This window comes from Podarcis liolepis (genome assembly GCF_965112155.1).
Source record: "Podarcis liolepis genome assembly, chromosome: 4".
NCBI classification, from domain to species: domain Eukaryota; kingdom Metazoa; phylum Chordata; class Lepidosauria; order Squamata; family Lacertidae; genus Podarcis; species Podarcis liolepis.
In genome coordinates this window covers 69,294,667-69,366,755 of record NC_139558.1, presented here as the reverse complement: position 1 = coordinate 69,366,755, position 72,089 = coordinate 69,294,667, and the positions used below count along the sequence as shown (strand labels likewise).

Sequence of the window (72,089 nt, the reverse complement as noted above, 5' to 3'; positions counted from 1 at the left end):
TCAAAGTTTGTGCTCTGTTTACTTTTAGCTGTGAGATTTAAAACGCTCTCATTTATAGAATTGTAGAGTTGGACGGAACCTTCAGGATCATCTAGTCCAACCCCCTGCAATGCAGGAATCTTAACTAAAGCATCCATGACAGGTGGCCATCCAACCTCTGCAAAAAAAACCCTCTAAGAAAGGAGAGTTCACCATCTACCGAGGGAATCCATTCCATTGTCAACTAGCTCTTACTGTCAGAAAGGTCTTCCATATGTTTAGTCACAGTCTTCTTTCTTGTAACTTGAAGCCATTGGTTCAGGTTCTACCCTCCGCAGCAGAAGAAGACATCCTCCATGTGACAGCCCCATGTGACAGCCATTTGAAGATGGCTATTATATCTCCTCTCAGTCTCCTCTTTTCCAGGCTAAACATACCCAGCTTCCCCAACTGTTCCTCATAAGGCTTGGTTTCCAGACCCTTAATCATCATAGTAGCCCTCATCTGCAAACATTTGTTTTCTCCTACCACGGAGGGTAGGGACTGAACCAATGGCTTAGATGTCATGGATGCTTGAGTTGAAATTCTTGCATAGCAAGGGGTTGGACTAGATGACCCTCAGGATGACTTCCAACTCTACAATTCTATGATTTCATGATTCTATCATTTCCCTTAGTTCCATTTCTTATAAATGCCCTTCTTAAATTTTAGCTCATCTGTAAGCTCCTTACACACCCTCACTAGTTTCTTTAGATGCCTCCCACTTTTCTTTCTTGTTGGAATTTTCTGCAATTGTGCCTTCAATATTTCACCTTTAAGAAACTCCCATCCAACTTGGACTCCCTTCTCTTTGAGTAATTCTGACCATGGGATCTCACTCAGTAGCTTCTTGAGATTTATGAAATCTGCCTCCTTAAAGCCCAGCGTACATATCTGACTGCATTCAGCTTTCCCTTGCCTCTTTATAATGAAACTCAAGTGGACACGATCACTTCCTCCCAAGGCTCCCAGGACTTCCACTTAATCGATCAGTTCCTCCTCGTTGATGAAGACCAGGTCCAACATAGAGGTCTGTGTCTTTTTGCTTAGTACTTTTTATTTATTTTGGGACTTCCTGTGAAGTTATTGCGTTCGTCCTTGAATCAGAGTCTCTGCTGCCTCACCAGTGCTCCTAAAGCAGGGAAGGTCCACCTCTGAACTTCTCAGATATCTCTACCAAGGTCCATTGCAAGGTGAAAGACAGTACGTGTCTATTTCCCTCCCTCCCACACTTCTCTAAGATGCCACAGGGTTTCATTCCCACCTCCAACAGAAGCTGAAAAAGTACATGCCCCAGTGATGGACTTGGGGCTCTAAAATTTCAGCGGTGCCCTGTGTGATGCTAAAATTCAGTGTCGCCTGCCTCTCACACTCTGTTCTATAGCATTGTTGTGGCGCTCCCTGCAGTGCAGTGCTCAGTGCAGCCAAACCAGTTCCGCTACCCTAAAACTCACTCTGGATACCCATAGATTCTTGTCCCCAAGCTGAATTGCTACCTATTCCTTCAGTTCAATTACAGAGGAAAAAGTTAATTTTGCAAAATAAAATAAAATAAATCAAAACAAACCTCAGCACATAATCAGCTACACACACAATGAAGACATTGGCCTAGTAAATATCTTGTTTTAAAGTGAAAAAGATTAACAAGCATATATATATGTGTGTGTGTTTGTGTGTGTATTTATATACATCACAGCATCTTTATCTGCCAAAGCAGATGTTCACATTTTAATTCTGTCATAATTCATGCTGGCAAATGAAACACACTAGCTATATTGTTAGTATTTTGTTTTAGCCACTTGAGCATCTTGCAATAATAAACGTAAAAATGTTCTGTACAATCAAAGTTTCCTTGATGTAACCTTTCTGAAAACAGTGCAACTATTCTGCCGTATTTACATAATGTGATGTCCTCCAGTGCCTTCTCTGACCATTTCTGTTCAGTGGGTGCTTTTAAGACTACATGCTTTATTTAAAGATATATGGCACGCTTATTCTATGAAAGTGGTTGAAAGGAACACCCAAAACTACAGGAGAAATTAACATTTGAATAAGTGGGAAGCTTTACTGTTACAAAATGACTTTATGTAGCAATGTCAGGATCCACTCTTATACACACATACCTGGTGTTAAGTTCCAGTGAACTCAATGAGACTTGTCTGAGTGCATATGCATAGGATTGCAGTGTCAGATAACTGAGGCTAAGATCATGGTCACTCTATTACAGGCCAATGTGGAATAGCACTTGCACCATAGGAAAACTGGACACATGCATTTGATTGAGGAATCTTGTTTGCAGAAAAGCCTTTTGCACCGATGGCTCTGGATTGGGCTTTTGTACATCAACCTTGGAAGAGCATGCCTAGTCCCATACCATAGCTATCCTTCATAATGGCTGCACCAAACAATTTGTGAGCAAAGGATAGCCCTGACAACCCTTACCAGCTTTTCTGCCTAAGTCACAAACCATTCATAGCTAACAATTTGGCCTGGGTTCACTGCCTCAAGTGACCTTGTCCATCTGTAACTTCCATAGTTGCCCTGACAGGTAGCATCAATTAGCTTGAGCCTTCCCTGTTCTATCTTATGCCATCATCATCATCAACAACAACAACAACATTTTATTTGTATGCCGCCTTTCCATAGTTAAAACCGAGTTCAAGGTGGCTTACAACATGAAAAGATTTACGTAATTACCAACACAAGTAGTCACAAACAACAAATAAAACACATTGAAAGGACACCACCAAACTGAACAATTGAGTTCTCTGCTATATGAATGCACTGGATTGCCTCGATATGTCCTCAAAATGCAAATTTGATTTGGATGATTTCTGAATCTGAGCCAAATCAGACAGATTCAGAGATCTGGGGCTCTAACAAGGTGAAGTGTCTTGCAAGGTGTCAAAACTGAATTAGAGTGATTCCCAAAGCCTTGAGGCCAGCTCAGAGCTTCAGAGAGCTGAGGGAACATAGACTAAAACTATCTCTCTTTTATTTTGCTGCATCCTACCCCCTATAAGGATAGGGGACAGTTCTAGCTCCTAGCTAGGGAATAACTTTTTTTACTCCACTATGTGGAGGGATGTAGAAGGAAGGAACCTGCCATTGAGCACAAAACCCCCTTCCCCCAAACACCCCGCCCCATACCTGTTGGCTAATTATCTAGGGTAGCCAACATGATGTCCTATAGCTGTTGTTAGACTACAGGTCCCATTACCCCCAGCCAGCATGACCAATGGTGAGGGATGATGGGAGATGGGAGTCATATATGGTTCAGCAACATCTTGATGCTACCTTTCAAGTTCTGGTTTGTTTGCTTGAGAAGCAATTTTTTAAAACCTTAACAATAAAGGAACTAGCCAGCCAGTGACTTCTTTGGGCTGACTCAGGAAGTTCAGCCGGTCTCAGTTTGGAATTCTAATCCTAAATGGTACTGAATGCACAAGAAAAGGAAGTTTTAGATGCATATATACACATAATTACAGGTAAGCACGTGTCTGTTGTGTTGATTTCAGTGGGATTTTGGCATACTTTTCACTGGATGGTCACCGTGGTTTCCATATGCCCACAGCCATGTTTTCCTTTCATATTTCATACACACAGTTCCCTGTTCAGAAGGCCTTTCTAGCATGGCCTGGAGCTTAGCCTTCTTTTGAGTTGGATTCCTTTTAATGGTCTGCACATTTATGGGAAATAGCACATTATGCAGTCTGAGTGGCTATTTTTTTTATTACAACAAAGAAGATTATAGTATTAGAGACAATACAGAATTGTGGGTTTCATAGGAAATGAAAATCTTTAATTAATTTGTGAAAACTTTATACTTTAGGGCTCTTAATAATCTTTCAGTATAACAGATAAGAGCCATTACTGGAGAATTTGCGAGCCCAGCAGGAATTAATAAAATCATATTCTTTCTTTCTTTCTTTCTTTCTTATCAGTCATGAAACAACTCCAGCCTTAATTATGGGTGGGTGGTTTTTTTGTTTGGCTTTTGTTTGTTGTTGTTTTTTTTAAATATTCCTATACACAATGGTGCAATAGTAGGAATGCTGGCAATAATTCCAACAAGAGTTCCTACCAATGAATATGAGTTTTTGTTTCAGAAACAATGAACTGTAATATTAGTTGGTTTGATATTCTTAGAGAATGGGGGGGCTTATGTTGTAAACTGCCCTGTGATGTTCGGACGAAAGGCAATATAGAAATTTAATAAATAATAATAACATCTGGAGGGACCCGCATTTGCTACCACTGGTCTAAACATCTCCCCCCCTCCCCAATGCAGGATGCTAATTCACATTAACATGATATGATGATATGATATGATATGATATGATGATATGATATGACATGATATGATATGAAGACCCTTCCATTCTTCTTTTCTTCAAACTCTTACGAGCACCAGACTCAATGGCAAACAGGAACCACAGGGTTTGCTTATTTCAGCAATGGGGGGTGGGGGGTGGGGAGAAAGAGACATAATTCCTAGGTGAATGCCTTAGTTTAAAAATAAAGGAAGGGAGAAAACTTTTAGTACAGGTACTCAAGCCGAATTCTGTCATGAGACTTTCAGAAAGAAACACTTGCCACCAGTATCGCAAGACAGTGGTGGACACTTATTATATAATTGAGAGTGGACACTTAATATATAACTGAGAGTATGTACTGGGTTGTATATCTGTACAAAGTGCTTTCAGCTACCAAGCAAGGAGTGAAGGAATTAGTGTGGGGAGCAGGTTCTGGGAAATAATTTTAGTCCTTGTGGGGAAACTAGAGCAACAGGACTGAGAAAAGGCTTTGCCAGCTGCCAGAGGGCAGGGAGACTGCTATTATTATTTTTAAAGTGGGCCAAAAATCTCTCCCCACTTTTGTGGGTCCATTTGTTCCTCTGTGAAAATAGGGAGTGATTTTCTGGGGGGGGGGATAGGAATTTTTAGTGGGCTATATCAGCTATTAGACTGTTAGATTAATTATTCTAACCCCAAATCCAAATGCTGTCACTTGCGAGGCACATTCTTCTACAGTTTTTGTTTCTTTTAATTTTGTCCTGCCATTTCTCGGGGACAAAGGCCTACTTCCCTCTCACACCTCCCTCATACATGATCTAGATCCCTGGAACAGGCAGGGTTCCAGACTGCACACATAAGACATACATGCTTACACCTAGGTCGCATTCACCTCATGCTTTTAAAGGATAACACTTTAAAGCGGTCATGGCTCCCTCAAAAGAATTATAGGAAGTGCAATTTCTAATGGGTGCTGAGAGTTGTTAGGAGGCCCCTGGACAACTTTATTTTTTTTAATTTTGGGATGTGGGTGGCACTGTGGGTTAAACCACAGAGCCTAGGACTTGCCGATCAGAAGGTCGGCGGTTCGAATCCCCGCGACAGGGTGAGCTCCTGTTGCTCGGTCCCTGCTCCTGCCAACCTAGTGCAGTCATACCTCGAGTTGAATGTGCTTCAGGTTGAGCGCGTTCAAATTGCTTTCCGCAGCAACCCGGAAGTAATGGAGCACGTTACTTCCAGGTTTCGCAGCTCGCGCATACGCTCAAAATGATGTCATACACATGCACGGTAGCAGCTAAACACAACCTGCGCACACGCAGATGCGCCGTCGTGTCTTGTGTTCCATTTGGGATGCGAACGGGGCTCCGGAACAGATCCTGTTCGCATCCCGAGGTACCACTGTAGTTCGAAAGCACTTCAGAGTGCAAGTAGATAAATAGGTACCACTCCAGCGGGAAGGTAAACGGCGTTTCCATGCACTGCTCTGGTTCACCAGAAGCAGCTTAGTCATGCTGGCCACATGACCTGGAAGCTGTACGCCGGCTCCCTCGGCCAGTAAAGCGAGATGAGCGCCGCAACCCCAGAGTCAGTCACGACTGGACCTAATGGTCAGGGGTCCCTTTACCTTTACCTTTATTCCTCTCCCAGAGCTACAATTCCCAGAGTGGTTTAAAAATCAATTCCTCTTTGCAGGGAAATCTAAGAACTGTAGAACTGTCAAGAAAACTGGGGTCTCCTAACAACTCTCAGCACCCTTAACAAACTACAGCTTCTGGTATTCTTTGGGGGAAGCCATGACTGTTAAAAGCAGTGTCACAAAAGCAGTATCACAAATGAATAGTGTGAATGTTCCTTACTATGTTCACAGGTTGTTCCGCGGATTATCAAATGCTCATACATATAGGTGGAATCAGTAGCTGTGAAGAGGTGTGAACTTTCTTCCCCTCTCAGCGCATTTGGTGAAGAGCCCTGCCATTCTCTGTATTTTCAAAGAAATAATGCACTTCCAGTTTATAAATGTCCTTTTCACTGCTGTAATATAATATCAATATCTAACGAGAAAAGGAGACCACACTGAGCTAATCTCTGTGAAGCAGCTGTTTCTCAAAAAGGCCAATTACTATTATATTTGCCTTATTTGATATTTCTGTGTTTTAAAGATTGCTCACCAAGGCATTTGTGGCCCTTTAATAGAAGCTTAAAACATTCGGGGAAATGCCTATAGGTAACTGGTAAGAGGAGTTATACTTACTCTGTAATCAGTCTCAGCAGGGAAGGGCTCACGTCACACACATAATAGTGATTCTTTGCCTTTGTCTACAATTGCCGGAGTAGACTTTCAGAGAGCTGCAGCAGCTCTCTTTGCTTCAAGAACTGGAGTCTAGCCTTCTGTGTTTTGCCTGTGAAAGAGTGGAACAGGTCGTGCAGGTCCCGTATTTCCAGAAATATTTTATTTTAAAAGCAGATTGGTTTTACGCTTAAGTGAAACTGGAGTTTTCCAAGGTACAGATCTGGGAAGTTTGCTTGCTTATGTGTTTGCTTGCCTAAGACAAAGTGATCGCTAAATCTAAAGTCTGTTAAAGCTTTGCATGCTGTGATGGAGCTTAGATGTGGGTTTAGTAAAGAAGACGGCAAAAGCCCCCACCTCTGGCCACAACAGGTAGCTATGGTAACACTTGATGTAATGTTACATCATGAGATCCCCTGCCCACACTCCCATGGGGAGAGGATGGGATACTCCATGTGTGGCTGTCTGAATATGGAGTTTGGCCCTTAGGGCAGCAGAGGAAACAGCTTATGTTTGTAAAGTAGATGGGATTGTCAAGACAGCATCATCCTGTCATCTTAGGATAGCTCCTTTTAAACTTGGAGGGTAGAGCAAAACTAGCAGAAAACTTGGTTTGCAGGCTCCTAGGAACTCAGAAGTCATCAACGCAGAACAAGGATTAACTCAGGATAAAGTTGTGGGAGCTCGTTAATTGCAGAGGTGGAAATTCATACCAGGCACCTTTCTCTCGCTTCAAAATCCTCAAGGCCCAAGAGCAGTGACGGACCTGGCTGCATGGTTACCTGGAGCAGCAGCCATGTGCGCAATCCTCCACGCAAGGCTGCAGCCCTGGGGCAGTGGTGTGAGTCCCCCGCGGTGTGCCTTTTTGTCACCCCCCTCAGAGATGGCATCCAGGGCAGACTGCACCCCCCGCATCCCCCTTCCTACACCCCTGCCCAAGAGAACAGAGAATCTCACGATGCTAGCAACAGAACTTTCAATTTATATGCTACATCCTAAACGCAATGCAGTGGTAACACAATATGGAAGAAGGAGGAGCAAAACAGGACAATTGTGGAAGGGAGTTATTTCTCCCTCCTACCAAAAGCACGTGCAGTGGGTTTCTTGAAATGTATGCGGTGGTGTGTGCAAATTCAGATTAACAAATAATCAAAATAAATAAGAAAATCCCCAGGAGAGCACATGCCCCAGTCTAAGAAGCACTGTCTACAGGAATGAAAACAATTTTGACCTGCCTGGTAAGAAGTTTTTCTGCTGTACGTTAATCTGTTTTCCAGAGCAGTGTTCCTACATCCACTATTAATTGCCTCAGTCCCATTCTGATTTTGAAGGTGTGAGGCAAGCCTTCAGAGGTGTTATAGGTCCACAGAGAGTTTTCAGCTCAGTACTAGCTAAAATCAGATACACTTAGAATAGAAACAAAAGGTTTTATCATTAAGATTCAACATGATATAAAGGTGATGTAAATGCTATGAAAAATATGTAAGAAAGAACAGAAATTTTAGAAAATGTGAAGAAATTACAAACAATTGACTTTGTAAAAGCTGATGCGACTTCTCTTATTCATTTCGGAATATTTTGCTGGACACCAGTCAGAGTGCAAAAAGTATTCACTACCAGTTGGGAATGTAGTGCCAACAAATCAGGTCAGGACCACCGATTACTGCAAATACAGTTTTACTCCAGTTCTTGAAAATCATGATTTTACCTTCCATTTTAACAGATTAAACAACAGATTGCAATAGACCTGATGTAATTTTGATGAATGATAGATAAATAAATGGCTACTGTGCTAGATAGTGCAATACCTCTCAAATGAGAAAAACTGAGCATGTAAAAGCAAAAATTCAACAACCTCTAACACCTAGCCTTGGAAATAACACGCATCTGGAAACTCAAAACAATTTAAATAGCCTTCCTCTCAGTATCAGTTACAAGAATTCTCCCAAATAGCCCGAAGCAAAACTGCAAGTACCATTGTTCCTATTAAATGCAATGCAAAAAGCTGTCGCTCTCCAGACGTCACATATAAATCAGGAAATTCCTAAACAGTGACTGACACTCCTTACAGAACGATGCCTGGGATATCTGATCCCTGCCTGAATGAGCACAGAAACTGCCAGGGATCATATTTGACACTCCCCCATTCTGAGCGGTAGGGAATTCCGAGAGCAGCCGCTTTTACACAGGCAATGAGGAAACACTACCAGTAACTCCCGGTGTTTTCATAGTATCTGCTTTATTACAAATATTTACACCAAGGATGTGGGAAGGAAGGAAGCCAGTCTTTAGTGAAGAACGAACCAGCTGCAAACTCAGACTACAGCCTCCTTCACTGGCTACAGTCATTTCTCTCTATTTCCCACGCAAGCAGGTGCACTTGTTACCTATTGTGACCTAGCTCCTAAAAATAAATGAATGGGTGGTAATTTGATTCGCTCCTCTGGGAGAACATTTGCCAAGAGTCTTGGGTCCTGTCTGTGAGCTATAATGATGGTGAGCTGGCTTGTGGGGTATCAGAAAGTGAGGCGAGCAGTAGAGGCTGGTGATTTTTGTCTGAGGCCACTAATACTTTTCTCAAGGGGGCATGCTCTAATGCAATTCTAACATATTTTTCACCTGGACATTTATTTATTTATTTTTGCTGAATCAGGCTGCTAGATTTGTTAGGACTAATCCCCAGGCAGTGGTTTTGCTCCTGAACCGATAGCTGCTCATAATCTGCAGTTGACAAGGGCTTATGCATTCATGTCAAATTGTTTCAGTCTTGAGCTCCTCTCAGCTTCTTGAAAGAATAATTGTTCAACATTCACTGCTTTCTCCCATCTCTGATTCATCACCCTTCCAAAGCTCAAGAGATTCCATCGCGGAGAAGCAGGCCCTGGAATGTTTAAACTTGTGTCACTTAAAAATTCACCCGATCTGTTTTTATTTAATAATAATTTCTAATTTCCTCACTGAGTCTGTAAATAATGAAATTTATTTACTTGGGAAATAAAGTGTTGTCTATCTTCTGTTGGAACTGCCCCCCCCCTCCAACATTGCAAATGAGCACTGCATCTGAAAAATCTGAAAAATTCTAACCCGGGAGTGGAATCTTGTGTGGCAGTGAAATGTAACGGGATGCCCCATGTCAAACAATACTTTCTGGGTTGGGAATGAAGAATATTGTGATGTTAATGTGTCAAGCATTCTTGTGTATGTCATGGCAACTCGACAAAAAAGGGGGGGGCAGCTCATTAGTCTTTCACCAGCGAGTGAAGAACCCAGTGCACCACACCATTATCAAAACGGAATTACACCAGAAGCTCTACCAACATTTCCTTTTCTTTATTTTTAAAATGGTGTTTTAAGAGTGAGAGTGAGAGGAGGTGTATGTGTGTGCGTGCGTGCGTGCGTGCAAATCAGTGAAGGAAGAGAAGGGAAATTGAGAAAAATGAGAGGATTGGGGGGAAACTAAAATAGATATACAAACAATAAAAACTGGGTCCCATGTAGCAGGATGGGGCAAAAATAGATCCTACATTTGAAAAAGTTCTGATTACGATTCAGAATTCTCCTTTCTCTTAAGGTAAAGGTAAAGGGACCCCTGACCATTAGGTCCAGTTGTGACCGACTCTGGGGTTGCGGCGCTCATCTCGCTTTATTGGCTGAGGGAGCCGGCGTACAGCTTCTGGGTCATGTGGCCAGCACAACTAAGCCGCTTCTGGTGAACCAGAGCAGCGCACGGAAAGCCGTTTACCTACTTACCGTTTACCTTCTACTTGCACTTTGACGTTCTTTCGAACTGCTAGGTTGGCAGGAGCTGGGACTGAGCAATTGGAGCTCACCCCGTCACGGGGTTTAACCCACAGCGCCACCCGCGTCCCTCCTTTCTCTTACAGTTACCAATAAACTAATTTCCCTGCAATCGTGGCAATCCACTCGAAGGGCAAGAGGTGCAGTCCCCCTCCCCAATGATTCATTTCCACCAGCTTTCATTTTTTAAAGAGAAAGTTTCTAGCATTTGCAGAGCCTGAGATATGAGCAAAGTGTACGGACTTCCTCCTCCTCCTCCTCCTCCTCCTTCTTCTTTTGGTGAAAAACTAGCTTGCTTCTCCCTTTCTGTGTTTTACTATCTCGCCGCCCCCGCCCCCCCAAGCAAGAAAAATTCCTGCAGATACCCATGCCTGCAATTTACTCCTTGCGGAGTTTGGATATCAATATGCTTTCTATTCTGCCTTTTGTGTGCACGCCCAAAGGGCAAGACATGAGATGCAACAGGGTCATGCAGTAACAGAGATGATAGCATAAAATTACAGGCTGCTCATAGCTCAAATATCCTCAAGAACAGTTAGAATTATGAGGAATGTAGCCTTCAGATTATATCTGTAGAGTTTTAAAGCTGGGTTTATAACAACTTTTCCCAACTTGGTTTCCAACAGGTGTTGTGCAGCAGAGATGGGGAACCTGTGGTCCACCAGTTGTTGTTGGACTACAACTCCCATCATCCATGACCGTTGGCTAGAGCAGAGGTCAACAGGGTGCCCTCCAAATGCTACCAACTACAACTCCCATAATGTATTATTATTATTATTATTAAAAATTATATGCCGCTTTGCTTTTAAAGGGAAATACCCAAGTAGTTTCCAAGAATGAGCATTAGCCCGCAACATATGAATGGCACTACATTGGCTACCCCTGCTCTAGAGGGCCTCAGATTCCCCATCCTTGCTATATAGAAAGTTTTCATCTTCCATTTCTAATGTTGGATGCTCCCACCTGCATTTTCAAACTTCAGTAATTTTTCTTAAAATTTGCTAAAAGGAGAAGTTAATACAGTTGTGCCCATGTGTAAGCCATGGGAAATGATGATAATCATTTTCTTCGAAGTTCCCACCTTTTTATTGTATTGCTGTTTTTATAATGAGTGCTTAAAATCAGGTAAAATCTAAAATATAGGCATTCAGTGCCTCTCTAATCCCAAACCTCCAGCATTTTCACTGCCATTAACATTCCTTTTCCTCTTTTAATGTATTTGCTTGCTTAGCTTTTCTGTGAACACCAGTTATGGTAGCATGATCGCGGGTTCCATCTGAGGGCTTTTCAGGGTTATATATATCAGTTCTGAGTATTGAGACTATGGTGACATTTGAATCATATTTGAGTCTTGAGAATATGGTGACATTTTAGATGGAAACAGGACTCATTGCTTGCCATACCACTTTAATGAGTTACAATGAAGTGTTGTGGATCAGTGGTTGCCAACTTTTTTATTTTTGCAAGTACAGCGGTTCCTTGGGTTACAGACGCTTCAGGTAACAGACACTTCAGGTTACAGACTCCACTATCCCAGAAATAGTACCTCGGGTTAAGAACTTTGCTTCAGGATGAGAACAGAAATTGTGCAGCGGCAGCGCAGCGGCAGCAGGAGGCCCCATTAGCTAAAGTGGTACCTCAGGTTAAGAACAGTTTCAGGTTAAGAACGGACCTCCAGAACAAATTAAGTTCTTAACCCGAGGTACCACTGTATCGCTTTCTTTGTATGAGAGAGTGTCGCACTGGTGTGCACTACATTGCATATCAAGCCCCCTTTCCTTGAGAAACCCCCTAACTTACTGACATACAGGTCCAAGTGTACAAACAGTGCTTTTCCCCTAAGAAACAAAGTGCTGGAACTCACCGCTCCAGTCGCCAACCCATACCCTGACGCCATCTTGAAACCAAAACCACGTGACACCAACTTATAGAAAGATTCAGATTGTTTCCCCCCTCTCATTGCCTTTGCTCATTAGCAGGCACAAGGCGGTCATGTGCTCTTCTGGGCTGCTGTTTCATACCCTCATTTCTTTGCGTGAAGCTTCCCAAGCAGTGTTACTTGGTGGGCACGCCATGCGATGCAGATTTCCCGCATTGCACACAGCTATGGCAGCAGCCAGCGAGCACCACTTTCCCCTTCTGGCCTGCACCCGGCATCAGCCTGGCCTGCGTTGCACAGGTGCCCTCCAAGGGGCAAGTCTCGGTGAATTTCTGCATCACGAGGAAGCTGGAGTGCACCTTCCGCCCCACTGCTGTGCACGTGTCGCTCTTTTGCTCTTGCCAGCCGCTCGGAGGCTGTGGCTTTCGTAAACAAGTAGCACTATCACCATCAGGAAGCTGGCCCACAGTGGCACCCACCTGAGATGCGCCAGAACTGCATTTCGGCGCGTCCAGTCTGGAAAAAAAAGCCCTGCCTACAAGTAATCTGCTGTTATCCAAGCCTTTCACAGATATTTGCTACAAGTGCCCATCCATGATGTCGAATATTCAGTGTAGACCCTTCAAACCAATGTCTCTCGAATGAATCCTTTGTCATTTGAAGGGGTCTGCCAATACAAGTTTGGGTAGCAGAGCTTCAAAAGATCTCTTGCTGAAACCTTAAGAGCTTCAGCCAATCTAAGGGAGCAATACTGGACTAGATGAACCAGTGTAATTCAGCTGATGCAGCATGTAAAAGTGCAGTGGGAAATCAATGCACGTAGGATATCCATCAGCATGCAGAAGTCTGCCCAGCGCATTCCTTCTGTAGATGTGGGTTTCCCCACCCACTGTCCTTTCTGCAGTCCTATCTCCAACTTGCCTTCTTTATTCTCTCCATATCCCAAATCATTATTTCTTCTCTGTATCACCAAAGGTCTCTCTGACCCCTATATCAATCCCACCTCCCTCTTTCTACCTTTTCTTACTCTACTGGTTTCTCTCTCCCACTTCCTCTCTTATCTATGCTGCTTCTTGAGTTCAGTGGCAACCACACGCAAGGCTTTCGGTCTCCCAGTAATGTGAAGGAACATCAGCCATTGTGATCTATGCATGGACTGGGGGGCAGCAACAGGCTGCGGAAAAATAGTACTAAGTCCACCACTCACTTCCGTAGTGAGGAAGAACAATGGAGAAGGTGGTGTTCTCCCACGCACACTTTGAAGAACTGAGATTCCCACAAAGTTGTGGGAAAGGACTACATATTATGAATTCAGGAGGCCACAAATGGTCCTGGTGGAAGTTGCAGTTGATCCACAGGTCTTGCCTTTTGCAGGGCTGTTCCAGACAGCATCAAATAATAGATATTCACTGGGCGAGGAAAAAAGGGGAGGTTTAAATTTGATTTACTTATCAATACTCTAGCAAATCATCTTGTTCTTTCTAAGATCAGGTAAATCTGTGGCTTGGGAACTAATTCCCAACATTCCACTTTCACATAATCATAATAATCATAGAAAGCTTTGAAAAGAACAAATGGCATATAATATATTCCATAGTGGAATACAAGGTTCGTATTTGCACAAAATATTCATGAATTTTGCCAAATAAACTCATATTTAGTGAGAATGTGCCAACCATGAGATTGTTTTGTCTTATAAATCACAAACGGTCCCCAAGCAGAAGAAAAGTCAGATGGGTCCACATCATCCCTAGTGGCACATATTTTATGAGTCAGTTTTTCAGAAATGGCAATGAACATGACTTTTTAAAACCATAGGTCCATAGATCTTAGCTATTACCATTGCAAATTATGATTACAGCAAGCCAGGAAAAAGAAAAGGTAATTTCTGTGTGGTGGTGGGGGGGGGGGAGCTGATGAGCCTGTAGAATAGTGTGACATCTGAACTGAATTGTTAGCATGATTAACACGATGGGTGAAAACCTCAAGGCATATACTCCAGAGTAGTGGAAATCTGCACACACAGTTTGTGTGATATGTTAATCACAGTACAGTCCTTGTCGTAACTAGCTAATAAATGTTCCAGATTCTTCTAACACAGCAGTAGCACTGATGCTTAACTCTTGTTGAGAAATATAGTGTAAGAATGCAAGCTGGGTTATAGACACTTTAAGAGCCATTGCTAGGTTAGAGTTACGGCATTTTTCAAATTCCAAATAGAGACATAATAATCTCATAATATTACACTCCCAAACAATGTCTTGCTGTCTTGCCTTTATAGCCTTGCTCTTAATAGATATGCACATGCACGAACAAGAAAATACATCTACATATTTAATACCTTTGTATAAACAGGTGCATATCATTAACTGAAATTAATGCCTGTAGCCTTTTCATGTATAACACAGTCACGGTGTAAGGTATAGTCACACTGTACATCATTTCTAAAGCCTTGCACATGCTTCACACATATTTGGAAGAAATGCCTGTGGAGATTGCTACAGTCCTGTGAAGCTGTGCGTTTGTGTTTCTAGTTCACATGGAATTATTACCTGCACAGTCACGAGGATGCTCAAGCCAGAAGATAATCATACTGAACAAATTCAGTAGTATTGCTCCATCTGTAATTCCTGATTGGAATCCAGAATTTATTCCTCACTCCCCATTGGTTGGCCAGGGAAGGAAAAACCTGCAGGCAAAACAACCCATCACCTGAAATGTATAGAAGAGGGAAAGAGATAGAACCTACTCGCATGAGACACAGGCCTATGACCAGGATTTGTAATCTCAGTAACAGTTGCTGAGATCAGACTGCATCTACAGGAGGAGAGAGAACATAGAAACCTGCCTTAGACCGTCAGACCATTGGTCGCTCAAGCTAAGTACTGTCTACACCAGGGTTCCCCAAACTTGGGTCTCCAGCTGTTTTTGGACTACAACTCCCATCCTCCCTAGCTAGCAGGACCAGTGCTCAGGGAACATGGGAATTGTAGTCCAAAAATAGCTGGAGATCCAAGTTTGGGAAACCCTGGTCTCCACACTGACTGGCAGTGGCTCTTCAGGGTTTCAGACAGGAATCTTTCCCAGCCCCACCTGAAGATGACAGGGATTGACTCTGAGTTTGTTTGCATGAAAAATCCACTAAACTAAGGTCCTTCATACACAAGTTCTGTGGAAGAGAGCCCTCTTTGGGTTCTACAAAAGAAACTTCTTAAAGAGTCTTCTTCTTCGTCGTCGTCGTCTTCTTCTTCTTGGTCCTTGCATTGCCTTTCACACCATCACTTGACATGCCCCCTTTAAACAACAGACTTAAAACAGTTTGACATGGCCAACAGGCGCACCTATTCATAGGTAGGTATATTTGCAGACAGGCACCCAAGCCACTGCTTCAAGCACCCCCATGTACTTGTTCTAATATTTACATATGCAAACTTGAAACATTCATAGATGAATTTGCTTGGGAGAAGTGCATGTTAAATCTCTCTCTCTCTCTCTCTCTCTCTCTCTCTCTCTGGCTTATCAGTTAACCACAGGGTGTATTCTTCTATGGTGTTTTGAATAAGATTACTGTATATGGTAAAAGATATGCAGGTAGTATCTAGCACTGTATTATACTTATTTTTTTTCTGCTTTCTCAATACGGAGTATTCCTCTCTTTCTTATTTCTTCTTCTGCTGCTATATGACCTTTTTCATGTACAAAGTATGAATTATTGTGTTGCAGTCTGTTATAGTTCTTTCACAGTCTTCTCTCTCTTTCTCTATATATAGAGAAAGTTCGCCAGAGGCAAAAGGAAGTTATAAGTTCTTTGTTTCTTTTTAATAAGTCACTTATATTACAAAACTGAAGTGAGTACCAAAGTCATTTTGAAGCAATATTTAACCATCGCTCCAAAGCCATCAAAGTGAGAAAATCAGTTAAGGCTGATGCTCTAACTTGAATTCACAGTGAAAGAAAATAAACACCAGATGCTTGGGGGGTGGACGTGATATACAGAATTAAAATTATACACACTATTACACAACAACTACTGCTGTGTTGATCCCAGAAGATGGAATGTTGACTTGCTCAAATGGAAATGAACAAACACCAAGTATCGTAATGAAATACATAATGACGAGGGTTATCACCAAAGCATTCGCAAGGGCAAAGTCCTAGCTGAAACAAAAACAAAAGTTTATGAAATAATCACAGCATCAAAGGGACCTGAGAAGAGGGGTGCCCTGTTCCTATTTGTAAGCACCAATGGAGTTGCTGGTGGAAGAGTACTATAACACAAGCCAACTGGTGATAGCTCACTTTGGAAATGCTGACACCCTACTGGGGCAGGAGAGGAAAGGGATAGAATGGTGGATCAGGAGTGGGTTGTTTGGCTGTAAGTTATGGCCAACTGGACCGTCTCTCCACCTGTTCCTCCACCAGCATCCCATCATACTAAACTGTTCTCGAAGAGTAGATAAGAAAATAATTTAAAATACAATATGTGCAGTAAGTTGCAATACCATTACCAATTTAGTAATTACAGTTTATTCAAAATAGCCATTTCCCCAAAGGAAAGAAAATGACTGTCTAAATGGCTTGAATAATAAGATTCCATAAATTTACAGCCACTGAACTCACCTGTCCTCTGAGGTGGGAGAGATCTTTCACTTTATGTTGGGACCTGTTCCAAGTTCTCTGCTACGTGCAGAAGAGACCGGAAGGATCAGTCTCTTACTTCATCCTGTAGTCCAGTGACCCTTGGAAACAGTGAGAATCTCTGTTGATGCTTCTATGTGTCTCCCAAAGCAGACAGGAAGTGAGACTGAAGCCTCTTGTTATCCCCCACTCCATAACTTGGCCATAACTTACAGCCTGTCCTCTGCGGATACCAAAGAGTTAGAAGAAAGGCAGGATTTGTCTCTCACACCCAGGGACAGAACACTCCCATGTCCACATTCTCTGCAATGTGAGAGAACTTGGGGAAGGGGAGAGGTTTCTGACTTTGAGATGGCACATAGGAGCAGCGATTCCCAGAAAGAGTGATGTGGTTGCCACCGGTCATTTGGCAGCTACATTTGTAGACCCCTGCCATATCACTAATTCTCTACTGTACTCTAAATGCATGTATAGTACAATCTTATAGGGACGCAGGTGGCGCTGTGGTCTAAACCACTGAGCCTCTTGGGCTTGCTGATCAGAAGGTTGGCAGTTCAAATCCCCGCGACGGGGTGAGCTCCCATTGCTCTTTCCCAGCTCCTGCCAACCTAGCAGTTTGAAAGCACACTAGTGCAAGCAGACAAATAGGTACTGCTCCGGCGGGAAGGTAAACGGTGTTTCCGTGCGTTCTGGTTTCCGTCACGGTGTTCTGTTGCACCAGAAGCAGTTTAGTCATGCTGCCCACGACCCAGAAAGCTGTCTGTGGACAAATACCAGCTCCCTCGGCCTGAAAGCAAGATGAGCACTGCAGCCCCATAGTCGCCTTTGACTGGGCTTAACCATCCAGGGGTCCTTTACCTTTTACCTTACAATCTTATACATTGTACTTTCCGATTGAGTTTTATTCATTTTCCATAAGGTTTCCCCCCCAGATTGCAGCTCTTAGAGTGGCTTTACAAGAATAAACCTTTAAAATACCAAACCCTAAAGTATGCCTGTTATACAATCCCAACATAAGACTAACGACCTGGATAAACGAAAAGGAGTTTACTTGCTTATGGGAAAGAAAATAACAGATATGGCATCAAGCCACATTTTGCAGGAGAGGATGGCACAAGTGAACCAGCTCTGTCTTTGGCCACTATTTGTTATGGAGGTGGCCTGACCAGAGTCTCAGAGGCCTAAGTGTTCTTACAGCAGAATGGATGCTGCTGCCTTAGGTTGGGAATAGGCATCTGTTCCAGTTTCCTTAGTAGGTTGTTCAAAGCCTGGCTAAAATAAAATATATTTTGCAGATTTGGAAACTGCAAACGTATACAAGAATAGGGAAGAAATAACAAAATTTGACTAGCTTTTACTCACTATTTAACTTCACTGCCATCCTAAAGTTAAAAGAAACATTCTCTGTGCTCTTACAAATACGTGTTTTTCTCACAATTCTTAATAGAATATTAGTGACAAAATTAATTATGTACTTGAAGGCTTCTTTAAGTCACATCGCACAGACCCCATTCAGATTGTATGGCTTCCAGCATAGGTGCAGAATTATGAACTTAAAAGTTCTTCCGTGTAAAAAAAACAAGACCCCACAGACCCCCCCCCCCCCCATTCATAGAAATTAGTACTCTAGGGAGAAAAACAGACAGCTTGGCAATTTTAAAAGGTTTAGTCATATGCTAAAGAAATAGCATCCACACCTGCAGTCGGAACAGGTATAGTCTCAACACACCTGTATCATTTTATTGTTCTGAATATGTAGACTGGCTCTTCCAATAATAGGTTATTTAAGAGAAAAGGAACAAACTAACTTTGGCAGCTGAAAAACCCTAGACCTTGATTAATAAAACCTTAATTTGATGTGTGTATGTTTTCTATAAGCTGCCTTGGAAGAGCTTTTAGCTTTGAGAGGCGGCCTACAAATAGCTCTGAAACATTTTTAGATTTGAACTGGATTCAAAATCCATACCTGTGTGTCTATGGGATGTATACTTTCAGTTGTACCAGGAGCTATGAGGTGGGAGAAAAGGCCAACTAATAGCTGCAGTGTATTCCAATTTACAGCTACCCCATGGTCTGTAACTTATGTTATACAACCTGAAATCACTGAGAACTCCCCAGCACTTCACACTGCAGACTCTTCTTCGAGCTCTCTACCTTTTGCCCTTCAATCACAGCATGTTCCAAACAGGAAGGAAGGAATAATGCAGTTTGGCCTAAAGCTGCTCCTGTTAGGAGGTGCTTTTTATTTGCCTACCTACGGCTCCTTTATGTTCTTTGCTCCATTTCAAGTCAGGATTTTGACAGAATTGTCGGAAGTAGCAGAATATAGCTAAGACAAAGGCTACTCCTTCATCAGCCACATCAAGGTCTACCTAGTCTGGCACCTTGTTCCTAGCTAGATGTTTCCGAGAAGCACAAAAACAGGTTTTAAAAACAAAGAAAGAAACCAGCATCCCTCTGGCATTGCTTGTACCCAGCATCTGATATTGACTTTGCTACTTCTGCCTTGCAGGCTCCATTTAAAGCCCATGGCTGTTAGCCACAATAAATCCATTATCCACATATTTGTTTAATACCAAGTATTAAGGATACAATCCAAAGTACATTTACTAGGAAATATAGGCTGTCCACACATTACCGTTTATGCTACCTCTAGTATTTGAAGCAGTGGACACACAATATTCCCCACAATCCATATCTATCCTGTAGTTTCTTGAGGAATACTGCTGTTGGATGCGTTTCCCCTCACATCAGCTTCCATCCACTTTGAAAACATCTTATTTATTATTATTATTATTTATTGAATTTAGATACTGCCCTATACCCGGAAGTATCAGGGCGGTTCACAGAACAAAATACAAATCCACAAAATTCATAATCAGAATAAAAACAACAAACCAATAACCCTGTCAAAACCCCCCACATTTTTAAAGGGCATAGAATGTTAATAAGATCAACCAAAGGCCTGGTTGAAAAGGAATGTTTTGCCTGGCACTTAAAGGTGTATAATGAAGGCACTAGCTGAACTTCCCTGAGAAGGGCATTCCATAGACGGGGAGCCACTGCAGAGAAGGCCCATTCTCGTGTTGCCACCCTCTGGACCTCTCAAGGAGGAGACACACGAAGGAGGGCCTCAGAAGATGATCTCAGGGTCCAGGTAGGTTCATATGGAAAGAGGCGATCCTTCAGGTATTGCGGTCCTGAGCCATTTAAGGCTTTATATGTCAAAACCAACACTTTGAATTGGGCCTGGAAACTAATTGGTAGCCAGTGCAGTCAGACCAGGATTGGTGTAATATTCTCATGGCCACTGAATTCTGTACTAGCTGAAATTTCCAAACCGTCTTCAAAGGCAGCCCTATGTATAATGCATTACAGTAATCTAACCTTGAGATTATCAGAGCATAGACAACAGTAGTTAGGCTATCCCTGTCCAGATAGGGGCGTAGCTGGGCCACCAGCTGAAGCTGATGGAAGGCAGTCTGAGCCACTGAGGCCACCTGAGCATCGAGCGACAGCAAAGGATCCAGGAGTACCCCAAGCTACGACTCTGCTCCTTCAGAGGAAGTGTAACCCCATCAAGAGCAGGCGATCTCTCACCCATCCGGTCTAGGGAACCACCCACTAACAATGCCTCAGTCTTATCTGGACTGAGTTTCAGTTTGCTGGCTCTCATCCAGACCATTACCGAGATAAGACACTGGTCCAGCACTTCCACTGTCTCATCTGCAGATGTAAAGGAGAAAGAGAGCTGAGTGTCATCAACATACTGCTGACAACGTACTCCAAACCTCCAGATAACCCCACTCAATGGTTTCATATAGACATTAAACAATGTAGGGGATAGGACTGAGCCTTGCAGAACCCCACATTGAAGGTTCCATGGGGCGGAAAAGCATTCCCCAAGCAACACCCTCTGGGAAAGAAATTCCACCGCAAAGTGGTGCCAGCCATTTAGGCAACATTCACTTCATAGGGAAGCTGAGGCAGCCCTTGCAGAAGAAAGCTTCATGAATAGGTTTTGGGGGCTTACAGATGTGGTGAAACCAAACAGGTAATGCATATCAGGTGAAAGCATCCCTGCCTCCTATCTGGTGTGAACATGCAAATGGAACTTGAAACACAGCAGGGGGGAAATAACTTTGTTGCATTGTAAGCTGGGACGCGGGTGGTGCTGTGGGTTAAACCACAGAGCCTAGGGCTTGCCGATCAGTTTGATCAGAAGTGCATGTATAGTACAATCTTATAAGGACGCGGGTGGCGCTGTGGTCTAAACCACTGAGCTTCTTGGGCTTGCCGATCAGAAGGTGGGCGGTTCGAATCCCCACGAAGGGGTGAGCTCCTGTTGCTCGGTCCCTGCTCCTGCCAACCTAGCAGTTCGAAAGCACATCAAAGTGCAAGTAGATAAATAGGTACCACTCCGGCAGGATGGTGAATGGTGTTTCCGTGCACTGCTCTGGTTCGCCAGAAGCGGCTTAGTCATGCTGGTCACATGACCCGGAAGCTGTATGCTGGCTCCCTCGGCTAATAAAGCGAGATGAGCGCCACAACCCCAGAGTCATCTGTGACTGGACTTAATGGTCAAGGGTCCCTTTACCTTTATCAAACTATGTAGACAGTGATACCCAATAAGCAGAAATCCCAGTATTGAATCACATTTGTGAAAACACACTTATTTGGCATCCTTACACTCTCTGCAAATCTATCAGGCAGGTGTTTCCAAAATGTGCTACAATGTTTTTTGGGATTGAAGTCTCAACAGGTAGTTTGTGTTCAGTTTAAAAGATTGTATATGAAAACAGAAAAATTACACAATTCAAAAATTGATTTTGTTAACTCTCTCAGTTAATTTGCTCTTCCTGATAATAAAGCTAAGCAAGTTCACATAATTGGAAACTTAATTAACAGAAACTTAATTCTTATTTACTCTAACGTGATTTGCAAACCATGCTTTTACAAAGTACCATTCGGATTTTCTTAATGTGTAGTACATACATATATACACTATTCTCAAACTTCTCTTCATCCTTGTTGAAGTAAGAGCATCCCCTCAACAACTGTGTTTCACTGACAGTTTTCTTCAAATGCTCTGAATGAGATGCTGAACCATTTTATTGGGAGTCAAAAGAACCTCCCTGGATGAAGCGAGTATTGCAAAATCAGGTTCTTAATATCTGCAAGCATCTCCATCCCACATTCAAGATCTGTTCATAAACATCCTTCTGCCTTCCCTTCATCTCCAAACCCATTATTTGCTAAAGAGATCTGATTGGCTAAGAGGATTGGGAACATGATACCCTGCTTTTCACTGGTGCCAGTTCTAATCTGTTTCCACAGTGCAGCAAGGAATGAAGCTTATGCCCATCCCACATCTTCGATGGACTGTGCAAAATGAGTTTTGTTGCAGTCTTGTTGGCAGAGGGCAAATGCCCACATCCTAGACATGACCACAGAAACGGGCAGTAGTAGTTGGAATGCAGGTTACAGAAGGAGAGAGCTGACGTACCTTCTGTCACTTTCAGAAAAGGGCTGCAATAGATGGACAGGGAAGTAAAGGAAAGCTTGCACTGTCACTACCTTCATTAACCCCCATCTCCCCGCACGCTTTGAACGGATGCAGAAGGTGCAACTGCTGCAATTGTCAAGCCCGTATCTTTCACCAGCAATTAAATCTGCTGATAAACAAGCATTTAATTTTCCAGTAACTGGTTGCCACATCTAACTTTCTCAGGTAGCCTGTAACCTTTCCTCCTTCATTCCGGGTCACATGTCCTTTTCCATTCACGTCCGAAAACTCTAATTCCAAACTACTTTTTCCTTTCGTGGTTGCTGAATTTTTTTTTTTAAGCGGCAAAGGGGGCGGGGAACGAGGGAGGACCAGAAGGTGAACCTACTGGTGTTAACATTCTCCTGCTGCGTCGTTAAGCGCTCCTGAACTCAGGTGATTATTTGGAGCCATGCCACGGCTGGAAGAAGATGATGATGAGGATGAAGAAGAGTGTCGGGTATTTGCTTGCTGGCTGACGGTGGTTTGCAAAACAACCCTGTCGCCTTTCTGTCTCTTGCTGTGCTCCTGGTGCTTCTTCCAGCTGGTCGGAGGTGGATTCTCGGAGGGTCCTAGCGTGGAAGGAGAAAGAGCGGGGCTGGCAACGGTTTGCGGACGGAAAACCAGCAAGCCTGTATTTTTCACCAGGCACGAAGGACTTAATAACCACCCAGAGTAAAACTGGCAGACGAGGCAAAGGAAGGTAGAGAAGGGGAAATCATGGAGAGGAAAAGGAAACTCAATCGTGGTTAGAAGCAAAGAAAAAGAAAGAAATGCTACAGAGGAAAGAGGGGTGGGTGAAAAAAAATTAGAAATGAAAGTATAAAAAACAGAGAGTGAGAAGCACTGATTATCTCTCTCTGCCCCGCCCCCCGCCTCTAAAAAAACCCCCTCCTAATTTGCAAGTAGGGAAGGGGAGGGGGAGGAGCGGCATGTACCACTAATTCTCAAAGGGAGGGGGAGGGAGCCATTGTGACATACCCTCCGCTCCCACCTTCCCGCTCCCGGGTGCCAAGCTTCCTCGTCGGAGGCGTCGATTCGTTCAGACCGGGGACGTCCCGTCAGAGAATGGCCTTCAAGGAAAGAGAAGCGCCAAGGAGGTGGGGACCCGCGCTCTCAACGCCCCTCCCCTCGCGGTTGGGATGGTCCGTCCCGTTCCTTCGGTGGGAGGAGGAGGAGGAGGAGGGGCAGCGGGCGCGACGCCTCCCCGCGCAGCGACACACGGACCCGGCGCTGCGAAGGGAAGGAGGCGGAGGAGGAGGCTGCGCTGCCGAGCCGTAGCGGCGGCGGTTGCTGCTGCTGAGAACGGAGCCCCCAGCATGGCCGGGTCCACTGTGGCGGCGGACGCTCCGCCGGCTCCTCCCGGCCGCCGCCGCCGCCGCTGCTCGTCCTCTTCTCCTCCATCTCGGCTCTGTTGCCGCCGCCGCCCGGCTGCGCCCGCCCTGCCCGGCTTGCTGTCGCTGGGCTTGCTCCTCTCCCGCGTCTGCTGCGGTGAGTCGCCGCAGAAACTTTTCTCTTTTTTTCCGCGAAGGGGGCGGCGGCGGCGGCTCCTCTCCGGACCAAACCAGTTCCCTCTCCCCCTCCACCCTCTCCCCTCCGTCGTCCGAGCGCGGGGCGCTGTGGGAGGGACGGAGGTTGAGAAAGAGCGAGCGAGGGAGGGAGAAGTGGCGGGCGGGACTTCGGGGAAACTTTTCCCTCAGCCGCTAGTCGGGAGAAGTTGCGTGTCCGGTGGAGGCGAGGTGGGCCAAGCCGGAGGCGAGAGACCCCGGCCGGGGGTGGGGGTGGGGAGTGCCTCGCGTGTTTTCTCTTCATGAGAGGAAATGGAGGAATCCACCTCGAGGGTCCTTCCCGCCCCCGCCCCTTTTTCAACATTTCGCGAGGGGGGGCTGGAGGGTGAGCTTGTTCAGTGTGTGTGTGGGGGGGGGGGCGGCTGCTTCTGGGTGTGGCGCTCGAGGGGGGCTTCTTGTGAAGGGGGGCGCGAAGCCGGGCAAGAGAAAGAGAGTTGTGGGGCGTCGAAGAGCAAGGGATGTGTGCGAGGGTGTGTCTTGTCTGCAGCTCATGTTCCTCTGCTGAGATAAATACTCGTTTTCTCTTGCGCTCGTTAAAAGGCACACATACACAGAGGCAGCGCTTTCCGAGCCCGTGGCTGCGCTAGCACGATCAACATCGCCATCCGTTACAGTGGCGGGAGGTTCCCCCTGACTTCGGTAGGCGGGAGCCTCGAAGGTCCGCAGCTCTTTTTTTATAGTTTGTGTGTATTTGTGCGTTGCCAACCCCGCGCATCTGCTATTCCGGGAGCGCTCCTCTGCCCGGCGTCGGCGCGCAGGCGGAGAGAGTGAGCGTGTGTGTCCCGCCGCCTTGTTGTGTTTTGTTGTCGGCGCTGTTGCTGGGAGTTGGAGCTGTTGGGATTCCACTTGTCACTTGGAGCCGCCGCCGAGACCGTTACGTCCGGCATTCTGGGAGCTGCGCTGGCTTAGAAGCTGCTCTCGCTCGTCTCCGTTCTGTCTCGGCTGATGACGAGGCAGCCGTGATTTGTGGGCAGGACAGGCCGATGCCATGATGTAGCTGGCCGCCGCCCTTTTAAATGCACCCCCTCCCGGTCTCTCTCCCCCCCCCCCAATCCCGTCTTAGGGAAGCCCCTGACTTCAAAAACAACTGGTGTGCTTTGCCAGAATTGGCCAATAGCCAGTTTGATGGTGAGCAGCAGGTGCTGAAGCAAATGCGAATATGTGGGGATGGCTTATATTGGAAGCACTCGTTTCAGGGTCTCTTCATAGAATCGTAGAATTGGAAAGGGAGCACAGGTGTCATCTAGTCCAACCCCTGTGGAGGACTCCATAAGGAGAGTAAAATCAGCTGAGTGCTCCACTCCTCATTACACAGCCATTAACAGAGTCCTCCAGACTCTGATATACACCTGAAGATAATTGTAGGGTAGTGCAACAGATGCTTGTGGATTTACCAGAAAAGTGATGTGTTTCATGCATGTGTATTCATCACTTCATGTCTACCTTAGTTTGTGCAAAAGCCAGAAATCCTATAGACCTCTGACTACAATATTTTCAATGCTAGTTTAATACATGCTTCTTAAAATTATATTTTATTTGCAGGTGAGGTGCTTAATAGCTATTTGAGATAATTTGCTCCTAGAAGATCCACACTTTGTCCTTAAATTCCTCCTGGCTGCTTTCAAAGCAGTTGTTTAATGTTTGGCTCTAAACATTTCCAGGTGCTAGATATGATTGTAAACAATTACATTCACCGCCTTCAGTGTTATGGTACGCCACCATTTCTGCATGATATCTCAGTGAAAATTCCATTAAAGACAACAGGCTTTAGTTGATTTGATCTTTTTAAACTTAGAATTATAGAGTTGGAAGGGACTCTGAGGGTCATTTAGTCCAACCCCCAGCAGTGCAGGAATCACAACTAAAGCAACCATGACAGATGGCCATCCAACCTCTGTTTAAAAACTTCCAGGGAAGGGGAGTCCTCCACTTTCCGAGGGAGTCCGTTCCACTGTTGGAACAGCTGTTATTGTTAGGAAGTCCTTCCTGATGTTTCGTCAGAATCTACTTTCTTGTAACTTGAAGTCATTGGTTTGGGTCCTACCCTGTGGAACAGGATAAAACAAGCTTGCTCCATCCTCCATGTGACAGCCCTTTAACTATTGGAAGATGGCTATCATATCTCCTCTCAGTCTCTTCCTTTCCAAGCTAAACATACCCAGCTCCCTTGATGGTTCCTCATAAGGCTTGGTTTCGGACCCTTGATCATCTTGAGCACCCTTCTCTGCACACGTTTCAGCTTGACAGTCAATATCTTCTTAAATTGTGGCACCAAGAACTGGACACAGTACTCCAGATGTGATCTGAACAAGGCAAAATAAGAGCAGTACTATGACTTCCATTGATCTGGACAGTATACTTCTGTTGGTGCAGCGTAGAATAGCATTGACTTTTTGTGCTGCTGCATCACACTGTTGATGCATGTTAAGATTGTGGTCAACTAAGACACAGATCATTTTCAGGTGTGTGTGCTATACAATCACCTGCATCCCCTTTTCTCATTCTTGATAGTATTACTAGTCATCACAGCTTTTTCCAAAATTGAAAGCTGAGGAGTTGGCTTATTTACAGCTCTTCATCTGAAGATTTTTAAATCTTCAACAAAAGGACTAATGTAATGAGGTATTCAAGTTCAGCTATATAAGTAAACATGAAATCTTTACAAATCACCATAATATTACAACATTAATCAGAAAAATTAACACACACTGGCTCATCTTCCTCGAATCTGTATTTAAGACTATCTGTGAATTAGAGGTTGGTAATGTGACATTTTTAGTCCTTTAGCAGGTACCAAGAGTGATAAGTTGTTCAATATCAAAATATTAATAACGTAACTATCATTTTAAGTTGTGCACATCTTTGAATTTTGTGGTGGTGTTCTTGGCTCAAAACTTACCAAAAGTGTTTTGAAATGTGTATTTTAGAAGAAAGTATGTTTAGAAATTCATACACTGAGGTTAAATACACTTATGTATGTTGTGATAAAATAGGAACATATAGCTGAATTCATCTGCACAGATTCCCCCTCCCCAATCCAGTGATAGACAGCATAGACTCCTGAAATGCATTTCAGTCATGAAGGGAATGGAGCTGGGCTGGATAAGGACCTGCTGAGTCCTAAGCTGATCCAGCTACTGGCCCAGCTGGCAGTGGATCATATATGTCTCTGCTGTGCCAGCCTGGAGATGCTGCAGTGACAGTCAGCATTCTTAATTGAATTCATGAGGACTGCAACGTTGTTGTGCCTAAGATACTGAGATGTGAACCATCTAGTCAGGGGTTTAGATCTTATCTCTACCATGAACTCAGTAGATGACCTTAAGCAAACCGCTCTTGGCCTTGGTCCCCATCTGGAATGTGGCTCTAGTAAAACTTGCCTACATTGCAACCGTCTTGTAAATACCACTGACAAGAATATACGTATGTAGTACTCTGAACACACTAAGTAAATCCTAAGTTAGTATTTATCCTAGACGTACGCTTTAAGTTCCTTGAAGAAACCTAGCTATTGAATCTGTAATGTGTTGAGTTACATATTGGAGATGATGAGGCATTAAACACTGAAGAATCGGGGAAAGCCAAATTCAGATTTTTGAGGTATTTTAGTAAAAGATTTACTTAGTGAAAATTCTCTGCACACCACAGCATGTGGCCAAATGTAGTTCTTGTTGAATGAATCCTTGTCATATCTGTCAAGGTACTTAGAATATTTCAGTAAAAAATTAAGAGAGCCATATTCTACAGGATCTTCCTCTCTTCTTCCTTTATATTGGCAGCACTGAATATTTTAATGAGGGGCATGAAAATGAAACTAGTTTCATGTCTATAATTTTCAGGAAGAATTTTGTTCTTTCCTATCATACTTTTTAATCCTGGAAAGTCTTTCATATATTTATCAACACAAATTAGCCTAAGGACTCTTTAGTAGCTCCAAGTATTTTTGAATGATACTGATTCCTTCCAATCAAAATTTTTGGCCCAGCGTTGAATTGGAACCTACTTTGGTTGCCCTAGCGGACCGCTTGTGCTGGGAAATGAGAATGTAAACTTGTTGATTTTCCTGGAGCTCTCAGTGACAGTTGATGGCACCTCATAGGATTTGTGTAGGAGGGGACTTTTTTCTATACATGGTTCCACTAATTTCTGGAGGGCTTGCTGCAGAAGGTGATGCTGGGGGACTGCAGCTCTGAGGTGCAGCAGAGAGGATCTTGTTCCAGTATCTATATGAAATGGCTGAGTGAAGTCCAGAGACACTTTGCTGAGCAATGTGTTGGTAACACCCACCTTTTTATCTCTTCTTTACCTTGGAGGCTAAGGAGGCAAGGAATCTTGAAACTGTTTGAGTGTGAGACTTGATAGTATGTAAAAGAAATGAAACTTAATCCAGACAAGATGAAACTACTGTTGAGTGGGATATTTTTCTAAATCTGGATTTAGGTGATACAGATTGTTCTGGACATGGTTACACTCCCCCTCAAGGATTGGGTTCATAGTTTGGGCTGTTCCGTGACCAGCATGTTTGCCCTGGAGGCTCAGGTGATATCAGGACACAGGAGTGCCTTTTACTAGCTTCAGCTGGCACATTAGCTGTGATACTTCCTGGCTAAGTCAAACTTCACCCATCAATCATGCCTTAGTAACCTACAGATTACTGCAGAAATGTGTGATAAAAACAAAACTGTAGTACAAAATGCTAGTGCCTAGCCTGGGTTGTGTGATTAGAACAAATGGTTGGAGTCTTGTATTATCTGAGCTAATTTTCTTTGTTTCTAAGCTTAAGGTGCTGCTTTTAACCTTTAGAGCTCAACATAGCATTGTGACAGGATGTCTTAAGGACCACTTTATGTGCCATCACTCTGTTCAACACCTGGGCCTTTGTGCCAGATGCCATTGCCAAATAAAGTCCAGTAGGCATCTACTAGAAGCAAGATCTTTGATAAGGGCTACCATGTAGAATGCCCATCCCAGAGATTTGCTGGGTCCTGTTTCTGTACTCCTGGCTGTAAACCTCCTTTCAGTAAGCTGCTGCTTGTTGTGGCTTGTTTATCTGATGTGCTTTTCCTGCTTTGTACTTCTTGTTGTATCATATATTGGTTTTATTTTGTGAGCGGCTTTGATTTTTATTCCTGATAAGGTGGGATATACATTATTAAAATAAACAGATATATCTGGAGTTTTTGGCTGTCAACCAAAGCTGCTGCAGGATAATAATTTCAGTGCTTATTTTATTTAAATGATTTATTATATCCTGCTTTAAAAATAAATTATTAAGCAGTTTGCTAGAATGAAATATGTATGCTAACATTATAATGCATGCATATATAATATATGTATACAAATTTAGCATTAATATCAGAATGAAACAGGTGGTACCATTAAAGTAATGATTATAAACTGCCTTCTGTAATTTTTTTATAAGGTTTCAGCATCTCTCTCCAAATAGAGAAGGAGGATGTTCTGTATTACATTGAGTGAGAATTTCACCATTTCCATGCCACCACCAAGAAAGCCCTGGTCTTGCACTCCTCCACATTGAATATATACAAAAGGCAATCCAGAGAGTACAGCCTACAGTAGAGATCCTAACGTCAGGCAGGCTCATATGAGTGTGTGAAGATATTTAACTCTGTCAGAGTTTAATACCTTCATTTTAGATTGATTCTGGAAACAAATAAGCAGCCAATATAACTGCTGTAGGATTGCTGCACTATGCTCTGACCATCTCCCCATATTTTGCCCCTTGTGAGAGGCAGCCTTGTGAGAGAAGAGCTGTAATAGTTTGGTCTGGGTGTAGCTGGTGCACAGGCCAAATCTGCCTCTTCTAGACAGAACCATAGATTGTAAAAGTTGCTACTGGACGCCAGCACCACCTGGGCATCCAGGAGCAAAGAAAGGTGCTTCTAGATCCAGTACACTGCATACTTAATAATTTCAGGGGGGTCACAACCTAATCTGAGACAGGATGCACAGCTCTTTGCAGACTAGCAGAACTTCCAGCAGCAATTCTCTGGATTAAATTTCAGTTTGTTCACTGAAGTTGAGCTGGGCAGGATGTGGTAGATAGTTTCCCCTTGCTAGCTGAAAATATGGCAGGACTTGAAATGATGTGGCAAAGTTAGCAGCCATCATATTGATAACCTTACCCAGCTTCTAGCAGTGATGAAAGCAAGGGAGGTAACTGTTGTGGGAGACTACTTTAAGTTGGAAAAGACTGAGATAATTGGGTTTCCCCCTCTTATCCTTCCCCAAAGGCAAAGAGAGTTCAAGTTTGAACACTCCAGGAAAGAGCCTGTGGGGAAGAGTATTAGGAGATGACAGGAGATAACTGTGACCACAAGAGGGCAATCCTGTCTAGGCAATCTGGTTTAGAGAGTTGGGGGTTTGTAAAAATGCTGGAAGGCAACTAGTTAAATAAATAAAAACAGCTAACTCTTGATGGTTAAGAGATTTGGGCTTGCACTTTGAGAGTGGCTATATAATAGCTGGACGCGGGTGGCGCTGTGGGTAAAACCACAGTGCCTAGGACTTGCTGATCATATGGTCGGCGGTTCGAATCCCCGCGGTGGGGTGAGCTCCCGTCTTTCGGTCCCAGCTCCTGCCCACCTAGCAGTTCGAAAGCACCATTAAAAAAAGTGCAAGTAGATAAATAGGTACCGCTTTATAGCGGGAAGGTAAACGGCGTTCCGTGTGCTGCTCTGGCGCAGGCTCGCCAGAACAGCGATGTCACACTGGCCACGTGACCCGGAAGTGTCTGCGGACGGCGCCGGCTCCCCGCCTCTAGAGTGAGATGAGCGCACAACCCTAGAGTCTGACAAGACTGGCCCGTACGGGCAGGGGTACCTTTACCTTTACCTTTATATAATAGCTATTCTGCATTGACCTTCTTGCTTACCAAAACTACTTCTGCACACTGACTCGGAGGTTTGCATCCCCATCCAGCCATGAAGCTCACTAGGTGACCTTGGGGCAGACACAGCCTCTTAGTCTAACCTACCTCACAGGGTTTTTGTGTGGAGCTCCTTGAAAGAAATGTGGTATATAAATGAATTCAAGTAGAGCTTGAATGCTGAACCTGGTTCCTTCACATGGAGTACAACTCAATCTAAACAAGATAGTGTTACTCAAGCTCAAGTCAGGTTGTATACCCAGACATCAGTCAGGTTTATCATAGCTAACATAACTTTTGTCTTGTATGAATTAGGTAAGTTTTTGTCGCTTTGGCCCATATCTTTTTCTTCACAGTTTTAGAACTTCTCTCCATCAAATTCCTGGAAGACTATAAAAGAGTGAGCAAGATGTGCCATGGTCATACTGACCTCTTCCATTAGTTTAATTAGGGTTGCCATGTTTCAAAAATGGTTGAGATTTTTATTTTTGCCAAAGTTGCTGAGCTATGAATGTAGGTCAGTAACAAGGATAAGAACCCCGGTACCTGGCTGGAAGGCACATTGGAAGGGATAATTGGTCTCTTCATTTAGAAACTTACTCAACAGGGTCACCATTACTTGTGTGACAAACATAGATTCCCATATGGGAGCTAATTGTTCTAAATAATAGTCTAACCTCTGCTTCCTTCAGATTTAGATTGAAGGATTCATTTCAAGGATGCATGAAGACAAACTATTCTGCTAGTTGACCTAATAAACTAGAATAGGGTTCATCTTTTTAATACTGTGTAGTAATGATGCTCCCTGTATATATGCAATGATTCTAGCAAGCTGATAGTCATTTCTTAGTTGCCAGACCAGGTTTTCAGTTGCTATGGTGATTTTCCAGCATTCAATTCTCTGGTAGATGAAGTCAGTGTTACTCAGCTTTATATTTTAAACTTAGTTCTCTCCATTTTAAAGTGTTTCCAACCACAGTCATGTAAATGATTTCATATTTCAGATCACAAAATGTTGCTTCCATTGAGATGAACTTAAAGGCTCTTGTTCAAAATACGGCTTGTGGATTGTGAACGTTATCTTTAAGTTACTCTGCAGACATATAGTGAATTTTTTTGAGTTAAATGCTGTTAAGCATGAATGCATTTTGCTTTTAAGAACTACTTGGGATGGAAGTTGGCATGATCATGCAAGTCTCTTTCAGTTTCAGTGGAGAAGTTTAGTGTCCTGTCTTATCAAGTGGTGCAAGAGGATGTAAACTTTCTGGTACCTGTTATTATAACATCCCTGCTTTATTCAAACCTTTGCTGCTGTTTTAAATGACCACTTTCCTCCCTTCCCATGCCCATGGTGTAGACACTGGTATTGTACAATCTGCTTTCTCACCCTGACTTCAAACAAATCTAGAATTGTGATGAGGCACTACAAATCTTCCAGTGGGGCTTTGTGTGCACATGTGTATGTGTGATAAGAAATTACAACTCTACTATGTACATCAAATAATTCCATATCAATAGTTATGTAAGGGAACATAAACAGTACGGGCACTTAAAATCATTTCAAATTAGATCTAGTGTCTTGAAATTTTGTGTTCTAGTAGTTATTAGATTTATGAAAGAATGGGATTTATAATCATCTCAACTCTCTTTATGTGTTACAGAGTATGTTAATTTTGTTAGAAAAGATATAATCCATATTTTTCTACACCACTGGTGTACATTAGATCTGGTATAACCAGAGATTTCCAGTTAATTGCTATTTCTAGCTTTGCTGCTGCAAATAATGTCATCATAATCTCAACATCTGTCTCATTCAAAGCACCTTTTATGCAGGCAGAAAACATGGGTTCAAAGCTGTATTGTATCAATTGCTATAATTTAAGCCACGGTTTAGTGGTATGTGGATGAGCCTCAGCAACTACCTTTCTCTTGCCACTTGGTGGGGATTAGTACTTTTGCCAAATTTACTTCTGGTTTCAAAGAATCACAGATTAGCATTATGTGCAAACCAAGAAACAAACAATGGGGAAGGGTGCCCAGGGGAGGAATGCATTGCAGCAGAGAGGGAGAAAATCCATTGTGCAAGCCAAAGTCTGTTGCATGAGCAGAGCAGATCTTCCCTGAACACAGAAGTAGTCTGCAAATGTGTGTAGGTACCAGTATCCCAGGAAAGTATGGTAATGTTCAAATTTCTGTCATCTGTACTAAACTTTTTATTGTAATATATCAAGCAAATCATTGCTAAAATTCCGGATCAAGGTAGTAATTTTGCTATGAGAAATTGCAATTAATAGCAGCTAAACTTTCACAATGGTAAAATACATGTGGACTCAATGATAACACAAATTTTCACACAAGAATAATGTGTGCTGCAGAATGACTCATATTTTGTTCTCTTTCTACTTTTTTTCACATTCAGGTGCCTTAGCTGGACCAAAAGTTGATCCACGTGTGAGAGCAGTATGGGGGAAGAGTGTTACACTGAAATGCATAATTGATATAAATGAAACATTAACACAGATTACATGGGAGAAAATGCATGGAAAGACTCCACAGACTATTGCTGTACATCATCCTGATTATGGATTTTCCGTTCAAGGAGAATATCAAGGAAGAGTATTTCTTAAGAATGCCTCACTTACAGATGCATCAATCATCCTAAGAAATATTACCTTCTCTGATTCTGGAGAATATGTATGCAAAGCAGCTACGTTTCCTCTAGGAAGTTCCCAGTCATCAACAACTGTAACTGTATTGGGTATGCTTATTTTTTATTTATTTTGTAGACATTCTACCTACATGTTTGAAGATCAGTATTAAAACTGGAGTTTGCAATATGTGTTCCAGCACAAGAATTGTCACTTTTGTTTCAATACTTCTTGGAAGTCCTTGCTTTGTTTAGAAAATTAACTAACTAAAGCAGTGGAGATTCAGCCTGGTAAAACGGTTATCTTTCTGGTCTTTTGGCTATTTCATACCTCATTGTGTTTCAGTTAAGGTGGATTTTTTCTTCCATTGATTAAAGTTTATGCTCCTTGTAAACCACATTGGAATCATTCTTGAAAAAAGTAAATATATCTAGATAAACTGGTTCGGCATTATGAAAATGGTAATGGCCAATGAGGTTTCCTGAAAGACCATTTGATTACCGTTCCTGTCTTCCCTTACAGTGGAGAGCTGCAAAAGAGGGCATTGCATGGGTGCTGTGGACCAATAATAGTTTCAGTATACAGTGGTACCTCTGGATGCGAACGGGATCCGTTCCAGAGCCCCGTTCGCATCCTGAGTAGAATGTAACATGCAACTGCGCGGGTCGCGTTTTGCCGCTTCTGCGCATGCGCGTGATGTCATTTTGAGCGTCTGCGCATGCCTGAGTGGCAAAACCCAGATGTTACGCACTCCGTTACTTCCGGGTTGCCACAGAGCTCAACCCCAAAATACTTAACATGAAGCTACTTCAACCTGAGGTATGACTGTATGTACTGTTTCCATGTATATTTGCTTCCATGTATACTAGCTATCTCAAAACAATTTAAGTCAAATCTAGTGGGCTTTGTTCATTCATTTTAAACTGGTTTCATGGCCTCTGACTGATTTTTTGTTTGTTTATAATTGCCTCTTAGTTTATATTTTTAATTTTATTTTACTGTATTATAGTTTAGCTCATTGACTTGGAATACCTCAGGATGAAGGGCTGTTTAGACATTTTAAAAATATATAAATACTTCTAGCCCCTTGGTAGCAAATTGTCTACTGAGCTGATGATTTGCCATTACTTGGTGATATTTTCACACATGCTCACTAGGGGGAACGTGACCTTGTAGCTTCTTCAATGAATAGAGAAAATATGTTTTATTCTCTGATGTATTTATCTAGAATAGTTTTAGTTAGCTAGTCATTCCCTTGATTTAGGTTTGAATGCTATTGTCTGGAAATGGAACGTTCAGTTGGATTGTATTACAAAATTCTTTGAAATAAAAAAATTCCTTCCAGTAGCACCTTAAAGACCAGCTAAGTTAGTTCTAACTTAGTTGGTCTTTAAGGTGCTACTGGAAGGAATTTTTTTATTTTGACTATGGCAGACCAACACGGCTACCTATCTGTAACTAAAATTCTTTGAGTGTGCGAAGTTGCAGCATATTAGTATTGTATCTTATAGGAACATAAGAAGCTGGTTTATACCATGTCAAACTATTCTTCTATTTAGCTTAGTATTGTCTTCACTGACTGGTGGCAGCTCCTCTAGGTTTCAAGCAGGAGCCTTTCCTAGCTGTGCCTGGAGATGCTGGGGATTGAACCTGGGATCTTCTGCATGCAAGGCAGATTCCCCACCCTGATCTTCCTTTAAAAAAAACCCTTCCTTTTTAAAGAGTTAATTGGTGAAAGTCTTATCCTTTATATTCAGTGATATACTCTAGACCAGCTCCAGGAAAATTATTTGATTTTCTCCTTTAGAAGCCAGCCTAATTAGGTACATTAATGTATATTATACTTGTTCCTATTACTGTATTTACCTTGAGAATAGCTCCTGTGCTACCGTAGAAACCTGGCATAAAGCATATTCCTCAGTTTCTATTTTATGTGAATGTGACTAACCCATTAAAACTTTCCATGCTGTAACTGTACTGTGTGATAACTAACTTTAGCCTCCTCTACATGCCCTCTCTTAAAATAACTGTTGGACAATTTCCTTGTACTGTCCTTCCCATATTTATTAGTTGCTTACTTACATTCCAGCTTTCCCTAAGTTGGAATTCAAGGTGACTTGCAACATTTTAAAAGACAATAAACAAAAAAAACCCTATAAACTAATTAAAACAAACTACTTAAAAACAAATAATTAAGATACATCAGAATACATTTAGAACCAGGAATTAAAATACATTTTGTCCTGACAGTAGACTATTGATCAGCATCATCTGTGCCTTAAGTTTTCAAAGGCCTGTCTTAGTAGGAAGGACTTAGCCTGCTGATGGATAACAAAGATGGAGCAACTACAGAAAAGACTGTGTCATGTGCCACCAGCACCAATGCTTCTAATGTTGATGGAGCTCAGAGGAAGTTATCACTTGAGGATTTTAGTGCATAGGCAGTTTCATATAAGGAGGTTTTTCAGGTAGCCTGGGCCCAAAAGCTGCATAGGCTCTTGACAAGGTTGCTGGTGGCGAAGTTAGAAGTGTGTCCTTGTTGTTTTTATAAGTCCTTAACAAGATTTTTTTTCTTTGTTTACAGAATGTTATAAAATATAAGGAATTGGTTCTAGCAGTTCTTGTAATTTGTTCTGGTAAAATATGCTTCTTGAGAAGGCGCTTGATCTTAACCGAAATGAAGCATCCTCATCCTATGCTTCCTTTTTTACCTTTGTGCACAGCAACAAAATGTTTTTTTCCTCTCTCTTTTAGAAAGGTTAATTCTTGGCAATAAATGTGGCCTTCACAAAATAGCAACAGCATTCTACATAATGCTGTATACCCTCTTAGCATTGTTGTGGTAACATTTGTGATATATGGTTTGCTGTTTGATGCCTGCCTCCACCAGTAGATTCTTATATTGATCAGAGGACAACACATTTCTGAAATGACCCAGAACATAGAATATGTTCCTATTGAGTGCACTGCTGCTGCCACAGGAACTTTCCCTGGTGACTATAACATCAACAGTTGTTGGTGTGTTTGGAAAACATTAAGACTTGCTCTGCAGTGTGAATAGCCTGCATGGTTTCTATCAATATTATTTTAAATGTTAACTTCAGTATTTTGCAAATATGGGGAGATTGTTTATTTGTGTTTAACCCCTTTGTTTGCAAATGTTGAAATTTAAATAATTATTTCTGGTAAGCTAAAGCTAGCTGGACAAAGCTGTGTTATGGGATATTGTTTGTTATAAGATTAGAATTTAGAAGGCAACTTCCAAAATAGGGGTGAAATGAAGTAACTACAGACAGCTTAGATAAAACAGTGATCTTCTAGGAGGAGTCCGCAGCAAGTGTTAACGAGGTTCGCATTCTATGCAGCTTCAGATGTATAGTAATTTGGATCTTGATTTCTGCATTTTACAGGTTTTTCCTTTAGATAGTAATAAAATGCCCTGCCTTTAATTCTGATCCTATTAATGAAGGCATTTTCATAGAAGAAAAATAATGGTCAGTGCAATTTAAACACTGGAAATTCTCCATCATGTTCCTTTTACTGGTCATATTACCAAGTGCTAATTCCCACACCCTATACCCATACCCACCATCTTTGTGGGATAAGGAAGGGACAGGCTTTTTAAAGTTTATACCTCCTTGATGTATGTTTCTGTAATAGTGCATCACACCCAAGGGCAGTTTCTTACAAGTATTAGATTAGACAGTGATGATTATTATTTCATATAACTTGGCTGCAACCCTTCACAAGCAGATTGACTTAAGAGTTAGGTCTGACCCCTGCCTGGATTTATCTGTAAAATATTAGCCTCTAAACCCATTATATCAGTGAAGATCCACATGAGACAGTCTCCAAGTTAAGACCTGGCAGGGCAGACAGTAGTCCTAGTTGCATGTAAATCTATTTAAGGGTAAATGTCTAGTCATCCCAAGGTACATTGCAAATAAGTACTTCATTAGGCATTATTACTTTGCTCAAGGAGGAAATAATATCAGGATGAGGTTGTGAATTTTAATAGTGGTTTCCAAAGAAAATAGCTGCTGTGGACAAGTCTTCAGACCATTTCCTGCCTATTCTTGGTTGATATGACCTCTTGGAACATTGCAAAGAAGTGCTGCACACCCTACATGAAGCAGAGTCTATCAGTCTATGATCTACTCTGTCATTTTTCCAGTCACTGAAAATAAGTAATACATGGTCCATCTCTTCTTAAGCCCTTTACTCACCCTATCATTCATTTTGGAAAGACATTGACTAAATACATTTTCACTTGGTTTCCATTACTAAGTTGACCAAACTTATTTCAAAGTTTTCAAATCTTCTCCCCCAGTAATCCTTCAGGTTTAGTCAGTTGATTTATTAATATTGAAAATAGATTATTTACTTTGATCTTTATGTTTGTCTTTCTCAAAATCCAAATTCGTTCAGTAACTAACTTAGTCTTTTTTCTTAATCCTATATCAGTTCTGAATCTAATGTTCCTAATTTTATCCTTCCTAGTTTCTCTTATCACACAGAATTTATCAACAACTCTTATCTATATATTATAATGTTCAGATTAACATATTTAGAACAAAAGGGAGAAAAATGATTATTTTTGCATAGAGCATAATATATAAGGCATTGCACACAAGCACTCATAAAACATGCATTGGACAAAATTTATTGTAATTGGAACAAACCTTGGCAAGTTGTGGTTTTCACTCTCCTCTCTGCAGTCTTCTCATGTGCAGCTGCAAAGAGTTAAGCTTCATTTTCTGTTCTTGATTAACCCTAATTTACGTTGCACACATTTGACAAATTGAGGTTCATCTTAAATCATGGGTTATGAAGCCGCTTACCTACAGTGTGGACATAGCCCAATACTGTGGTTAATCCAAAATTCAAAACCAAAGCAGAAAAGCTCTGGCAGAAAAGAAGAGGGAAGGATGGGAGTGGACAAGGTTCATCTATGGCAAGTTGAGAAATGGTGTGATGAGTCAAGTACTGTTTCTCTGAAACACTTGTGGCTTGTTTTTTTGTCCTTAAAATTCAAATGAGTTAAAATGGAAGAATGGGTGCATGTTTCCTCTGTTGGAACTGTTGGATAGTTGATTCTAAGATGAAAACTTGCCCTTTGTGCTTTATATCCTATGGGGTGATGGGGCGGTGTGGCAGGAAGAGGAGAGGGAAGCAGGGACTGTATAACTAGCACTAGGAAAGATCAGTAAGTGGTCCACTGAAACGTCCAGCAATTTTCAGGTGAAAATAGTTTGGAAATCCCTGCTGTTTAGGATTGAGCAGCATGCGATAAGCACTGTCACTTGACTGGGACCATCATTTTGTTTTCAGATATCTAGCAGTGTGAAGGAAGACTTGTAGTTTAGCTAGCATGACTGAGAAATTAAAACAGCAGTTATTCAGTGCCCAGAGTGTAAAGGACAATCTTTTCTTGCTCAAGTAGTTTACTGTAGGCTAAGAATTTCTGCTACTTCATGAGAACTTATCTTTCAGTCTTTCTCTGCAACAATAAATGTTAGAAACCCATATTTAATCTTTGCAGTAGTAATTCACGGGAAGCCAAATATTAACATACAGGGGTGGGTTAACCTATGCGTTAACCCGTTCCACTGATATTGACAGTAGCAGAAAGAAAAACTCCAGTGAACACAGTGCTGGGGAGGGTGCACTGCTATGATGGTGATGTAAACCATTTCCTCCCTGGTTGTTGGGTTGATCATTAGAATGGGGTGTGTCTGTTTCTGTGCCTTGTGTGTTTATGAGCTGTATGCATGGTGGAGAGGGAGGAGTGTACCCACAATCACTGCTTAGTGGTAGAATTCTATATAGTGGATTTATGAAACACAGACTATCTAGAACATCCTGAGTATTCTGTCATAATTTTAACTATTTATGTAGATAAATTTAAATGGCACCATACTTCATGGTCTAAGCAAAAAAGTAGTATTATCTAACTTTGTTTCAGAATTAGCCTGTGCAAATAGCCTTTCCCCAAATTTCTTACAATTACCCCTTCATTGCAGCCACCTGAACAACACCACTGCATTCTGGGGCAAAGTGTTTAAGGGGGAGGCAGTGGGGATGGGGGTGGAAGGAAGGCTTACTGACTGTGTAAACTTTCCTCTCTGGTTAAAATCTTTACTTTTAAATGGGTTTATTTAGGAAATGTATACCCCATTCTTCCAGTGGAATCTCAGGAGGGTTTACAACAAAGGAAAATAACAATTCTGTTAAATCGACCATTTAAAAATGGGTGTTTGGTTGAACTTCCTAAAATGAGGTTTTTTGCATAAAAAATAAAGTACTTGGTAAAACTGAAAAGATCTAACCTTCTGGCAGAAAGCAGAAGGGGGCGGGCGGAGGGTGGCAAACAAATCTCATCAGGTAAGTTATTCCACAGTCTGATAGCTATGGAAAACAATCTCTCTCACCTCAATCATGCTTCTGCTTCAGGCAGACCTAGGAGAAAGGCCTGTCCACAAATATCTTAGGAACAGTGTAGGCTGGTAAGGAAGGTATCTTGGACCCACACAGTTTAGAACTAAAGGTAAGCACCAATACTTTGAATGCTACCTGGAAACATTAACAACTAGTGCAGCTGTTGGTTGAACACTCAGAAATACCCTTCCTGTATTATCGACCAACTGAAGTTTCTTAAGATTCTTTCAGGTAGCCTAGTGTAAAAGTACATCTGTTTAGGAATGGACATATCACTATTTGCATTCAGATGCAAAGCTGGAAACAGGAATACCCCCAAATTGCAACACTGATTTTTGGAGGCAGGAGTTACACTCCAATCCAGAATAGACTGTATCCCGGGGGAGGAGGTGTGGTCTAACTAGGAGCATTGTTGTCTTGATTCTGGGCATCAACAATTTTTCTAATGTCTGATGAAAATAAGAATAAGTGTACCCTTAAATTGCACACTGTTGACAAAATGTACTAAATCCAGAAGCTCCATGTAGATATTGAAATAGCATGGAGGGCCAGACTAAACCCTTAGGTACACTATTTGCCAGTAGCCAAGGCATAGTATAAGAGTCCTCTAGTTTTATTTGAATGAACTGTGGAACTTGCTATGAATAAACTATGAAACTGTAACAGAACTCTGCATGTCTTGACTCTGGCAATAGGTTTAATTGCTTAAGTGGGCAGTAACAGTTTGTCTTTATTAATGTTAATATTTATCTTCAGATATTCCTATTGGAATGTACTATATCCTCATATTTCTTATAAATGTGACATTTATTCAATTCAAGGTGGCTGTACTGATCTGATTAGGAACTGAGCTATTATGATACTGTGTCTAATTACCTGACAGAAGAAAGCCCTATTGAACTGTACAGAATAGGTTTGCACTGCTCACCTACTTGTTGTTTACTGGCTCACTAATTATCCAGGTAGGCAGTGATGGACTACGGGGTGTCCTGCCCTATTCAATTTGTACATCTGAGAAGAATTATCACAATAAGTCAAGTAGAACACTTTTCTTTTGAAATAAAATTGCAGATAACTTCAAATAAATGTAATGCTAGTTACCATAACAATATATAGAAAAAAAGAAGCTATGTGAAAGGCATTCACTATCAGGCTGGAAGCCCTTCCAGAAACTATTAAGGAAGATTATTGATGAAGTAATTGGCAGTATTTATATATGTCTGTGTTGAATATTTAGAGGTGGTTGGAGGATGGATGGCAGTTAATGGCTTGAGGTTGAATCCCAACAAGACAGAAGTGCTGTTTCTGGGGGGCAGAGGGTGGGCAGGTGTGGGGAATTCCCTGGTCCTGAATGGGGTAACTGTGCCTCTGAAGGACCAGGTGTGCAGCCTTGTGGTCATTTTGGACTCACAACCGTCTGTGGAACCACAGGTCCTTTCTGTGTCCAAGACGACTGTTCACCAGCTCCAACTGGTGTGCCGCCTGAGACCCCACCTGTTTGCCCACTGCCTCACCATAGTGGTAGATATCCTGTTTATCTCCTGCTTGGACTACTGCAATGTGCTCTATGTGGGCCTACCTTTGAAGGTGACTTCAGAAACTACAACTAATCCGGAATATGGTTGCTAGACTGGTGACTGGGAGTGGCCGCTAGAACCATATAGCACTGGTCCTTAAAGACCTACAAGGTGTTGTTGTTGACCTTGGAAGCCATTAACAGCTTTGGCCCTATATATCGGCAGGAGTCTCCACCCTTCATTGTTCAGCTCAGACACTGAGGTTCAGCTCTGAGGGGCTTCTGGTGGTTCCCTCACTGTGAAAAGTGACGTTACAGGGAATAAGGCCGAGGGCGTTCTCGGTAGTCACACCTCCCCTGTGGAACACCCATCAGATGTCAAAAGGATAAATAGTTAAACAGCCTTCTGTAGACATCTGAAGCCTGTCCTATATCAGGATGCTTCTAATGTGTGATGTTCTCTTGGGTGGTGGTGGTGTTTCTGTGTATTATGTTGGAAGCTGCCCAGAGTTGCTGGGGCAACCCAGTCAGATGGGTGGGGTACAAAAAATAAATTATTCTTGTGTATTTTTCTGTAGTTGAACCAGTCGTGAGCCTAAAAAAGGGACCAAATGCTTTAATTGATGGTGCCAATCAGACACTTGCCGCAATTTGCACAGCAGCCACCGGAAAACCAGCTGCAGAGGTTCTCTGGGAAGGTAGTCTTGGTGAAATGGAATCCACTTCAACTTCATATCCCAATGAAACTGTGACAGTGGAGAGTAAATACAAACTGGTCCCCACAAGATTTGCTAGAGGAAGGCATATAACATGTGTTGTGAAACATCCAGCCTTGGAAAAGGAGATTAGAATGGTGTATGTGCTTGACATTCAATGTAAGTAAGTTGCAATACGTTCTCTGTCCTCATCACTTTGTCCTCTAAAAACATTTCATATTGCAAGTGATAGGATATCTTGTTGATATCAAATATCTCCAGGCTTTAAATACCTTTAAATGGTTCTAAATAGCCTTTGACTTAGACCTTACCCTTTAAAAATAAAAGCCCTGGGTTGGGAACAAGGAGGAATGTTGACATATGTTTCCTCTCTCAAGTCATCCTATCTTGAGAAGTAGCTAGTAGCTAGCAATTGCTCTTTTCCATATTCTGATTTGGGTCCCATCCCAAGGTAACTTGTGATTTATTGTTCTGCCATATTTATAATGTGGCTTCTCCCAGAAATATCTTGATCAGATTGCTTAAATGGTCAGGACCATTGCACAGCACATTTGAATTATTCTATAGTAACATCTTTATCTTGTCGTTACTGGCTATATAAAGTTAAATAGGAAATAATTATGTATTTCACACTCTTATTTTGGGTCTTTGAAGTACCAAAACTTCAAGTTACATATAGACTTAAGAGTTTATATGTAACTTGAAGTTTTGGTACTTCAAAGACCCAAAATAAGAGTCTGAAATACATAATGTGTTAACTTTAAGCTACAGGGTGCCCTGGGATAACAGCAGTTATCTGGGGTGGTGGATCAATTCAGGGGGTGCATGGCAACCATATTCTAATTAAATTCCAGGTTAACTGAAATTGATAACCTGCAGGATAGTTTCCACTACTTAATGCTTATTTATTAGAATATGTTCCTGACAAATACATTTTGAAGTTGTATATATGATCTGTGCAGATAACGTGCAATAAATAGTATCTAATTTAGATAATGTTAAACGTGTTGAGAATGTTAAGATGGTTTCTCAACAGCCCTCTTATTGACAATTTCACTTAAGAATGTTCCTTAATGGAATCAAATGTATTATGTCCAAATTCTATTGACGGTGCAGGTTGACAATGATGGCAAGCAGGCAGAAGGTGAAATCTGGGTAGGTTAGGTATTCATTAGAAGCTAAGAAAATAATTTAGATGGGGACTGTTTAAAGTTGCTATATTCCACAAAGTCTTACTTGATTGTTTTCCATAGTAGCTTACGTTTATATATGTTTGTAGATTCCCCCGAGGTTACAGTGACTGGTTATGATGGAAACTGGTATATCGGAAGAGAGAATGTTTTACTCAGGTGTAATGCTGATGCAAATCCACTGCCAATGGAGTTTACATGGAGTCGGTAAGTTCTTGTTTAATTCTGGCATTCATAAAAATGTAAAATATTTTTCAATTCTGAATCTTAATTTCTTAAATATGTATCAGTCTGTGAACACTATGTTGCAAATAGTTAATTCAAATTGTAAAGTTAAGGACTTAATTACCACAAATGTGGTAGTAGCACTTAGCATACCTGACTTCTTTAAAGGATAAGGCCAATCCAAGGAAAATAGGTTATTCAATGGCTATTAACCATAACAGTTCAAAATGTTCATCTTGAGTGGCAATATACTGTGAAGAGAACCTGAGCTTACAGGGTTAAACAGCTCAGAGTGTACGCCCTGCCTACTGTTGGGAGGAGGGAGACTCTCCGTCATTTCCGAGTCTCTCAAGTCTTTGTTCTCTCTACTTTCGCTTTTGAGGAGAGTGGACGTGTTTTCACGATGCTGTTCGACAATGGTTAGTCTGCTGTAAATAAAACTGCTTTTAGCTGCTAAGATCCTGCGTGGACTTTATTTAGCACACTGAAGAAAGCACTTAAGCTTACAGCTTTCTCTAACCGCTGCTGCTGCTTAACTCTGCGTTTTTGCTCAGAGCATCGGAATGTGGCCTTTGAAGTCCGAGGCCTGGCCGTGGGGGGGCACAGCCGAAGCGGGCCGGACGCCAATCTGAGCAATAAATCAATCACCTTATCTAAGAGGTTATGGACGTCAGTTACTGCAATTAGAGAAAGCTTTGAAGTGCTGTGTGTAAAGGCTGTGAAGCTGAGAAGCTGCTGTTTTTGCTGCCGGAGGAAAAAGTCCTGCTTTGAGGCTCTGCCTGGGAGAAAGCAGGGAGAAAGCAGGGAGGCTGACTGCAAGCTGTGTGCTGCAAAGGGACGCCGGAACCCTATCCTCGAAGCTGGCTGGTAAATGTGAGTACTTCACAAGCCCCAATGGGAGCACTGGGGGAGGAGATGGCTGAGCTCCAGGACTTTTATGATGTCCCATTTGAAAAACTCACAACCCAGTCCTGGGAAATCTGGGTTAAAAGAGTAAGGGGGTGGTTTTTGGCCACAGGGCTCTGGAGTATAGCCCAGAAGGAGCCGGCCCCACCCATGCCTGTTGCTGCTGAAGATGGCGCAGCAGACCTGGAGGCTGCTTTGCTGGAAGATAGAGAGCAGAGAATGCAAAGAGAGCTCTGCATGTTGAGAGCAAGTGTGGACGCTATGCTGTTGCCCCACCTGGAGGGCGTTGAGTCAGCTCAGGCCGCCTGGCAGGTGCTGAGGAGTCTGTGTGATAGCTCAGCAGGAGCCCAGGGCCGGGAGGAAGCCGAGAGCAGGGAGGAAGCTGAGAGCTCAGAGGCTGCTGCTGGCCGTGTTCCTGAAGTTACAGCTGGGAGTAGCTGCTTTGTCTCCGAGGGGCCGTGTGATGTTGAGGCCCGCAACCAGAGTGCTGGGGAGCGTGCAGGCCCAGGCTGTGCACCCAAAGGTGGGGGTGCTGGGAACAAAGGAATGGCTGAAGAGGGAGCTGTGAGAGCTGTTGCTACGCATCGCCGCTGTTATCGCTGTGGCTCCCCCTCCCATCTGGTGAGAGAATGTCCAGTGGAGGCACAGGAACAGCCGAAGGCCGTCTCCCGTAGCAACCAGATAAAGGGCTCTTCTTCAAAGCGTGGGAAAGGCAAGCCGAAGGCAGCTGGCAGAGACACTGAACATAAACATTTGGCAGCGTCTATGGCTACAGTCAAGAGTTGTCAACAGGATGCTGTGCTGACTTTTGTCATAGACAGTGGAGCTTCCCATCATCTCGTGCCATCTGCAGGATTTCTGGAGAACTGCACCTCTGTAACTTCTGGGAAGACTGTCTGTTTAGCAGATGGGACTAGACACCCACTCACGCAAACTGGCTCACTGTTTTGTTCTTTCTTACAGGATTCAATCCAGGCTTATGTTGTTCCAGGACTGTCTTGCGCGTTGCTGTCTGTCAGCGCACTTCTTGCTGAGAACTACAGAGTGTGTTTTGAAGACAATAAGTGCTCTATTTCTAAGAATGGACAGCACCTAGTCAGTGTTGAATGTAAAGACAGGTTGTTTGTGTTGAATGCTTCTTTTGCAGGTCCAGGTGACACGGAGGAGGCTCAAGCACAGTGTGCCAACGTTCCAGTTCATGATGCGTGTGCTCACCTCTGGCACAGACGCATGGCACACGTGTCCTGGGGGTCAGTGAAAAAGATCCCAGAGTGTACGCAAGGGTGCAAAATGAAATCATGTGCTAAGTTTCTAGATTGCAGAGCGTGCAAGTCCGCAAAGGTGAAAACCTGCACATACCCTAGGTCTGAGAGGGTGACCACTAGAGCTTTTCAGTTAATTCATGCAGATTTGTGTGGGCCGATGTCTGTGACCAGTATGGGAGGAGCCAAATATGCGCTGGTTCTGATTGATGACCATACGCGCAACTCCTGGACCTTCACGATTGGACACAAAAGTGAAGCTGCACCGCTAATCAAAGACTGGATTGCGGCTGTGGAACTGCAGTTTTCCACATGGGTGCAAAACTTTCAGAGCGATCGCGGTGGGGAGTTCACCGGGTCTGCACTGCAAAGTTTCTTCCGCAAAAAGGGGATTCAACACAGGTTGACTTCTCCGCACAGTCCCCAACAGAACGGGATTGCGGAAAGACGGAACAGGACTCTAGGGGAGATGTCCGCAGCTCTTTTGTTTGATGCCGGGCTCCCACAGCGTTTTTGGGGAGAGGCTTGGCGAACGGCCAACTTTGTTTTGAACAGGTCGTTCAATTCAGTGGTAGGTGACACCCCGTACTTTTTGCTGCATGGAAAGAAACCCAAAGTACACTACTTTCGTGTATTTGGTTCTGAAGCGTGGGTTTTGATACCAAAAGCCAAACGCAAGAAAGGTGAACCCAAGTCCCAGAAGATGATTTTTTGTGGGTATGAGCCAGGGACCAAGGGGTGGAGGTTTGCGTATCCGTCAGGGAATCAGTCCAGGATTCTGCTCAGCAACAGTGCTGAATTCTGTGAGCAGAATGGCTGGGCAAGGATACATGGGAACCCTGACATCCTGTCAGAGAGTCTGCTTGACTCTGCTGATGAAGAAGAGGAAGAGGTTGAACCTGCTACTGTGGCTCAGAGTCCAGAGCCAGTGCAGGCAGAGGGGAGAACTTCTCCCAAGGCTGTGAAGATTGAGCAACGCAGTGCTCCATCTTCCCCCACAGGTTCGGCTGAGAAGTCCAGAAGGCGCAGTAAGTCAGAGGGGGAGCTCTCTGATGCCAAGGACGTTCTGGCTGGCCCTAGTGGGTCAGAGGGGGTTCCTGAAGTAGTGCTGCGTCGATCAGCTCGGACGACCAAGGGGAAACCTCCTGATAGGTTTGCCGTCACTAGCGTGTGGGTCGGAATGGCACAGTGTGAACCCGAGAGTTTTGAGGATGTTCAGAAACTGCCTCAGGAAGAAGCCAGAAAATGGCATGAGGCGATGCAGAAGGAGATGAACTCAATGGAGTCTTTAGGTGTGTTCTCCCTCACGAAGTTGCCGATGGGCAAAAAGGCAGTGGGTAGCCGCTGGGTTTACCGTCTTAAGCCCACAGCGACAGGAGAACCGCAGTATAAGGCCAGATTAGTGGCGAGAGGATTCACGCAGCGCAGGGGGTTGCATTATACGGAAGTTTATGCTCCCACCTGTAGGAGTGAATCTCTACGTTTGCTCTTGGCCATCGCTGCACAAAGAGGGTTGCTGGTGCATCACTTTGATGTGGACGTTGCTTACTTGAACTCAGACCTCCAGGAGGATCTGTACATGCTTCCTCCTCCAGGGTTTGAGGGCATTGAGCAAGGTACTGTGTGGAAACTTCACAAGTCAATTTACGGCCTGAAGCAGTCGGCCAGGAATTGGAACTTGTGCCTGAATGAAGCTTTGGAGAAGCTAGGTTTCAGGAAGAGTCTTGCTGACAGTTGCCTGTTTCTAAGAGGATCAGGAGACTCACAGGAACTGGTTTTATTTTATGTTGATGACATCATCCATATTGGAAAGGCAGACAAACAGGTACAGAAGTTTGCCAAAGAGCTTGGGAAACAGTTTCAGTTTAAGAACCTGGGTGCAGTAAAGATCTACCTAGGTGTCCAGATAGCGAGAACTGAGGATGGTAGCTTCTTGCTCAGTCAGAAAGGCAAGATTGAGCAGTTGCTTGAGAAGTTCAGAATGTCCGATTGTGCAGGAGTTCGGACACCCATGGAGACGAACTTCGTGAAAGAGAGCCAGCAAGCAGAAAGTGCAGAGTTCGAGAATGCTGAGCTCTTTCAGTCAGCTCTAGGTAGTCTGTTGTATCTATCCCAATGGAGCAGACCGGACATTGCCTTTGCTACCAACCTGCTAAGTAGGGAAGCGTCAAAGCCCAGTGTGAGTGCTTGGCACGGTATCAAGCGGGTACTGCGCTACCTGCAGCATACCAAAGACTTCTGTCTTAAGCTGCCAGCTGAAGGTGAGGCGAAGCTCACATGCTATGCGGACAGTGACTGGGCGAATTTGCAGGACCGCAAGTCTGTGTCTGGGTTGGTGGTAAAGTTTGGGAAGTCACTAATTGGGTGGAAGTCCCGGAAGCAAAGTCTCATTGCGCTGTCTTCTACTGAGGCTGAATTCAGTGCACTGTCAGATTTGTGCCGGGAACTAGAGTTCTATAGATGCTTGGTGCAAGAGATCTATGGAGATTGTAGCTTGCCCATCACGGTTTGGGAAGACAATCAACCTTGTTTGAAATTGGCTGAATCTGCGCAATTTAAGGCCAGAACCAAGCATCTGGACATACGTTTCCAAAATGTGTGTCAGAGTGTTCAGTCAGGTTTGATCCGGTTGAAGTATTGTGCCAGTCACAATAACTTGGCCGATGGCTTTACCAAACCTTTAAGCTTCCAGCGTCATGGGGAGTTTTGTGGTGGTTTGGAGTTGGGGGTATGTTCTGTACATACTTTCCCCACAGTAGCGCAGGACGAGAGGGGGTGTGAAGAGAACCTGAGCTTACAGGGTTAAACAGCTCAGAGTGTACGCCCTGCCTACTGTTGGGAGGAGGGAGACTCTCCGTCATTTCCGAGTCTCTCAAGTCTTTGTTCTCTCTACTTTCGCTTTTGAGGAGAGTGGACGTGTTTTCACGATGCTGTTCGACAATGGTTAGTCTGCTGTAAATAAAACTGCTTTTAGCTGCTAAGATCCTGCGTGGACTTTATTTAGCACACTGAAGAAAGCACTTAAGCTTACAGCTTTCTCTAACCGCTGCTGCTGCTTAACTCTGCGTTTTTGCTCAGAGCATCGGAATGTGGCCTTTGAAGTCCGAGGCCTGGCCGTGGGGGGGCACAGCCGAAGCGGGCCGGACGCCAATCTGAGCAATAAATCAATCACCTTATCTAAGATATACCTCTAATTTACCAGATGCTTGGAGCAAATAGTGTGTGGCTGTTTGAATCTTCCAGAAGTACAGTGGTACCTCCGGTTGCGGACGGGATCTGTTCTGGAGCTCCGGTCAGATCCTGAGGTTTCCACAACCAGAGGGAGTGCTTCTGCGCATGCGCGCACGGTGAAACCCAGAAAAATACTTCCAGATGTGTGCGTATCCAGAGGTACCACTGTATCTGACTGGTCACTTGAGGGGAGGGTCAGAATTGTAGATTAGATGGCTCCTTGGTCTGTTCTAGCAAGAGAAATATTTTAAGCAGCATATTTGTCACAACTCAAAGCTTTCAGGGAGAATGCAACACTGGTTTTCACAGAAAAAAACCATCTCCTGCATATGCTAACAGCGTAAGAGAAAGACACAATTTGAATTATTTATGAATAAAATAGTATGCTTTATTGTTAAGTAGTAATACATTGCCACATTGAATTTATCAACAGACATAACAGGCTTCAGTATAAACTGTAGAATAGTTTTTTTGCAGAATGTATTGATTTTATGTATAGCAGGTTTGGAGACTAGATGGCTTTTTGAAATTCTGCAAAGCTGCTAGTATTTTGTTGGAGGATTGCCTGTCATGATTAATGTTAAACACAAATGCTGCAATTGATTAACTTTGGGCGACAGTTATACTTGATTCAGAAGTAATCTATGATCTATTATTTCATGGTATAAATATACAACAGAGTAAAATGTTGAATAAAATTTTAAAAAGTTGCATCATGTCCATAACTAGTTAATAGCTGCCTTGTATCATTTTAAAGATAATTTTATTTTAATGTCATTTTATGTATAATCAATTTAAATGTAGTTTTCATCTTAATTTGCTGGCTCTGCAAATTATTTGAAGTTAAAATGCTCTCTGAAACTACAGTCAGTATATTTGTAGTAATGAAATCACCACTACAAATGCAGTTCCAATTATAGCACAATGGAAGATTTCTTTCTTCTTTTTTTTAAAGGTCCAAACGTGTCCTATTAGAGGAACTGAGTTTGGATGTTAGTAGTAGCGACCTATACTTTTTCAATTCTTCTGCCTCTGATTTTGAAGCCATTCAAACCATTCTTTTGAAACTTGAAGCACCTTGTATTTTCATTGTCACTTTGGAGGATAACTGGCTTAAAAGCTCCCCTTTTATGCTGATTGGGCAGCTCTAGGGACCCTGTTGCAGAACAATAACAGTTCTTTGACCACCCCCCCCCCTGCAACTTTGGATCACAACAACACCGATCTTAAGGTGAAAAACACTGTCCATAACTGAAGACAGAAGATGAAGTGATATAAGTATTTAAAATCAACACTGATCAGGAGCATATAACTCTTTAATCAGTAGGCTCCGCCCTCCTTCAGGCAGGCCTACATGTTATTCTTTCCTTGTGACCTGGCATTTGCCCTTTTCCTTTATGTTAGGCTGTGGCTGTGTACATACCATACTTTTAAAGCATATGGCTTTCCCCATAGTTTCCGTTCACAGGGCTACAGTTCCTGGCAACCTTAACAAACTCCACTTCCTAGGATTATTTGGGGGAAGTAATGCACTTTAAATATATGGTGTGTACACAGGCTCACATTAATGGAGACCAGGTCTAGTTTAGTAGGTGAATTAAATGATGATATGCCACCTTTGTGTACCGCTTGCATGCAGCAAGAAGAAAATATAATTAAATGCTCTTGAGAAGCCTTAATTTCTTCTTCTGTTGCATTGTGGGCAAGGTACTTTATTACTGAAGATGATATAGCTTCACATCCTGTAATCTTGCTGCAGTTGATCTTATTACATATCTGTTAAACATTGTTAACAAGACATTTAACATTTTTACTGTTGTTGTAGTTTGGTTTGAATTAAAGTGTTGGTAACCAAGAAAAAGATTTTGAACCTGCTTCTGCTATGTAGCAAAATTCTGCTTATGTTCTGTTTATGTTCATGGTGTTTACGTGAATATATACAAATGTGAACAGGTAACTTAAATGGGGGTAGGAGTGGGCGGTCCTTGGGTGCAACTAGTTAAGAGATTTAGAATGCTCTGTTCTCTCCTCTCCCTCAGTTTTGTCAGTGTGCCATGTACCTCAATGTATGAAGCAAATAAAGGATTTACACTTCTGTGCTGAACTTGCCAAAGATACGCATGTATACTTATAGAATAATTAACTCAGACTGATTGAGTTGTGATGCTACATTGGAGGTATTGTGAGAAATTTAAATAGCACCCCACATCCACTCAGCATTGCCATCTGATAAGCTGCTGGCTTGCTCATATAGGAAAAGGGCGCATCAATTGGCACTTTACTGAAGGCTCTCCCAATTCTGGAGCCAACCCTAGATGAGAGAATAGCAGCTTTGTAGCTAATATAACTGGCATGGAGGTACTGAGTAACACTGATGAGTTTTCTGTAGAGGTTCAGATGAGGAGCTACGTACGTGTATTCTGTACAGCATAAAAAGTAACTAATAGTTATTTAGATTATGCTTTATGTAATATTATATGAATGAATTATATTAATATTAAATGACTTAATTGTGTGATGTGAGATGATTGACCAGAATTTAATATCCATTATTTGGAATGGGCATAAGGCTAAATTGGTGTATGGACACCTAATGCTCAGCTCAGCACCCTGAGAAGAGAATTGTTTTAATACCAAATTTGACATTGTACACATCGCACCAATATTATAAAGTAAATGACTAGCTCTTAGGAGTATGACAAAGTCTCAATGTTTGTGGCAATGTCTGCTGGTATCTTAGAAGTCAGTACAGAAGTTGAGCAGAATTTCAGGATGTCAAAACATGACAATTGAAATCCTTGTATATTTCTTTGTATATCTTCATGATTCTCACAGTTGCCTAGCATGGAACTCTGTTTTGGAAACTGAGGGAAGAGTGTGTTACAGAAACCTAAGACTGTTCAGTGGTTCTATATTAGTTTTAGAATACATGAACAAAATTACTGCTGAACTCCTTCAGTTCTCATATTAAATATAATTGTGAAATTCAGTTTTTTATTCCTCTTACTTTGAGATACTCTCCACATGAACTTATTTGCTTCTAGAGAAGGAGAACCTCTTAGCTATTTAAAATTATCTGATTTGAATAAAATATTAGATTTGGAACACTCAAAAATGTCTCTTTGTGATTCAGGTTGGATCGACATTGGCCTGAAGGTTTACAGCCTTTAAACAATACTCTGCATTTCAACAGTCCATTGACATATAATTATACTGGAACTTATGTTTGTACAGTGGCTAATCCACTTGGTCAAAAAAGTGATCAAAAGACTATCTACATATTAGGTAAGTCACTGGGTGTTTTTTCTTCAGTATTTGAACAAACTTCTTAATGAGAGGTCAGCAATATAATGGTCATAGTGTGTTATTTATTGTTTCGTTTTAACTATTAGCTTGAGAGAACATCATCCAGTTGACTTAAAGTTCCTTGTAAGAACATTTCTATTGCATGGGATATATATTATATAAGCAAAAATATAGGGATGCATCTGCACACAACGCTGACAGGAATAATGGTTGGCTTTATAGTAGCTGGAGAGATTAGCCTTAGGAACACAAGTGGGTTGTAAGTGAGCAAACATTTGCCCTCTTGTAAAGATGATTGACATGACATAATCTAGTATGATCTTTGAAAGCAAACCAGTACACTTTTCTTTACTGTTGACACAGCTGTGGTTGAAATCAGAAGTTGGGGAAATGAAGTTTTAAGTAGGAGTTTTAAATGTACTTAACAATAATTTAAGGTAGTGTTTCTTGTACTGTGGGCTGGGGATTGCTAGTGGGCGTAGCCTTGGCACAACAGCCCATCTAGTGCCTCCTTACTTTTCTGCCCCCTGGTCTTTCTGTAACTGAGACCAGCAGCTCACTGCATGCACATGTTTAGACGTAAATGACGGCTAGAGAATGAAGCTGTGGCACGCACAAAACAGGAAGGAGAAGAATGAGTGGGCTGACAGGCTGGCTGTATGTGGAGGAGAGAGAACAGAAAGAAGGGAGGCAAAAGGAATGGACAGATGGAGACAGAAGCCTTCTGGGAACTTCATTTCAACAGTGCTTGCATCCCATTCCTCTTGTTCCCCACACAGTCTCCTACCGAGTGATGATGACCTCCTGCCTAATTCGTGGCAGTAGAAGAGCAACCTCTCATTGACATATAATGAGAACCGGAGAGCCTGTTTGTGTGTGCGTGGCCACAGGAGGGTGGGAGAGCAGGTGGGCCTGAGAGACCAGGGAACTGAAGAGTTTTTGGGGGGGGAGGGATGTAAGAAGTAGAGTCCTTCAAAAATCAGTTTTGCTATGTGTGCTTTTAAATTTGTTCACAACTGACCTGGAATTAGGTTAGGGTAAGCAGTGAGGTAGCCATATTTACTGATGATACCAAAGGGTTCAAGGAAGTTAAGAGAAAAAGAAATTGTGAGAAGCCACAAAAAGGATGAATTCTTACCGTGTGAACATGATTTATGAAAAGATCTATACTTCGAAGTGCTAAAAAATAGATGGTAGACCTGCAACAGTCGCATTGTTCATTCTTTTAAAAGCAAACTTGATATGAACATTCAATTACAGTAGGGGGAAAAAATGAAAACTTGTTAAAGTTAGGGTTAAAGTTTATCCTTTATATAAGGATTTCGTCTGACTTTCACTCTTGATCTTCTCAAGAAGCAGATATATATTCTTATGTTTTATGTACAATACAATATCTAAGTCCATAATGGGACATTATTTGTATGTTTGGTTATTTATTTATTTATTTATTGCTCAAGGTATCATACACAATTCTTCCCATTTTATCCTCATAATACCCCTGTGAGGTAAATTAAGCTGTAAGTTAGAGAGTGACCAGCCCAAGGACCTCCAGTGATCTTATTGGCTGATTGAGAATTTAAACCCTGGTCTCCGCAGGCCCTAGTTTGGCAAACAAACCACTACACCACACTGGCTATCTTGTTCTAAATGTTACAGACAGCATCCTATGCAACATATAACAGCATCTATTGCATTTAACAGAAAATCTTCACTTTCCGTTGTTTAAGAGATAAATGTAGTTACTTTGCCCTAAAACATCCAATCTTACATGTTCAAATTCACGTTAGTCATTAATATTCCCACTCTTCATAAGTTATATGTTTACTATTCTCTGAGCTCAATGCCTGACATTTGGATTTTGTACTCCAGTGCATGCCAACCTCTTTTTTTCAAGCAGTCATATTTTGGCAGGTCACACTTTTGCACATTCACAGGTTGCTGGATCTCAGCATGGTCTCAGGTACTGATAGACCATGCAGTGTCTTGTGTAAGACTTAGGCTAACTCAAGCTATTTTGGAGGTTATTGGCCTGAGCTGAAGCATTTGACAGTGTCTTATGCCTAAGATAAGCATTAAACGTACAGACACAAATCTATGCCATCTTATAGATGTTACTCTTCTAGAGGTGTGGGTTTATGATTTGTAGTAAGTCAAAGCTGCTTGTGGGAGTGCACACCCACTATTGTTTATTGATTGCTACAGTGGCATGGTGGTGCCATGCTTGGAAGTTATTTGCACCCAAATGAAGTGTTGAATCATGCATGTTATATCTATATGTAAATTCCTATTGATTATTCACATACATTTTTTTCCTTTAGATAAATTGTTCCTATTAATTATTGGGTCTTTTTGCTGCTTATTTAATTGTATTTGAACAGAAGTCATGTGCAATAATGCATGGGTGAATTTGGAGTATGTTAAAGTTAAGGGGGTTGGGACCATGGAAGGTCCTGTATCAGCAGGGCTTGAAGGAGAAGACTGAAGGAAAGGAGTTGGCTTGTGAGGAATAGAAAGGAGAAGAGTCTTTGAAGGAAGTTTATAGGGAAGCAGCTGTTGAAGGCAAATTCCAGACGGGTAGCAGTCTGCTACAACAAAACCAGTCTTTTACACATTTAGAGACAAACAGATTTATTTTGGCATAGGTTTCATGAAATAAAACTCATCAGATGCAGCAGGTGTCATCCTTGGTTGGCAGATATACCTGTCAGCTTGTAATGGGTAGAAAGAAAAATAATAATCAACAGTGGGGCCGAAAAGCCATGAAGGAAGGTAGAGAGAGGGGTGCTGTACATAGACTTACTTTCCTCTATTCTTCCCACTCCTCAATTTATCTGCCGTCTTCCTGGGACAGTCTAGAGCAGCCCACAAGCTTCAGGTCCCATCATTCCTCTGCCCTCTAGCATCTAGTTCTGATGTGACCTTGAAAGAGGGAGGGACTAAAGGAAGAAGAGGAAGCCACCAAGCCCCTTCCATTGCCACAGCTTTGGCCAGTTTGGCATGCCTTGCCCTTGGATCATGGAAAGCCTCAATAGCCACTCCCTCAACAATGCTCCCTGTCTCTCAAGTAGTGTGGACAGAAGGTCCTCTGATTGCCTACTCAGGCCCATGGTGTGCTGCAAATAAATTATGTTGACTGGATTGGTATACTGTAAAACAGGTGTGGGGTGGAAGAGGAGGAGGAGGAGGAAAAAGCTCCCTGACATCACCCTGATCAAATGGCAACCTGATTTTCAACCTAAATGGAAAAAAACATCAATTTCAGCATGTTTCCAGATTTCCCCCTTTTTCTTTTTAGCCTGGTGATACTTCTGTTTCAGAAAATGATAGAAACTAATTAAATCTTTTTCACCTACCTACTTCATACAGGATCAGAGAACTTTATTCACTCCTTTTTAAACTAAACATCATTACTCTAGATCAGGGGTTCCCAAACTGTGGTCCATATAAGAAAAAGTAGCAATTAAAATATGATTGGAAATTATACAGCATTTAGCACAGTGCATTACAGTTGCTACAACAAGTGGGGGGGGGGGGAGATCATGAAGTTGTTTACCAAGACACTCGGCAATTTTCAAGTGGTCCGTTGGAAGAAAAGTTTGGGAACCACTGTTCAAGATCCCTATGTTCATCTATGTAGTATCCCCATTTTACAAATTCCTCTCCTTTCTCTTGTTCATTTAATGTACTTAATATATACATAAAGAATTAAACAACTCACTGATGAAAGTGAGTGAATTATGTTACTTAATGACAAGTGGCATAGTAGCAGTAGCATAGACCTAATATTAGTAGAATTTTTTGAGAAAATTGGTTTGTTATTCAAGCATGTCAAAAAGGCTATAAAGATTATATTATGAAAGTTACTGTTCATGATATTTTAGGATTTAATTGAATTATTCAGTGTATAGCCAGCTAAAATATAATAATAATAATTATTAAAATTACTTAGATTGTATTTCAGTCTTCTAGATTTTGTCTACTTAATTAACCTACACAGATAATAATTTATTTGAAGAAGTAGTCTAAACGTTAACAATAACATTTCATGAATAGCCTCCTCCAGTGGGCTATTAGTTTTTAAAATAGTTTTAAAAAATAATTAAATATTCTAAACTGTCTCCTACCCTTTTTTATATCATCTAGAATTCACTTGATAAATGTGAAGTATATTAATACTATTATATTTAGGATCCAAAGAACACTACTTTATGTATGTCCTAGGGTTTGGGCATGATGAGTAGAATTTTTTTGTTTCCTCTGACATATCCATGGCTCATATCACAAGCAGCTTATGCAACTCAACACAATTTCAAGATCATTGCCATGTGAGACTGAAAAGGGACCCACTGTTTGTTATACACAGCTTCAGACTGTCTTGGGTACATAGAACAACTTTTGTTTCTTTAAGCAATTTCCTTATCATCCATATACAACAGTTTCCAATACTCAAATGTAGTCTTAAACACATCTTGCATAGTCAACCCTTAACAAACCTGAGTAATACTGATGCCAAGTAAAGATTGTATGTGTTATTTGAGCTTTTAAGTACCCATACCACAACAGAATAAACCTGCAACTTTAGGTGTCAAATATTAGAAGGTTCATAGAAACTGAATAAATCATAGAATTGTAGTGTTGGAAAGGAACCCTGGGGGTCAATTTTGAAATAAGAAACAAATTTCTTATGCTTTGATTTGTTCCACAAGTCCTTTGTTTTTTTTTAGAAGGTTCCTATTTTGATTAAAATGTTTATTTAGTACTAATGAGAATTTTGGAAGCATTGAAGTGCACAACAAACTTTTTAATGCTGCTATCTTTTAAAATCTTGTAACTATCAAATTGAATCCTACCACTACATACATGGTCAGGGGAAATGAAAATAATGAAGAACTAACTTCAGCATGCAGCTTATAGTTTTTCATTCTCTAACAAAACTATATATAATACATTATTTCTTTCATTCTTAACTCTGCCTTGGAATATAAGAAAAGGTTGACTTTTCAGCTGATGGCATTGATCCATGTTTGCTCTAAAACAGCATGGAAAAAATTGTTGATGATATTGTTAGAGTAAACTATTTTTTCATACTTCAGTAAGCTGGTCCAGAAGTTAAGTCTGCTCCCTCTACCCAGAGTAATGAAATTAAATGAAGAATGAAAAACTATGTTGAAGTACACTTACTTACTCATCAACTGTGCTTTCTTATCAGCTCTTAACTTAATTTAGTTTGCATTGACATTCTCTGCCTTTTCTGTGTCTTGTGTATCTCTGCTCTTTCATTAGATCCTCCTACTACTACCACTTCACCACCCACGATTCCATGGCTTCCTTCAACTGATGGCATCACAGGTTTAGCAACTCAGCCAAAACTAAAGCTTTTTCCAACATCACCATGGCCAGCAATGCAGGAAGACAATTGGGGCACTATCATCGGTAGTGCAGTGGGCGGGGCTCTTTTCCTGATATTTGTATGTGTCTTGGCTGGAGTTATCTTGTATAGGAGAAGGAGGACGTTCCGTGGTGACTACTTCGCCAAGAACTACATTCCACCATCAGATATGCAAAAGGAGTCCCAAATAGATACCCTCCAGGTAGAGGATGTGGATTCTTACCCTGACAGTGTGAAAAAGGAAATAAAACATCCTGTGAACAGTCACATAACTAAAGACTACTTGGGAGAATCTGAAAAAACAGACTGGAACAAAGTAGACACTATTAACAGGTACCAGGACAGGTATGAAAGACCAATGGATTACTATGAAGGTGGAACACTGGGAATGAAATACTTAGGTGAAGAATGTTATGAAGAAAATGAAGATGACTTAGTTTCACATGTAGATGGCTCTGTAATATCTCGAAAGGAGTGGTATGTCTAAAGACCACCTTTAAGTCTTGACTATACATAAAGCTCCTTCATTAGCTGATCACTTTCAGATTGTTTATACTTTTTCTTGAGGAATAGGTTTTTGAAGTTGATTTTCAAGCTTTTTATATTCTAACTTGACAATTGAAATGTAAAAACCTCATTTAAATGTATTGAAGCTGCTTTATTATTTTTTTCAATGCTGTACTACTGTCTTTCACAAGATATGAATTTTAATATAGTGCTTTATTTGGCCTATAGCACAAGATAACCAAGTGCTAAGTGGAAAAAGAAATTGTTATAAAAAGTTTGAAATGAAGCAACTGTCTTTGCTTGTGACTACAAATTTATGATCAAGACTTACCTTGATAGTACTTTTTGATCCATAATTCTAGTAAACAGTAACATGAAACTGATTCAAGTACAGAGCTGATCTAAGGTACACTTTGTTTACAAAAAAATTTATGACATGAAATATTCTGATGGCACAGTTTTTTCAAAGCTTTATTTTTAGGTTTTCTGCACAGAATTTAATACCTCTACATTTTTGAGCCTTGCCATTTAGATACTGTAGTAGGTGGTACCTTTTACAGATGACTTGTTGCACTGAACCTGCTGCAATAGACTTTTCAATGAATAAAGTCTTGCAGCATAACAGGAACTCTATATTTTTACACTGCATTTTATTTCCAAGCACTGGGATGTAAGATTCCAATCACTTCAGTTTTGTTTCCAGACTCATCCTTTCCAGAAGATCTATTAAATGTTGTTTCAATACGATACAAACAGTTTACCTTACCTAAATGGAAAAAAGTAATGTTCAGGAAATATTAGGTTTCCATAACATTAATTAAGCACAGAGCTACAAATGCATTGAGTTGAAACCCAGATGCAACTTCTGTATTTGAATGGAGATGCATTTTAAGAAATAAACTTTTGGCTTTTCACAGAATTTGATGGTACAAGAAGTATTTGGACTGTCTAAAGAAATGTTGGCTAAAAAGCAGGGAAGCATTAAATGCAGGAGCAAATTTAGACTTTGTAAGCATTTGTCACTATGAAAAGCATGGCATATTTTGAAAGAGAAGGATGAAACACTTTGGCTTAAACAGAAAATATACTATTATGGTATATTTCATATGAGGCATTTTGAGAAATTTATGCTGCTTGAAAAGAATTGGAGTAGTGCAGTAAAAGTACTATTAAAGTAAATTATTAATTAATAGATGGGAGAAACAAATATATGTAAGGAGGGATTTTCTCTGAAGGACATAGGAAATAGAGGCAACTGTGTTGTTTAAAAATACATCTCACATATAGGCTTTAGAATACCTAGTTGGTTGTGTAGAGAATATAGCACAACCAATAGGAGCCCATCATACTTGCAAATCCCATTGAAAATCTTACGTTCAAACGTGCTCAAAACTGAAAAGGTAGATGAGTGTTTGCTTCAATAGAAACTTCTTTAAAACACTTGCATATGAAGAATTAGATGAATTTGGTAGCATGTGTACAGACAATATAAATGCTTTTTAGCTTCCCAGTAAAAACCTTGGAAGTAATATGAGCACATTACATAATGACTTGCAGTATTTTATAGCTTTTCAGTCAGTACAGTATCTGTATTAAGGTGCAGTTTTGACAGCACACTGTGACTTGGTTGCTATGTCTTCAGAAATGTGACTGCAGTTGAGTATAAATACATGAAACAGGTTTTCTACGCGTCTCTATCACATTGATAATTTAAGTGGTAACACTATTTTACTTCACCAAAGTATATCTTCAGTACATTTGGAAGTAAAATTATTAAACCATGCTTGCCTGTGAACTCAAGTGAGTTTCAATAATTGCTTCATGGATCTGATCCATCAATGGCTGAAGTTCTTACTTCAGTTAGCTTTTGATCAGGCCACAAGGTAGCAGGTCCTAATTTGTGTGTGTGTGTTTTGGTTTTTTTTTAAAAGCTAGCTCATGGTCTTAGGAACATCTCCATTGTAATGCCATACTTTTCTGTAAGCCCTCTAGAAAGCTTTCTTGTAACACTCAAATTTAGAAGCAAGTACCTAATATTCTGTGTTTTCAATATAAATTTGTTAAAATTTGATCAAGAGCTTTACAGTTTAAAATGAAGAGGTTCATACTAGGTTTAAGATGTTCAGTGTTGCAGTGTTTTTATCTAATGTATGTTTGGTGTAAATACAGAATTGATTGTAAGTATGAATAGTTGTGTGAAATAAATCTTTTGTTAAATTAATTTCTTGAATGCAGGTCATATGCACAAATGATGGAAAGGCATATAAAATGTAATAGAGGTTAGATTTGTGGTGAGGAAACAGGTAGACTAGAAAATGAGAGCTGAATACAGAAAAAAACTGTTAAATTAGTACTTCTATATAGCATCTGAAATACTTAACTATATTGGTAAAAGTGTTCATAGATTACTTACTAGTCAACATAGCTGTCCTTGATGACAGATTGTATATTTTGTACTCCATAGTCTAGGTAAATTGCAGAAAAAGCTGTAAGGTTACACTTAATTTTTAGCTGCAGAAAGTTTGGTCTGCTGTTTTGCTTGAAGTTGCCAAATTATTTTACTCTGTCAACTATGGAGAAAAGTTGATAACGATAAACACAAGACTTGAGTTGGTCTTGCCTTCAGATGACTCTACACATATAAGAATCCCCAAACAAATAGAATCCATACACAGGACAAATATGGATTGTGCCCAGTGTACTGTATTTTGTAGTACTATTTCTCAGCATGTCCAGAAAACATTTGCTGCTGTAGCCACCAACATGCCTTTAGTGTTTATATACAAAGTAGCTATCATTGAGATGATCCTTGTTTAAAATCAAATGAGCCAGCACAAGTTGATTTCCAGAATGAATGAAAAACGATTGCAGCATAGCATAAACAGTTTGAGTTTTGTGAGTTGTATCAGCTGGGAGACAACCTAATACATAGCTATGTATGTATGCTTTGTGATGAAGATTGTATGCTTGTGTGATGAAAGCATATGTGCCTATTTTGTCAATGCTGCTAAATATATGTATACTTTGGTGTTCGTTGGATTAATAGCTTGGGAGTCATTATGCAGTAGCAAACTTCCAGAGACTCATTCTTTGCCAGTTGGTTGTTGCGCATTCCATTCTTCCTGAGAAGAGCTGATTTTGCAGCTTGCTAATGATTCCCAGGCAGTCTCCCATTCACGCAGTTTTCAGAGTCAATTCTATGTAGCATCAGTAGAATTGCATTGTGTGCCTTCAGACCATTCTTTGGGCTGCTAAGTCAAAGAACTCAGTTGATAGTATTCTGCAGTTTGCAAATTACATTCAGTGTGTAATAAATCACAAGTCCTCATGAATATCGATGTTGAGTGTGAGAAGTACTGATTGTTCAGTTGGGAAATAGATTGGAAAGGGAAGGTGTGTACCAGATAAGGGCAGATCATACTTAATATTCATATTTGCCATGAATGAACAGGCTTTCTTGGGTAGGGGAAATGCAGTAGTGTGGCCCAAGTGAGCTTAAGTTAGATCCCCTGAAAGCAGTGGCCTTTTTCTTACTTAGTTTTTGCATTGGTTAGCCTTGGTTTCAATAAAACATGGTCTTGTATAGCTTGTCCCTGTATACATTTGTTGATGCAGGTGTGGATCTTTCCTCCAAGATGGGAAAAAAAAAGCAGTTTGGGGTGATAGTGTGAAAACTCTTGTACCGGGAATGGATTAAGAAGTACCCTACCTGTACCTTCTGCTTTGGATTTCATCCTCCACAGCCACATTTTGCAAAAGGAAAATCATAGGGACAAACTACACACCGTGTGTAGTTGAGACATGTATAAGTAATATTTTAGGTGGATTTGGGCCATTGGTATATAGACCTCCGAAGTCTAGACCTTTCCCCCTTGGAAATGATGTTATATGAATGTGTGTTTTTTCCCATTCTTGCAGCTGTCTAAAGCTTTTCATGGCAGTGTTGCATGTTGGTGAAGCAAAAAGCTGTGTATGCATTCATCTATTCTGAGATATGATGGAGATAAAAATAATGCTAAAGATATTTTCAAATACTTCTGAAATATTTAAGCAATGATTTGCACATACAATACAGGTAACACATTTCATGTAACAGAGTAAGTGGGCAACTAATTAACTTGCCACTAAAGGGTAACACTCTTATTGACCTGCCACTGTGGTCCACTTCTGCTATGATGAGTCAATTGTGAACATTTCTAATGTACCTGGTACAGTTCCTGATTTTCAACATGTCATTGAAAAAAGTTACAGGCCTTCAGATTTTTACAGAGATTTTGTTTGTGTTTTAAGTAAAATAAAACAATGTCTACTGATTTCTACAAAAAAAGATACAGCTAGCACATTTGATAGTAAAATTAGATAACTTCAGATATCGTCGTTTTGTCCTATCTCAGGGATATAGAATAAGCAAAGTTGCTTTGGTAAGTATAACTTCAGTAGCTTACGCTTTTGCATTCTTAAAGTATTAGATAACTATTTCTAAACCAGACGGAACTTTCAGTATAACTGCCATTTATTTTTGTATGTTGTTCCTCTGCACAGTCTAAAAACAAATGGTTCTTTTTGTAGATTGAAATACAAAAGTTTGCTATGCTAAAAATTACTTTTCCAGACATTGTTAAAGGCATCTGTCTCAAATACTTAACGCCTTGTGAGTTAAGAATTGAAAATCATTTTCATGTCAACATATTTTGATTCCTCTTTTTTCATCTTTAAAAGTTTAAGACTGTATGTTCAAATTCTGCCTTCAGCAATCATTTTTTAATATTGCATAGCTGTTTATGACCCGCATGCAGTGGAAATGATAAATTGTAGATTCCACAACATGTTTAACTCAGAAGCAGCTAACTTTATTTCTTTTTCCTGAATTTGAGGAGTTTTGATAACATGACTCATCGCTTGAAAATCATAATGCATGCTGAATTACATTTCAGATGTTCCATTTAAGCAGTCGTCATCAGTAGCTGTAGCTGGGGCTGTAATAGGAGCAGTACTTGCTCTCTTTATCATTACCATCTTTGTGACAGTACTACTGACTCCCAGAAAGAAAAGGCCCTCTTACATGGACAAAATGTAAGTTTTTTAGTTTGTTTCTAAGCTGATATCCTTACTTTCTAAAAAGCTTGAAGTGTTTACTCTCCCTTTTCTCATGCTATACCATTCTATTCTGCTTTAAGGCACAGTCCCTGTAGTGCTAATACAAAATGTCAGCATACACTACTCAAAAAATATATACCTAGTCTAACAACTTTATACTATCACAAATTAAAAATTATTTGTGTTTCTAATGTGTTTATTTTATTTTATTTTTATTTAGAAAGATCTGTAGACTGCTTAATCACAAAACTCTGTAACCAGTATACATTATATACTTATTGAAAAAGCACAGCTAAAATGATGCCATCTGCAGCGATATCAGCAAAGGCTAATTGTTATTTGTAAAGTTTTATGTTTCTGTTGAATATGTTGGTGGTGGGTGGGTGGAACCCCTAAAATAATATTGTATACCTGCCTCTATACGTTGTACACCTAGACGTACAATAAAGGTGTTGTTAGGTTTAAGAAACCATAGTGCTTCCCTTTTAATTTCTCAATAGTCTCTTACTGGCTATTAAAAATCTAGCATCTTTCTGACTTTCTTTATAGATACTCTGTTGGCTTTTAGCTTTAATTAAAAAAGAAAAAAAAGAATGAGTCTCGGTTTCCTGCTGGGTAGGTGTGGGTGTGGGAGAGATAAACATGAAGATGATCTAGAAATCATTCATAGTTCTGAACTTCATAGACATTCACCTTCAGTTCATCCAGCAATGTTAAGCACTACTTTCAGAGATTTTGTAAACTAGTTCTGTGAACTTCATTCAGCTGACCTGAGTGTCATAGTAGATAGCTCATTGAAGATATTGAGTGAGTGTGCTAGTGATCATTAGGAAAGGAATAAAACTACCAATATCCTAATGCCATTATAGAAATCTCTGGTGTGGCTGCATTTGGAATACTGTGTACAGTTTGGGTCACCTCACCTCAAAATGGATATTGAAGAGTTGGAAAAGGTTCAGAAAAAGGGCAACCAAATATCAAGGGGATGGAACGATACCCTAATGAGGGAAGATTGCAGCCTTTGGAACTTCTTGGTTAAGGGAAAAGGCGAATAAGAGGTGACATGATAGAAGGTTGTAAAATCAGACATGGCATGGGGAAAGTTGCAAGAGAAAAGCTCCCCCCGCCCCCAATCATAAGACTAGAACTCCTCAACATTCAATGTAGCTGAATGTTGGAAGATTCAGGACAGATAAAATAAAGTACTTTTTCCATAGTTCAACTATGGAATTCTCCCCCCAAAGTAGCAGTGATCACCACCAACCTGGATAGCTTTTAAAGAGAATTATACAAATTCAGGGAGAATAAGGCTGCCAATGACTACTAGCCAAGATGGCTATACTCCAAGGTTGGAAGCAGCAATGCTTCTGGAAACCAGTTGCAGGATATTGCAGGAGGGGAGCGTGCTCTTGTGCTGATGGTCCTGGTTGCAGTCTTCCCAGGTTGCATCTGTTTGGTCACTGGGCTAGATGGGCCACTGAACTGATCCAGCAGGGCTGTTCTTATACGATGTACTCTGTTTCTCTTCATACAGGTAATGCCTGACAAATCTGTTGAGTTATGCAAACCAATGCCATTTAAGAATTTGTTGCAAGTGGGATACTTGCAATTTTATATTAATGGCATTTCCTATTATATGACCAAGGAAGTTTCCATTTTACTTGTTTACAGCTGTAATCTACACTTGATTCAATTATTTCTCCAGTAGTGGTGACTAAACTCCAAGTTTTCCAATGCAGGATTGATCTTCCACCAACACACAAGCCTCCGTGTTCATATGAAGAAAGAGCTCGTTCCTTGACTCAGAAAGAAATAATTCTTCCAGTAAGTTATTGATGAAGCATACTTCCAAAGTAAAAGGATCTTTTAATGTTGCTTAATACAAATTGATCTATAGAAGATATTCAGTTGACATACGACATTATTTTGTTACTCAATTGATATAGTATATTTCTGCCAGCCAGACTTCTAAGTAATTACACTAATCTATTTAATTCCCATATAAGGGTTTAATCAGGTTCTTGAACCTCAAAAGACTGTTAGGGGTTTATCCTAAGCTGGAGTCCTCTTTGAGAACGAACCTCAGATTGCATTATATATCTGAGTAAATGCATGTGTGTCTTGTCAAGTCTGAAGGGTGCACGCTCATGAACTTCATTACATGTCCCTTTTAAAATACTTGAAAGTGAGTGTTGAAGGAATTGCAGGTAGTAAATCTTCTGCAACCCCATCCCCACAAGAGTTCTACTAAGACTCAAGGCAGAGTGGCAGCAAATCTTTAGGGGTGGGCAGGGGAAGGTGGGAGAAATACTTGTTCAGTCAACTTTATTGGTAAAGGTAAAGGGACCCCTGACCGTTAGGTCCAGTCATGGATGACTCTGGAGTTGCAGCGCTCATTTCGCTTTACTGGCCGAGGGAGCCGGCGTACAGCTTCTGGGTCATGTGGCCAGCATGACTAAGCCGCTTCTTGCGAGCCAGAGCAGCGCATGGAAACGCCTTTTACGTTCCTGCTGGAGCAATACCTATTTATCTGCTTGCACTTTGACATGCTTTCAAACTGCTAGGTTAGCAGGAGCAGGGAACGCGTAACAGGAGCTCATCCCGTTGTGGGGATTCGAACTGCTGACCTTCCGATCGGCAAGCTCTAGGCTCAGTGGTTTAGACCACAGCGCCACCCGCGTCCCTCAACTTTATTATAAGCCTACACAAAAGTTATTTTAATTTCACCCCCACCCCCATTCAAAAGAATGCTCACCCACTACCCACTGAAAGTAATGAAAAGTCTGGGCCACATACTTTGATTCAGCGTAACTCATAATGGGTTTCTGTACCACATTAATTGGCTTTTCAGGAGTCCACATTCTGTATTGTTATTTAGCCACCCAAATCTACTGTTAGGTTCTTCTATGGCTATAGAAACCAACAGGATTGGAGGAATGCAGCCACTCCAGAAAAAGCTAGAGTTAGCCCTAACAATATGAGGCAGTAATCTTGCTAGCCTGCAAAGTCAACAACATGGTCACCATTGCATTCTGACTAAGAAAATCTTATCAAAGGCATGCAAGTTTCTGGTCACTGAAGCTTCCAGTATAAGATTGTGTAAATCCTTGTGTTCCCCAACTAGCAGTTGAAGCCCCTGAAATACTGATGTGAAAGAATATTGTGAGCAAAACGAGGTTCAGGGTCAAGCTGCCTGGTTAAAAGTTCTAGACATCATCTAATAGTGACTAAATACAGTCTAGCCAGGCCCCCAGCACGCACCATTCAGAAGTAATCGTGCAGTATTGTAGAACTGAATAGTGTTTGTTTAGTACACTATGAAGCAAAAAATGTTTGCTTATATTATAAAATATCAAAGGAAGTAGAATAAACCCAGACAAAATATGACTACCAATCCAGAAAGCAGTATGACTCCATCAGAATCAAGTGATGTTCTAATGTTTGGCTAGCAAATCTCAGAAGAGACTAGCATTGTTAAGTTTTGGCATCCACTTGTAATGAAAGCTGATTGGCTTTGCATTAACTATTGCGAATTCATTGCATCCAAAACTACAGTTAAAATAGTTTTGCATATTGGAATCTTTACAGAATACAAAGCTGCTTCACTATAGTTGCCCAAAATTATGTAAGGATGAGCTGCAAGCAAGATACTTGTGTTTGCTTTCTGTGTTAAAGATTAGGCCAATGTTGGGTTGAGGTTGAGGTAGGGGGTTGGTATTCATTTCTGAGGTTTGGAGATACTTGTGTGCAAGTACCATAGAACCTTTTTTTATAAAAAAAATCCTTCTCAATTCTTCTAAAATCAAAGTGCTTATGAAATTCTCTTTGTTTTCTATATTATTTTGTGGAATGATACCAGGTGATAAGAAGACATAAATACATTCTTACTGTGTACATTGCTGTAGCTGCATGTGATTGTGGTATAAGGCACATTCATACCTATCTTAAGGCAAGATGTTTTCCTTAAATTTTTTTTAAAAAATATTTAGTGCCTTTCATCAAACTTCCATAGAAACAACAAAATAATACTATGCAAACAGAAAACAATTCAGCAGTAACTAAAAGCACAGCAGAGTGATTGTTAATTTTAAACTTCACTGATACAAAACAAAAACTTGACTTTCTGGACAGCCAGCAAGGATGATACTCTTCACTTGGGGCAGAAGTTCTCTTAATACTGGGTTGCCTACAGAAATGGCCCTGCATTGTGGGGAGGTTAGACCTTCCCTACAACATGGATGAATCTGTGGCAGGTCCTCAGCATTAGCTCTTAAGTGTCAGGAAGATCTTGTTTCTTGAAGCATGTAGTGACTGCCCCAACGCTGGTCATCACAGCAATCTCAGTAAGTTTGGCACCCAGCAGAAGTCCCGATGTGCAAGTGGACTGGAGTACTGCCACTGTCATGCCTGCTACTTCTTCACTGGCCACAGCTGGTGCAAACATTTCAGCAGCAAAAGATTATGCCACAGATCGTCTACTGATGAATCCTTCTGCTCGAAGCACTGAGACAGAAACCACAATGCCTACTCTCAGACCTTCCCCACTTTTCCACATTGATCAGTCTTCTTTGAGTCTTAGGATCCAGATGTTTGCAGTGGCTTAGAATCTGCTACTTGCCTTTCTCCCATCTAGGCAGCAAACAGTTGCCTGGTGTCCAAAACTGGGTGAAATGCAAGGTGCTGTAAGTTTTTATAAACCTGAGGTTTGAATGAGAAGGAGGACATGGAGCCAGAAGAAAGGAAAATACCCTGTTTCTGAATAACAGTTTCATATTTCTGCCTCCAATGCAAAGTTTTGGTTTTGACCTTTAGGGCCCTAGCTTGGATTCAGGGTAGAATCATAGAATCATAGAGTTGGAATAGACCACAAGGGCCATTGAGTCCAACCCCCTGCCGAGCAGGAAACACCATCAGAGCACTCCTGACATATGGTTGTCAAGCCTCTGCTTAAAGACCTCCAAAGAAGGAGACTCCACCACACTCCTTGGCAGCAAATTCCACTGTCGAACAGCTCTTACTGTCAGGAAGTTCTTCCTAATGTTTAGGTGGAATCTTCTTTCTTGTAGTTTGGATCCATTGCTCCGTGTCCGCTTCTCTGGAGCAGCAGAAAACAACCTTTCTCCCTCCTCTATATGACATCCTTTTATATATTTGAACATGGCTATCATGTACTTGGAGGATAGCCACTCCCAACATGTACCTGCCTTAGACAGCATCAGCATCTTCAGAAGCTCTTCTCCAGGTGCCCCCATCAGGTGAAATGTGCCAAATATTTACCAGTGGAAGTGCCTTTTCAGTAGTGGTGCCCTAGTTATGTAATGTCCTTTCCACACTTTGCACAATATCGCAACCTCTCCTGTGCTGAACAGCCTGGTCGTTAGGAATGGTTCCCAGAATGCTGGATTCCTCACCTCTAACCAAGGGCAAACAAGATAGTATGCATAAACTCAACCTTGTGCAACTCAGCCTTTCCCCTGAAAAACACTCAAGAAGAGGTCACATGGACTGCTGAATCAAGCAGAGGGAGCAGGTGCCACACATTCTTCACTGTTGGGTTTTTCCTTCAGATGACCCCTTGGTAAAAAATTGTCACTACTATATCACTTGGGACGTGGGTAGCACTGTGGATTAAACCACAGAGCCTAGGACTTGCCAGTCAGAAGGGCGGTGGTTTGAATCCCCGCGACGGGGTGAGCTCCCGTTGCTCGGTCCCTGCTCCTGCCAACCTAGCAGTTCGAAAGCACGTCAAAGTGCAAGTAGATAAATAGGTACTGCTCCAGCGGTAAGGTAAACGGTGTTTCCGTGCGCTGCTTTGGTTCACCAGAAGCGGCTTAGTCATGCTGGCCACCTGACCCGGAAGCTGTACGCTGGCTCCCTTGGCAAATAAAGCAAGATGAGTGCTGCAACCCCAGAGTCAGTCATGACTGGACCTAATGGTCGGGGTCCCTTTACCCTTTACCTTTACTATATCACTTAGTATGGAAGATTATGGCCATATGCAGAATAAATGTGGGCCTTAAATGAAGCTTTTCAACCATTAAATAATACTAAGTTTTGAAGAATACCGTAAAAGGGAGAATAGGCCTTCATTCAATATTTGTTGTTGTTTTTTTACTGAGCTGTCTTAATACTGTTTTAAATTGCATGTTGACAAATATTAATGGTACTGAATGTGCATTATATTGAAGAAAGTATAAGTTACAGAAAGTCCATATCATTAGACTATAAATTAAGTAATTGTATTTATTTATTATTTAGGATTCCACAGCAATTAGTACATCTAGTTTGAGTATTGTCATTCAAGGACATACCTTTTAAGAAGAAAGCAATATGATGAAGAAGCCAGATAGATTTTTGTATCATACTTTAATCATCTATTTTGTTTTTTTTTAGAAGATGGTAAACTGCAGACAACTGAGCTATGAAGAAGAAAATTCTTTGGCTCATGATAGCCATCAGCAAATGTGCCCAGCTTTCAAGCAAACAAATTGCAAAGACTGGAGCAGCAAGAAGCATCCTGAGCCAGACAATAGAAGAGTGTATATCAATCCCAGGGAACATTATGTTTGACTTCTCACCTGTAAATTGATGATCAAAAGTAATATGACTTTTCTAATAACTGTTTTATATCATATGGATTTCTAGCTTATATGATTTAGGTTCAGTGAATGCTTTGCCTTCTCTTATTGTGGAAAAAATGAGGCAAAGGAAATGGGAATAGTAGTAAAACTCAAATTTGTAGGGAACAGTGTTTCTTAATGCTTTACTACAGTAAATATGTCTACCACAGATTTCTGTGTATTTTGAAATTTCTATGTATTTTTATTCAACTCAAATGGGGGTATAATGGTGAAATTAGAACCAATTTTTCTTAGCTATTCCTCTGAATTGTTTCTACCTAACCCTATAATACTTACTGTTGTGAGTTTGTCCAATCTCCCCCACTCGGCAGCTTCATTGGCTGCTGCTTTTTGGAGTATGGAAAGTTGCATTGCAATGACATTGCATCATGTGTTTTGTAATCTTAGATATTACTGGAAGGGAGAAGAGAAGGCATGGGGTCTTGGCATTTGGCTACAGCCATGAATGTTTGTAAAACAGTAAAAACCAAGTGCTCATTTACTGATTCGTTGCCTTTTAGGAAATGCTGGAAGGTGTTGCCTACTTCATAAATGGACGGTTTTGCTATTGTCCTGGATTAATGCTAGCCTAAATCGTTACCTTGCCATTTAAAACAGTGGAGCACAACTTTTCAGTATTCACTTCCATACCAATGATTCTTACCTGAATCAGATTTTTTTTTAGTCATTCGCTTAATCAGTCATACCAGAAGTAAAAATTGGAATATTGAAAAGGTAAAGAGTGACTTCATATACTACAGAAAGAGAAATAAAAATAACGTAGCAAAAATAATGGATAAGCTGTTTGTTTTTGTTCCATTATTTACATGAGTGTAGAAAACAATTTAACAGGGAACCCGGTTGGATGCAGTTTCCCCTGAATTTCCCATATTTAGTATTTTTTAGCTAATTTCTTTGGCCCAATTATGTGTAATCCCGTAGCCATAAAGGGCTCCTACATTCAGTCTTTTCATTTACATTGCAAGGTGCATCGACCAGTTACTTTGCTGCTTTGTTCTCAAATGTAGTAAAAGGTTGGCTTCACCTAATGTGTCTTATTTAGACCTGCAAACAAGTGGGGAGGTCCTATCATGTTGCCAATAACAGGCCAGTGGGAGGTGTAGATAGTTCTACAAGCCTACATTTCATTGGTTTTCATCCTTATTATGTGGAACAATGTTAAAGGTTCCATGGGGTTTATAGAAATGCAAATAGGCCTTTGAACAGAGTTTCAAGTTTATTGCTGAAGGTAAGTAGCAAAATAAATGGCAAGTAACCTTGAAATGCAAATTATGTACTAAGATGTAGCTTTTATGTAAAAAGCCTGGCTAAGTCAATTGTGCCTGTACAAAACAAATGCATTTCAGTTCTATATGTTCAGAGGTGTAGCGTGATTTAGGTGCACGTTTGCCTACATGATTTTGTGTTTTGAGCACAGAGCTTAGAAAAATGGGTGAGGTGTGTATAGGGAGATTAGTGAATTTAGAGCAGACTATAAAGTTTCAATAAAGATGAATTTGATACACTGTTTTAAGGTCTTGTGTTGAAACACTAAACACATATTCATATTTTTGTTGCTTAAAAATGTATAAGTGGTTTTGCATTTTAAACACAAACAAACTTTGTTTTTAATACTTATATATGTGCCAATATCAGTTTGAAGAAATGTGAAAGTAGAAAATTTGCATTGAACTATTCTAAACATGCCTGGGTGGATAGAAGAAGTTGTTACATTTATTTCTGCATAGTAAGCAAAATAAATTGGACCCAAGCAGGATGAGTGGATTGGGCATTGGTTTTATGTATGTTCCCACCCCCATGTAGAGATTCATTAAGATCTGGTCTAAATCTCTGAGATTTGCCACCTGAGAGGTCTATTTCAAGACTCCATCCTCACTGGGTCCCCTCTTTCAAATTTAACTAAACATGTAGGCATGACAGAAAGGGATTTACAGAATTTGCCACTAGGCATTTTTTTGAAAACATGCAGCAGTGTCTGTGTCAAGAACCATGGAAAGTGTAGTTCCTGTGGTTCTTGCCATAGGCATTAACTTGCATTCTCATAGCACTGCTTAGGACGCAATAGATTCAATGCTGTGAGTTGTTCCAACCATTACCAGG

At 41.3% G+C, this 72,089-nt stretch overlaps 1 protein-coding gene and 1 long non-coding RNA gene across 4 annotated transcripts; one reads left to right on the top strand and one right to left on the bottom strand.

The window, feature by feature from the left end:
* Positions 1 to 19,692: 19,692 nt before the first annotated feature.
* Positions 19,693 to 23,581, bottom strand: LOC310704794. The gene is made up of 2 exons (XR_014525005.1): positions 23,442 to 23,581; positions 19,693 to 23,032 (listed from the first exon to the last, which is right to left on the bottom strand). It is a non-coding gene; the product is annotated as an uncharacterized lncRNA (long non-coding RNA).
* Positions 23,582 to 23,620: 39 nt separating this feature from the next.
* NECTIN3 (nectin cell adhesion molecule 3) lies at positions 23,621 to 71,496 on the top strand. 3 transcript variants are annotated; one of them, XM_083498662.1, is made up of 9 exons: positions 23,621 to 23,951; positions 33,337 to 33,675; positions 42,098 to 42,394; positions 43,515 to 43,632; positions 52,183 to 52,334; positions 63,186 to 63,324; positions 65,088 to 65,172; positions 69,742 to 69,946; positions 70,490 to 71,496. In XM_083498662.1, the coding sequence occupies exons 1-8, from the start codon at positions 23,780 to 23,782 to the stop codon at positions 69,916 to 69,918; spliced, it is 1,479 nt and encodes a 492-aa protein (XP_083354788.1). In that variant the 5' UTR covers positions 23,621 to 23,779; the 3' UTR covers positions 69,919 to 69,946; positions 70,490 to 71,496. The 3 variants fall into 3 exon arrangements, with proteins under 3 accessions (XP_083354788.1, XP_083354787.1, XP_083354786.1); XM_083498661.1 differs by having other exon boundaries at positions 69,742 to 71,496; XM_083498660.1 differs by lacking the exons at positions 23,621 to 23,951; positions 63,186 to 63,324; positions 65,088 to 65,172; positions 69,742 to 69,946; positions 70,490 to 71,496 and adding exons at positions 24,961 to 25,156; positions 57,639 to 60,472.
* Positions 71,497 to 72,089: the final 593 nt, after the last annotated feature.

Bases quoted from the DNA above. Each gene is read 5' to 3' on its own strand.
- NECTIN3 (XM_083498660.1), top strand. From the start codon at position 25,045: ATGCACCCCCTCCCGGTCTCTCTCCCCCCCCCCCAATCCCGTCTTAGG. The intron at 43,633-52,182 runs GTAAGTTCTTGT...TTTGTGATTCAG, and splicing joins ATGGAGTTTACATGGAGTCG to GTTGGATCGACATTGGCCTG. The intron at 52,335-57,638 runs GTAAGTCACTGG...CTCTTTCATTAG, and splicing joins AAAGACTATCTACATATTAG to ATCCTCCTACTACTACCACT.